This window comes from Aulonocara stuartgranti (genome assembly GCF_965226115.1).
Source record: "Aulonocara stuartgranti genome assembly, chromosome: 3".
Lineage (NCBI taxonomy): Eukaryota > Metazoa > Chordata > Actinopteri > Cichliformes > Cichlidae > Aulonocara > Aulonocara stuartgranti.
Window position 1 is genome coordinate 61,151,199 of NC_138941.1, and position 72,089 is coordinate 61,223,287.

Genomic DNA, 72,089 nt, shown 5'->3' on the forward strand with positions numbered 1-72,089 from the left:
GTGAGACTGTGATGAAGATGATGTACATATGACAAAAATTAAATTTTTGCAAGAAATGCATTTTGAAAGTACACATAGTGTACTTTCTGTGGTGCAGTTTGTTAGCCCGAGTACATAAGCATACGCCGACAGATGTTCACCATCAGAGAAGCATGTACAAACTTAACGGTTCTTGATTCAGAGCCCAAATGTCAGAGTAAAGGAAGGCTTTCAGAATGTAAAGTGCGTATTGTTGTTAGCTGTAATAAAATCCCAGTGGGAACAAAATGTACACTAAAGTCCTTATTATCCAAACTGTTCCACATCCTGTATCTGTGTCTACACCGAGTCAAAGCAACATGACGTATAATGGGGTTTTTCAGATGAGTGTGTTAAGGACTGATAACAACTACGTAACACTGACACGATTACCTGTAAACATGCTGTGTACTCAAATGCATCTTTTGATATTTCAGAGGGCTGATAAAGGGACTGTGGGAGCTTTTCTATCTGTTACACCCAATAATTCTGACATGAAGCTGATGCTAATGACACTTACTAGAGATTTTTGTCAAACATCAGAAAACCTGCTCACAAAGGATTGGATCAATGGGTCAGTGAGTCCAAAGACTAAGCACAACGATCCTTCTAACATCTTTAAATGTAATGACCAATATTTTACATCCTGTTATGTTCCCTCCATTCATCCGCTAAAATTTAAAATTTGGGTTAAAACTTTTCAAACTTCAACATGGCATGTGTAAACATACTAGTTTTCTTAAGTAAGCCTAAATTATTTCTGTTTCAGAATCTTATTGTCAAGAACAACAAAATTGTAATCAAACCCGTCCTGAAAAAAATACTTTTTTATTAAGCCACAGCTGTGCAAATGATCTAGTTTAACTTTAAATCCACAAAACTTGTGAAATAAGTTAAAACTGAGGATTATCTTTCAACTTACACAGATAAATTATGTCAAAACCAAAAGAAATCAGTTTAGACTTGAGAAAAAGACTTGCTGAGGCTCAGAAAGCTGGAGCTAAAAATACAACATTAACAAAAATTTTCCAGGTGTCAAGAAGTGGAGTGAGAAGGATCATCGATACATTCAAAGACAGCCAGACAGTACAGAACAAGCCTGGCAGAGACTGGAAGGAATAGATCTCAAAGACTGGACAGAAAACTAGTGAGAGACGTGTCTAAAGACCCCAGAACAACCAACTCCTAGCGAACCTCGTCCCCACAGTGAAACACGGTGAGGATGCTTCATAGTGGAAGGAAACATGAAGAAAGAAAATGTGACAACCCTGAAGGAAAACATCAAGCAGTCAGCAGCAAAACTGTGCTTGGGTCTTCACTTTGTCTTCCAACATAACCGCAAAACAAAACAGACGTGGCTCCTTCAGGAGGCGATGAAAAACCAGCTCACAATGAGCATTACTGACTGGCCTGCACAAAGTCCTGACCTGAAGCCTGCTGAACATCTGTGGAGGGAACTGAAGACCGAGCTCCATAAAAGATGATCGTCAAATCTGGAGGTGCTTGAGAATTTTGCAAAAGAAGAATAGGCTGGGGTTACTCGGTTCAGGCTGTTATCCAACAGAGACCACACACAGCTGACTGTTAGCATCAGTGATGCTAATAATTCTGACCCTGCTAGTTTTGTGTTTTTGCAAAGTAAGAAGTAATGTGAGCATTCAAAATAAAACTAGGATGTTTGAACACGCTGTTTTAAACATTCCTGCTCTGTTTAATGAAATGTTCATTGAGCGACTAATGACCTACAGTGAAGTGATCATATTAGCCAGTGAAAGAGTGACATTATTCCATTTTTACCTATAACAGTTGTGGCCGATCTGTGTTTAATTCTGGGTAACTCACTCTTACTGCTTAATCAGTCTCTCTGTAGCTATTTAGAGTTGTGTTGCTGGCATATGCGACGTGCTTCTGACAAAAATTGATTAGTGTATTAATCTTTTGTTTATCTGTCAGCACAAGGAGTGAACTAAAGGAATTTTTGTTTGATACGATATCTCTGGCCTCAAACGTTCCAGCCTTGGGACTCTCCTCCATCTCTGCCGTCTCTGTATCTTGGTGGCCTTGACGACTTTCTTGCCCGTGTGCACTTGTGTTTGCAGCCACGTGGTGATTAGAAAGCTGAGATTACGAACGGGACCGGGACAAGATGTTGGTCACTAGAAAAATCTCAGCAATCAAAATTCATAAGGAATTATTTCTAATTTTATTCCATTTAAGAAGACATAAATGTTATATGCTGAAAGGTTTCAAAAAACACCTGAAGCTCTCGGGGGCTTATTTCAGGTGTCTCTCTGTAAGAGGCTGATTCATCAGTGGGAGGTTCCCATCAGGTAGCTCCTCCAGCCCTCCTCTCTACCCCACTGGTTCCTGGTCCCTAAAAAGGTACCGTCTGAGCAGAAGCAGATGTAGATTAAAGTTGTTGTAATATGATGGCATTAACTGGACTCTAACAGTGTGAATACACAGTCATCCCAAAGATGAGGTGCAGTGAGGGTGACACGAAAACTTTCAGTGCATGCAAAATGACATCATTGCACTGAAAGATCCTCATTTTACACTCGGCTCCACTAAAATCCCATCTTGATGCAGTCTGGCCAGTTTAAAATACGTGTTCTTGCACAAAAGCACAACCAGAATACCATAGTAAAATGTCATGTGATTGAAAAAGTGAGACTGTGATGAAGATGATGTACATATGACAAAAATTAAATTTTTGCAAGAAATGCATTTTGAAAGTACACATAGTGTACTTTCTGTGGTGCAGTTTGTTAGCCCGAGTACATAAGCATACGCCGACAGATGTTCACCATCAGAGAAGCATGTACAAACTTAACGGTTCTTGATTCAGAGCCCAAATGTCAGAGTAAAGGAAGGCTTTCAGAATGTAAAGTGCGTATTGTTGTTAGCTGTAATAAAATCCCAGTGGGAACAAAATGTACACTAAAGTCCTTATTATCCAAACTGTTCCACATCCTGTATCTGTGTCTACACCGAGTCAAAGCAACATGACGTATAATGGGGTTTTTCAGATGAGTGTGTTAAGGACTGATAACAACTACGTAACACTGACACGATTACCTGTAAACATGCTGTGTACTCAAATGCATCTTTTGATATTTCAGAGGGCTGATAAAGGGACTGTGGGAGCTTTTCTATCTGTTACACCCAATAATTCTGACATGAAGCTGATGCTAATGACACTTACTAGAGATTTTTGTCAAACATCAGAAAACCTGCTCACAAAGGATTGGATCAATGGGTCAGTGAGTCCAAAGACTAAGCACAACGATCCTTCTAACATCTTTAAATGTAATGACCAATATTTTACATCCTGTTATGTTCCCTCCATTCATCCGCTAAAATTTAAAATTTGGGTTAAAACTTTTCAAACTTCAACATGGCATGTGTAAACATACTAGTTTTCTTAAGTAAGCCTAAATTATTTCTGTTTCAGAATCTTATTGTCAAGAACAACAAAATTGTAATCAAACCCGTCCTGAAAAAAATACTTTTTTATTAAGCCACAGCTGTGCAAATGATCTAGTTTAACTTGAAATCCACAAAACTTGTGAAATAAGTTAAAACTGAGGATTATCTTTCAACTTACACAGATAAATTATGTCAAAACCAAAAGAAATCAGTTTAGACTTGAGAAAAAGACTTGCTGAGGCTCAGAAAGCTGGAGCTAAAAATACAACATTAACAAAAATTTTCCAGGTGTCAAGAAGTGGAGTGAGAAGGATCATCGATACATTCAAAGACAGCCAGACAGTACAGAACAAGCCTGGCAGAGACTGGAAGGAATAGATCTCAAAGACTGGACAGAAAACTAGTGAGAGACGTGTCTAAAGACCCCAGAAAAACCAACTCCTAGCGAACCTCGTCCCCACAGTGAAACACGGTGAGGATGCTTCATAGTGGAAGGAAACATGAAGAAAGAAAATGTGACAACCCTGAAGGAAAACATCAAGCAGTCAGCAGCAAAACTGTGCTTGGGTCTTCACTTTGTCTTCCAACATAACCGCAAAACAAAACAGACGTGGCTCCTTCAGGAGGCGATGAAAAACCAGCTCACAATGAGCATTACTGACTGGCCTGCACAAAGTCCTGACCTGAAGCCTGCTGAACATCTGTGGAGGGAACTGAAGACCGAGCTCCATAAAAGATGATCGTCAAATCTGGAGGTGCTTGAGAATTTTGCAAAAGAAGAATAGGCTGGGGTTACTCGGTTCAGGCTGTTATCCAACAGAGACCACACACAGCTGACTGTTAGCATCAGTGATGCTAATAATTCTGACCCTGCTAGTTTTGTGTTTTTGCAAAGTAAGAAGTAATGTGAGCATTCAAAATAAAACTAGGATGTTTGAACACGCTGTTTTAAACATTCCTGCTCTGTTTAATGAAATGTTCATTGAGCGACTAATGACCTACAGTGAAGTGATCATATTAGCCAGTGAAAGAGTGACATTATTCCATTTTTACCTATAACAGTTGTGGCCGATCTGTGTTTAATTCTGGGTAACTCACTCTTACTGCTTAATCAGTCTCTCTGTAGCTATTTAGAGTTGTGTTGCTGGCATATGCGACGTGCTTCTGACAAAAATTGATTAGTGTATTAATCTTTTGTTAATCTGTCAGCACAAGGAGTGAACTAAAGGAATTTTTGTTTGATACGATATCTCTGGCCTCAAACGTTCCAGCCTTGGGACTCTCCTCCATCTCTGCCGTCTCTGTATCTTGGTGGCCTTGACGACTTTCTTGCCCGTGTGCACTTGTGTTTGCAGCCACGTGGTGATTAGAAAGCTGAGATTACGAACGGGACCGGGACAAGATGTTGGTCACTAGAAAAATCTCAGCAATCAAAATTCATAAGGAATTATTTCTAATTTTATTCCATTTAAGAAGACATAAATGTTATATGCTGAAAGGTTTCAAAAAACACCTGAAGCTCTCGGGGGCTTATTTCAGGTGTCTCTCTGTAAGAGGCTGATTCATCAGTGGGAGGTTCCCATCAGGTAGCTCCTCCAGCCCTCCTCTCTACCTGGGTGTGGACAGCAGGAAGGATCCAAATAAAGAGAGACGGACGGCTCACAGAGACACCATCACCAGACAGCCTCCTTAGCAGCAGCCTCCACCCTCCTCATCCTCCAACAGAGCTCCAGAAGGTAAGACGAGCTGCACGAGTAGAACAATAAAGAGTCACTGACGGGCATCTCTGTGGCTTTAACAGGATAAATAACAGACAGACGAAGGAGTGGGCAAAACTCGCACACTGACTTTTAGAACTTTTAAATGCTGAGTCCTCCTTTTAAAGGATAAATTCAGGGTTTTCTTTGTTTTTTTTGCTCATGATACGCATTCCTCCAGTCTTTTATTCATATTGTTATGTTTCTCTTCTTTGAAGTTTGGTGTTTAATGAGAAAATAAACTTAGATTCAGAGAGGAAATGTGCCAAGTGTTGATGCAAGGAGACAAATTTCACTGACAGCTGAAGGAGCATGGAGATGTTTAACTCGCACAGTGATGATTGTTCAGTTAGTCTGTTTCTGTGACATCATCAGAGTCATAATTTCAAACATTCTGCATGCTGGGATTTTCCTAACCTTACAGATGATGTACAGTAATAACTCCAAGTGTTACCATTTGATGTTTGTGCTACTTTCTGTCCAATCACAGACGTCCAACTGTGTTTTTTTTTCTTTCAGGTCTTTGTCAGGCGATTGGTTCCCTCCAACATGCTGTGCCCACTGCTCTTCCTGTCTGCATTCATTGTACTGGCAGGTAAGCATGCACCGCAGCTACTTTAAAAGTATCCTTACTAGACTTGAGTATTTGGTGATTAGTATTCAGGAACTGATAATCAGAGACTGAGGAACAAAGACCAAATGACCTGAAGTGAGGAGGGACAGTGAAGGCCATTTGAAGTGCTGATAATCTGACAAACATGGACAGATTTTCCTGGGATCCTTGCTTTCATATCTTTATTTTAGAATAAACAATCATACAAACAAACAAGCATTTTTAAAGAGTTCAAGGGATGTAGATCTCTGTCATCCGCCCATCCATCAATCTGATGGTTCATTAATTACATTCAACACGACTCCCTGAACTCTTTCAAACCCCCTGTCTTGTCTTTTAGTTTCTATGTTTTTCTCGTGGAAGGTTTGGCGCGTTTGACAATGCTATGGTCTTTTTTGCATTGAAAACACTGAGCTTTACTAACATTTTGCTCACATTTAACATGTTTGTGTCCTTAAAGGTCCAAACACAGTAAATATAGTTTTGGGTCTATGTGGAAGAAATTATTTCCTGTTTTCTGTTCACATTCAATTTAACTCACTCATCTTAAACTTTTCACGTAATAACTGAACATTTCAAGTCCTGTTTTTTGTTAATATTGAGTTATTTTCGTGGCATTTTGAACTAATAAGACTCAGACAAATTATAACCCCTAGTCCTGATCCTAAACTTGAGTTACTAAATTGAAATTTAAAGACAATAAACCAAAAGTGTAACTTGCAGATAACTGACAGCATTTTTTTCAGTGGCAGAAACAAGCTTCCATATTTACTGGATGCAGGAAGATAAAACTGTACCATGGGGAAAATATGGATCGCTACACACAAAAATAGCAGTGTGTGTGTGAAGAGAAAGGCACTGTAGAGAAATATATAGTACTAAAAGTTTATACTTCAAGCACTTCAGTTAGTAAAACTGAAAAATGTTTAACAAGGTCACCAATACAAATATCTGCTCTCTTTTAGAATAATATATTAATGCTTATAAAACAGAAAAGATGTGTTAAGATATCTGCAGCCAGCCAGGAGAAAATCAGCAAATAAAGTTGAGAATCTTTTTTTTTTTCTTAACTGATACTCAGAGAAATACAAAAACATTAGATGTCATTGAAAAAGTTTAGACCCTCCTTACCCGCCATCAGACGCGTTACTGTAATCTGATTACTTTTTTCAAGTAACGAGTAAAGTAAGGGATTACTATTGCAAAAACGGTAATTAGATTACCGTTACTTTCCCGTATAGGAACGCTGCGTTACTGCCTTACTAAAACCGTGATTTTTTTGCGAGAATGTGTCATGACAGTGACGTAAGCGAGCGCGACGTTGGTGACAACAGCTGTGTGCAGATCAACAATGGATCATATATCGATTGTGGGAGAGAGTATGAGCGTGCAGCGTTTAAAGCGTGGAAGTACTGACCTTACTTTGAGTTTGATTCCATAAAAAGTGACAAAAACATTAGCGTCCGTTGTGCGTGGGAAGAAAACTTCTTTTTACAGCAAAAAAACCCCCCTAAACTTCCAAGCAAGCACCGAGTGCGCTACCACGTAATGGGAAACTCACAGAGAAACTCGCAGATTCTTCAACTGACCGCTGCGGCTCACCTGCACCAGGGTAAACCTCCGCCTACCCTCAGTCCTGCTTCACAGGTGAAAATAGAGCAACAGGACCGCTAGTCTTTGACTTTATTTATTTTCTGCTGTGTTTTACTTGCATCTATTTGAAAGACTGAGTGTAAACACAAAAAAATATTTTATTTTATGTGCTGGAATGTGCAGAAAATAGGTTTAAATGTTAAACTAATTTCTTCAAGTCAGAGAATGGTGCATATAATTTAAGTTTTGCTTGATGCATAAAGTTAAAAGATTAAAACTGATAAAACAAGTTTAAAAAAAGAGACTTTTCCATTTGATTACATTTTGTATGATGGATTATGTAGAAACAGTAGAATTGGGCTGAAAGATCTATCGCTTTATCACCAATTCAGGTTGTAAATCGTGTTTTAAAAAGTAACTAAGTAACTAAGTAATTAATTACTTTTGAAAATAAGTAATCAGTAAAGTAACGGCATTATTTTTTGGGGAGGTAATCAGTAATTAGTTACTGATTACTTTTTTCAAGTAACTTGACCAACACTGCTCGCCATACAGAGGTCCGAGGGATCTCCCAGAAATGGCCAAGCTCATTTCTGGAGAATAGGTGACTGATTTCATACCTGCTGATCTCTTACCCAGTGCAGGTTAGGTTTGCAGTATTAGTTACCATCATGATATGCCCCAGTCACACTTTCACAGGACAGGAAACCCAGCGTAAATAAGATTGAATCCACACTTTTAAGCTTAAATTTCAAAACTTACATTTAACTACTGATTTTATCTACTGTTCTGTTTTTATCTGTTTTGATTTTATATACTGTTTTGTTTGTTTGTTTGTTTGTTTGTTTGTTTGTTTGTTTGTTTGTTTTATTAGTTTCAGGTTGGCCATTCTTGTATTTTGCTCGTTTGTGTTGTTGTGTTTGCACATCTCTGTTGCTTGTGGGGCTCGCACACAAGAATTTCACTCGCATGTGCTGTGCCAGTGTGCCTGCACATGTGATGTGACAATAAAAAGTGATTTGATTTGATTTGATTTGTTAATTAGTTAGTTAGTTTATTTGCTTGTTTTAATCAATTTTAAATCATGCTTTTTATTTTTTTTTTGTTTCTAATGTCTCTGTAAAGCACTTTGAATCACCTTGTTGTTGAATTGTGCTATACAAATAAACTTGCCTTGCCTTGCCTTGCCTTGAATCCTGCTTCGTAGTGGACCTCCAGTCTTTGCATTTGGAGTTTTTTCCCTGTCCATATCTGTCTGTTACTGGTTTTTCAGCTTCACCCTGATTATCTGTGAGTCCCTGTCATGTATTTCATACATTTTGTTTTACTTTGTTTTAGCCTCACTGGCACTCTGAATGTTATCAACTCATCATATTCAGATCAAAACAGCTCTCATTCTCTTTTCCAAACACTGCATAGCTGATCTATACAATGCAATATCTGAAGTTACAACATAGTAACATTTCTGTACTTTAGTGTTTAGGCCTGTCGTGAGAGTACATGTTAATGTACTACCGTAACATAGATAAGACTTCATAAGTCCCCATATATCCATCAACCCTATTTCTTTAGCAAAATAATTTGAATAGTTGTTTTACACCAGCTATGAGACTGATCATGACCTATCCGGCTGTCCATCGCTGCATCGAGTATGCTCTGCTATTACAAATGAGAGTGTAAAGTGAGTAAGTAATAAAAACGTTAAGTCTACTATACCCATCCATATAAGTTCCCCAAGTTTAACTTGTAATCTACCCTCCTTTTCCAAGATTTTGGCAACTTGTACGAATACTTTGTTTCTACAAACGCGTGAATGTGAACCTTTGTTTGTCCTAACAGCTAACAGGCTGCAGCTCACACCTCTCACGTGTGTCTGTGTCTTCAGGTGCTCAGCAACAGTCAGTCAGTGAGTCTTCAGTGTTGGACATCAGCTCATGTCCCATCACATATTATGGACAGAAGTACGGGAAGCTCTATGTGAGTAGGATGAAGCCTGATGTTTTAGCAGAGCTTTATGTGTTGTTGCTGTTTAATCTCCACCTGTAGCAGAGATGATGTTTGCAGACTGAGTGAAGAGTTCAGAGATCAGCGTCTTATTAATGTCCTCTGCAGTGATGCTGAGTATGTAACCATCACCTGATGCAGCTTCCTGAAGAAGAGCGAGAGCTCTGACTGAAACCTGAGCACCAACAGTTCAGCTGTACATGACAGAAAAACCCACAAAATATTTTGCTATTTGATTTGTTGTGTCTCTGATTTTTACAGGCGAACTTCACAAGAGAAGAGATTGCGTTCTGTTTTGACAAGTTTTACAACCCTGGGAATAAAGGCGACTGCATCATAGGGAGCTCACCTGACAAAAGGAGAGCAGTTCTTTCTATAGTTCAAGCAGATTCTTTTCTTGAACGTTGGATTAGAAATAAAACACAAACAATTCAGAACAGTTTGAGATGCAGTGTGCAAATAATCATGCCGATCCGCAGTTTAACGGTGAGTCCTGCTCTGTATCACAAAGCCTGAAGGGTGTGCCTAAAATTAATAGTTTCAATCAACACTGAAAACAAACATAAAATGAAAAATGTTTCTTTTTATTTTTTATTTTTTAAAGGGACATTGTAGACTAATTAACATGAGTATGTAAGATGCAGCCGTACAGGCTAGTTTTCACCTGAAGGGTGAAGGAAAACCAAAGATGCAAAGGCATCTAAGCGTAGACAGGAGACAGGACCAACGCATGTGAATGGTAAAAGTAATGCATAATCATAACCAAACAAACTAAACATCAAAAGCAACTATTAAAGATTGAAAACAGAGGCACTTTAAGACAATACAGACCATGAAAACAGAGACTTGCATGGATATCACTTCAGTATATGACAACATGTTGGATTATGATCGTGTTTGTTTAAAAATCACTTTTTCTGCTATTTTTGTTGCTAGCAGAAGGATTGGTCTGATGATTGGTTATATAATCACCTGATTTAAAAACATGTGTGATGACTGTAGTTTTTATAGCATATGGAAACACTCCATTATGAAATTCAAAATGTTTTAGCAATGCAGCTCAACAGGCCCAATGTTAATGTTGTGAACCTGAGCTTTTCTAAACACTTTCAGATGAAACTTCTTCACAGTGACTGAATCTTTCCTGTTAACCTGTTTACAGATGATCTTAAACCTATTCAACTTTGGGACAGAAGCAGCTCTGAGTTTGGAAGCACATGGCACTGGTTTAGTGGCGGTGAGTCTGTGTGTATATGAACAATAACACTTTGACGTAATATGTTAAATACTTTATATTTAATGCCAACATTTGTGTCTGTTTTCAGCTTGATGTCAGTTCTTTCTGCTCTGTGATTATAACATTAGCTGTGTTTGTTTCTGTTTAGCTCCAAACTCGGGTCAGTGATGTCGTAATCGACACATTAGCGGTTAATAACGTTCTTAACAAGTATCATAATTATACCATAGATATCAGTGGATGCAGACACTCAGGTTAGTGAATCTTAAACTCCTACCGTGACTTTGGGATTATGTAATTCTGAAAGATTTGATTGTTACTGTTTTATTTGCACTTACAGTTGGAAAACTGTTGAACTAAAGTGAAGCCTCTATCTCTTCCCAGGTACTGTGTATAAACCTGGTACTGTGGTCAACTCTGACCCACAAATCTGCTCCAATGTCACCTGTTCTGAGACTGCAACCCTCCAGACCTCTGGTTGTGGTCCATTGGAGTATTGTCAAGGCAACGGCATGTAAATATTTTCTCTTCATATTTTGTTACTAAAAGGTTCTACAGTGAAATAACTTAAGAAATAGAGGGTCCCCTGCGGTAACCTTCTTTGGCAGCAACTCATGGTGATGTTTGTGGTTGGTTGCCTTTGTTAGCTGCAGGTTGGCCTCCACCTGCACTGTGACCGGCCCCACTGTCATCGACGTCCACGGCCATATGAACTCCATCCAGGATCGCTGTGCATACTCTCTGTTCTCGACTCCGTTACTCCCAGATTTCCTTGTTCTGGGGAACTTCAGGGACAGACGTCGTAAAGATGTGAGCTTTTTGGACAGTGTGACGCTGCGTGTGGACGGGCATGACATTCACCTGGAACAAGGTGGGAGAGTTCAGGTAAGCGACCTACAGCCACAGTTCATGTGTCAGAGTGGAGTCTGATCCAAAGTCCTCCCTCATCCTCTGCTGAACTCAGTGGTTGTTGCTGTGAAATCAGCCTGTTTGTGTGTTTGACATGTTTCACTCAGTGTTTCCACCACTTTGTCTCTGCTGTGATGCAGCTGGACGACTCCACACTGACCCTCAGCAGCTCATCTCAGCTGGTTCACGGTGTGCAGCTCTCTAAGGACCAAACTGGAGTCACTGCCGAACTCACCAAACTCAGCATCTCTGTCTTCTTTGATGGCGACACCGCACAGATCGTCTTAAAAGGTACAGAAAATAAAGTTTAACTCATGTAATGTAAACTGTAAACTGTGCTGTTATTTATTCTTCTGTGTTTGTCCAGTTTGAATATTGATGCTGATCTGACTCATTCTGTCCTGATCCTGTGCAGGACCTGCTGGTTCATCTGTGGAGGGTCTGTGTGGAAACTCCAGCAGGTCTCTGAGTGACCTGAGGCTCTCTGAGTACAGCTCCACCAGGTAAGACCGCATCACAAGCTCAGAGTCCCTCTGACTGCTGCTGCTGATGTTGCAGATATTCTGTTTTTATAAAGGAGCCTGAACTTTGTTGTTTGTCGCCCCCTAGCTGTGAGATGCAGTACAGTGAGCCTGCTGACAGCACGATCAACTGCACCAGTGTGACTGAACGGTGAGCAGACTGATCCACAAGGCAGGATCTGTTTACCCTTTGACGTAATAAAAAACATGTGTGTTGATCTGTCTTGTAAATTACATGGTACATCACATGTGACTGTAGCATAGATGGAAGATAAACACAACTGATTACAGATTATTATTTTATTGTCTTCAATTTTGTTTCTCTATCTGTGGTACAGCTGTAATCTCCTGAAGGAGGCGCCCTTCTCCTCCTGTAACACTGACATCGACCCAGAGCCCTACATAACCGCCTGCACCGACACTTTGTGTAAATATCCTGCGGTGAGCGGACTCAACTGTCAGTTCCTGAAGGCCTACGCCAGAGCCTGCAGTCAACACAACCACGCTCTGGATGGCTGGACATCAAAGACCGGCTGCTGTAAGATGTTAATAAGACCTTAATAAGACGTCAGATTGTCACTGATTTCTAGAATCGATTCAATTCTGATTCGATTTGATTTGAATCGGGGAAATTTGGCCTCAGACAGTCAGAAATATTATAATTCAGATCATGCATCGGTACATTTCTATATTTTTATATCTATAAAAAGAAAGCTGACACTTGCGAGACTTTATCAAATATTGAAGATACTTATTATCTAGACGGAGGAATAATCACACGTGGGGCATCGGCTTTCATGGGAACATTCACACCAAAAGGTGACTTTGTTTATTGAACTCTCGCGTATACTCCGCAGCATAACAGGAAGCATCCTTTCAAAATAAAATCACAACAGATGACAATGAGGGCATACCTATTAACTAGCTCAACAAAACTGTTCTTGAAGTAGACTGAGAGAGAGAGAGAGAGAGAGAGAGCTGTGCATGAAGTGTGATTGTATCGTGGTGGAAGCAAAACAGCAAAAGTCAGAGGAAATTCACGTCGATGTTTATCAAATGTGAAGCGTAGTTTGCTGCTTCTTTTGCTGCTGGTTCAGTGAATTTTGGTTGGAGAGAGAAACCTGCAGCTTCGGAATCTAGCGCAAAAAAGCGTGGACCCGCTGAAACATCAGAATCAGCGAGCTGTCGGCTTTCAGCCCCAGTCCGTGCCGTCGGGTGAGAAAGGCAACATCTCACTGATTCTGATCCTGATCCGCGGGTCCGCGCTTTGTGTTTACGTCTTTGTGCAGAATCCGTGTACCTGCTCTCATTTACTGTTTTAGCTGTTTGGTGGTTGTTGAAATTTTGTGAGGTTTAACCTGAGATTCTGGCTTTTTGGGCAAAATAAATTTAGATTAAAAAATCGATTCAGGATTTTAATGAATCGATATCACGTTATCCAAGCTAGAATCGATTTTAATCGATAAATCACTAATCAAAACCCACCCCTATTAATAAGCTCTCCTTTGTTAAAGAACTGAACTGTGGATTTTTAGAGCTCCCATGTTTTCAGGATAATAGATGAGTGTGTTCCTCTGTAGCCTCTGAGGCCTTCTGTCAGGACAGGACCTGCAGCGATCACGAGTTCTGTGGTGAGAAGACGGTCAGTGGTGACACTCGCTGCTTTTGTCGGGCCATTTTTGCCTCCAAGTACCAAGAAAACAACTCTTTGGGTACGACAGCTGTGACATCACCATGACAACAGGGCTGAATAATGTAGGAAAGCTTCTAACTGTGATTTTTCTGACTGATATTGTGACGTTCAGGTGATGCAACGGTCTGCAAGGAGAACTCTGCTTCACTAACTCTGGTCGGTTGTCTCCTGGAGGACAAAGACATCAATTACTCTGCTTTACAGCTCAACGACCCGACCTGCAGGGGTCGGGTGGACAAGCTCACCCACATGGTGACCTTCAGCTTCAACAGCAGCAAGAGATGTGGGACGGTGGTCACGGTGGGTTTCATCTCCTGCTGTTTAAGCTTTGATCTCTGTGAATTCTAAAATTTTTGGTCATCTGAAGTTTATACCAGTCAGTCAACATCTTAAACAGTATCAGATGTTAAAGATGAAACAATGAAGAACTTGCTTAGTATCTGATTATGTGACCCTGCAGACCAACAACAGCTACATCATCTATAAGAACACCATCAGGAGCCAGAATTACTCTGACGTCATCACTCGCAAAGACCAAGTCCAGATCGACTTCTCCTGTGTTTACAGTCAGCCAAGCATCCACACTGCAACCTTCAGAATCAGAGACTGGTTTGTAGTGGCTGCTAGGTATTGTTTGAATATTTGTTAAAATGTGGGCATTGCTAACAGTGCAAGTATTTTAAGATGTTGGGATTAGGGCTGCTCGATTATGGCAAAAATGATAATCACGATTATTTTCACTGAAATTGAGATCTCGATTATTTGACGATATTTATTTAACCCTTACGACCTACTATAGAACCAAGTCCGCCAGAGCTTATATTATTTTTTTACATGTTGTAGTGCCATTTGTGGGAGCATTTCAAGTTGCTATACAACTATTATAGCCCATATTTTAATAATATGTATGCATTAAGTCCATAGTAACTACATTAATTGCAAAAAAGTGCAATAAACTACAAAAAAATTGAAAATCATTTTTGTTTTTTTTACATATATTTCTACTTGGAGAAATTTAAGAGGTTTATCCCTCAAAACTTTAAATACAAAAAGTTGCAAAAAATAGTTTACAACAACAGGAAATTTATTTTGAGTGTCTTCATAGTTTTATTTTGGAGATACACCAATTTTTATATACTGCAGGAAAAATGAAAAAACAATCCTATGATGCAAATTTGCAAAGAAAACAGCATGTGCATGAAAATAAACTATTTCCAGCAGTGCAATTCGAGTTCTAAGCATCCCAGAAACTATTCAGAAAAGTCAAACATGACTTATAAAAACACCAGTGTAGGCTTTTAAGGCCTACAAGTAAAAAAAACTACATTTCCGCGAAAATGACGTCATTTCCGGTTTCGGGCAGGAAATGGCGGACATGCGATAGTTCACGCTGACGTCTGTTTCACTGTGGGAAGTGTTACGAACAGCTGATCGGATCGGCAAAGCGTGTTTCTGGAATATTATGTTTTTGTTCCTGCAAGAGCTTTTTATGCAATTTTTGCAAAGCTTTATGTGGAAGGAAACCGTGACCGATGACAAGCTGATGGCATAAGATGTAAGTACAACTCCTCTGGTTTCATATGCAAAAAAAACTTATTGCGCTAGCTTACACGGCTCAGGGTTCTTCAGGGATTTAAAAATAGTTACACAAAACGGAGCGTGCTGCTCTGACCGGATTTAAAGGGTTAACAATGACTTTAAAAAATAATATAAAATAGTGTGCAACACCACTGAAGTTTGTTCTTCTTTTTTTTTTTTACCTCTCTTTTCAACCAACGGCAGTCACTCTCCTCTCCAAATAACTTCTGCTTAGCTTTCCGAGCTTCCCTCGTGTCCTCTTAATCAGCGGTCTCCACCCTTTTTTGCGCCACGGACCGGTTTATGCCCGACAATATTTTCACGGACCAGCCTTTAAGGGTAAATGAGGGAGGGGCTAATAATCGGCTCAGTCATTTTTAATGATCGTTGAAAGCCCAGATCGTAATTGTGATTAAAATTCGATTAATTGAGCAGCCCTAGTTGGGATTGTTGTTAACAACAGTGTAAATGTGTGCATTCTGCAGGTCCGTTGCACAGCGCATCACATCTGGAGCTTGGAATTACACTCTGACTATCAAGGCCTACACTGATGCCGGCCGCACACAACTTGTGGAGTGGAACAGTGAATTGCAGTTGAACGAGAAAATCTGGATGGTGTTGAAGACCGATGGCTTGGATGGAAGCATGGTCAGTGTGGTGACCGACTCCTGCTGGGCAACTGACAAGGCATCACCCACCAGCAGTCCAAGACATGATCTGATCATTAACGGGTGAGAGAAACTCAGAGGTGGTGGTTGCTCGCTGCTGCTCAGAGATTAATTCAACTCCTTTTGATCACTATTATGGACTCCTGAACAAAGTTTATTTTCCTGCTTATGATCAGCTGTGCAAACCCTGCTGACCCGACGGTGCAGGTGGAGGAAAACGGACTGGCAACCTCCACTTACTTCTCCTTCAACATGTTCCGGTTCACTGGGGGCTCTAGTGACATCTTCCTTCACTGCCAACTCCACCTGTGTCCCAAACAGGGGAACAACTGCATCCCGGTACGCAAATGTTCATAGAAAGATATACCAAATCTGGCCATCTTTTCTGATTTCATGAGACATTGCTCTGCACATAGACATTTCTCTTCAGTGTGCAAATGTTCAAGCACTGAAGCGCATTATTTACTGTTCCTTATCCATAGTGTCTTTTGCTATTGATGTCCAAATAGCTTCTAGATGTCCACAGAGAATTGGTTTGCATAAAACGAGCTGTCTTTGAATACATTAAATCTCAAATCTGCTCAACAGAACTGAAGTCTGACCTTTCGCTTCGCCATTTCATCAGGTCCAGAACGTCACATTCTTTTTTCTTGGTCAAATAGTGTCTGCACAGCTTTGACTTATGATTGGGGTCAATGTCTTGTTGGTATATGAACCCACGACTAATCAGCTCCGGTCCAGAAGAGACTCCATAATGCACTAAAATGTTGTGGTAGACTTTCTTGTCCATGACACCATAGATTTTTTTTTCCTAATTTGCCCGAGCTGTTAGATATGGGTGCAGTGCATCAAGCATTAACCCTTTAAAGGCGGTCGGAGCAGCAACGCTCCGTTTTGCGTAACTATTTTTAAATCCCTGTAGAACCGGAACCATGTAAGCTAGCACAATAATTTTGTTTTGCATATGAAACCGGAGGGGTTGTACTTACATCTTATGCCATCAGCTTGTGCTAGGTCACGGTTTCCTTCCACATATAGCTTTGCAAAAATTGCATAAAAAGTGCTTGCAGGAACAAAAATGTAATACACTTTGCCAATCCGATCAGCTTTTCGTAACACTTCCTACACTGAAATAGACGTCAGCGCGAACGATCGCATGTCCGCCATTACCTGCCCGAAACCGGAAGTGACGTCATTTTCGCGGAAAATGTAGTTTTTTACTTGTAGGCCTTAAAAGCCTATACTGGTGTTTTTAAAAGTCATGTTTGACTTTATGCTTTTCTGAATAGTTTCTGTGATGCTTAGAACTCAAATTGCGCTGCTTTAAATAGTTTATTTTGATGCACATGCTGTTTTCTTTGCAAATTTGCATTATAGGATTGTTTTTCAATTTTTCTGCAGTATATAAAAATTGGTGTATCTCAAAAATAAAACTATGAAGACACTCAAATTAAATTTCCTGTGGTTGTAAACTATTTTTGCAACTTTTTTGTATTTAAAGTTTTGAGGGATAAACCTCTTAAATTTCTCCAAGTAGAAATATATGTAAAAAAACAAAACAAAAACGATGTTCAATTTTTCTGTAGTTTATTGCACTTTTTTGCAATTTATGTGGTTAATATGGATTTAATGCATAAATATTATTAAAATTTGGGCTATAACAGTTGTATTGATGTATAGCAACTTGAAATGCTCCCAAAAATGGCACTACAGCATGTAAAAATATAAAGTAAGCTTTGGCGGCCTTGGTTCTATGGTAGGTCTTAAAGGGTTAAAAGGTTCTTCAGCTTTTGAAAATGCTGTTTCTGATGCTGTTCATTGTTATCACCGGAATTCATCATTTTTAAAAGATGAATCGACCCATATATAATAGATGCTGATCGACTTTCAGAGACTACTATCATCAGATTCAATAAAAATGTTATAATTGGAGGGTTTTGACACAAAAGATGAAATGTTTGCTGTCAGTGGCTTCAGTCCTAAATGAATGGATCACTCTTGGTTTTGTAAAGCCTGGACTTTGTCTTTAACTTCCAGACGTGTAACACACCTGCTCGGGTACGCAGATCTGCCAGTTTGACATATGAACCTGAAGCTCCAGCCTTCATCAGCGTGTCCTGGACTTATTAGGTAAGGTACAATCGGCTTTTGTGATTTACCATCATATATGTTATGTGGTGATTGCTGAAGAGAACAGTGAAGTTTAAGTAAGAAATTCAGAAAGAGGAAAAATGCCTGAGGAAACCTCACTGGTGGAGGTGGAAAGAGACATTACAGATATGTTAGCAATTTTTACTGGAGTTAAGTTTTCTGCCCACCTAAACTGATGGGTTTGTATTTCCAACTTTGCCTGATAAGCTGTTGAGTGAATAAAATGTCCTAGTTTATACAGTGGTTCAAAAAGGTGTTTCCCCCCTTCCTGATTTGCTATTTCCTTTGTAGATTTGTCACACTTAAATGTTTCAGATCATCAAAAGAATTTAAATTTAAAATTTTAAGAGGAAAAAACCTACATGGCCCTGTGTGAAAAAGTGATCGCTCCCTTAAACCTTATAACTGGTCGGGCCAAACTTAGCAACAACAGCTGAAACGAAGCGTTTACCATAAATGGCAGTCTGTCTTGTACAGTGCTGTGAATGAATTTCGGCCCGCTCATTTTTGCAGAATTGTTGTAATTTAGCCACATTGGAGGATTTTCAAGCCTAAACCACCTTTTTGAGGTCATGCTACAGCATCTCAATCAGATTCAGGTCAGGAATTTGACTTTGGCCACTCCAAAGTTTTCATTTTGTTTTTCTTAAGCCATTGAGGTGGACTTGCTGTTGTGCTTTGGATGATTGTCCTCCTGCAGAACCCAAGTGAGAATATACGGCCATCTGTTCGTGATCTCAGCTTGAGGTCAAGAATCGTTCTTTTGTGACCTCCTGGATGAGTTGCTGATGCACTCTTGCAGTAATTTTGGTAGGCTGGCCTGTGAAAGTTCATCACTGTTCGAGGTTTTGTCCATATGTGGATAATGGCTCTCACCGTGGTTCACTGAAGTCCCAAAACCTTACAAATGGCCTTCTAACCCTTTCCAGACTGAGAGATGTCACCTACTTTGTTTATCAGCCGTTTCTTTGGATCGTGGTATGTTGTTTTGCTTTTTGAGATCTCTTAGCTTGCTTCAGTTTGTTAGAAAATTTCTATTTAATTACAAATACTTTTTCATACAGGGCCATGTTATCTTTGTCTAATATTTAAATTTGTTTGATGATCTGAAACACTTAAGAGTGACAAATACACAAAAAATAGGAAATTAGGAAGGGGGCAAACACTTTTTCACACCACTGTACGTCACCTGACAGTCCAGCATCAGGGCAGAGGTCATCCTCAAACACAGATGATTCCAACAGAAGAACTGGGATATGATTTGTGAAAAGGAGCCAAGGTCTGTGACAGAAAGAACAGCAGTCACAGTTTACTCTGGTTGTCTTCTCAGGTGGTTTCCACGGTGACTTTGATGGACTGACTGACCAACCGAGTGCTGACCTAATGTGACAGTGTTCGCAGAGACAAGAGACATGCTGCTTTTATCCATCTCCTTTATACTTGTACTATTTCTGCTAAAGGATGGAAAAATAAAGCGTGTGGTAACCAGTCTGTGTTTTTCCAGAATTTCATTACTTCTACTTTTTGGCTCTGAAACTGTTCAGCTTGAACTCCAGTCTTTTCAGCTTTAATGAATATTTCCTGCAATACATTCAGAGGCTTTGAAAAGCTGACGGGCTTAGAAAAATGAAAAGATGTGCACTAATATTAGTGTTACAGACACCACCCATTCATTCCACATTTAAACATACAGTTGTGGTCAGATGTTTATACACACTCATCATGAATGTCATGGTAATTTGTTTTTTTTAAATAATTTATTGGAACTGACCTTTTTCGATGGTGGAATGATGGTATAGCATACATCTTTAATTACTTTAAAAAATAAGAGCTGGGTGCTCAAGTTTGAATTTATTTGGAATTTTCTCTAATTCACACAGGGTCGAAAACTATGCATAAAGACTTAAATATATACTTACATCCTCACTAGTATTTGGTTAAATGTCTCAGAAGGTTTGACCTCAACCAAACACTTTTGGTATCCATCAACAAGCTTCTGGCATAATTCAGGCTGGATAATTGACCATTCATCATGGCAGAATTGGTAGAGTTTATTTCAATTGGTTAGTTTCCTCGCAAAGACCTGGCTTAGCTAATGTGAGCTAATGTGCTTTATCCATTTGAATCGAGTTTTCGTTCGTGTTTGGGATCGTTGTCAAGTAAAAAAAAAAGGAGAGTCCTGTATTATTGCATCCACATTGTGTAATGTACCAGTAGCAATAGTGTAAAAGCAGCCCCAGAGCATGACGCTACCACCATGCTTGACGGCCGCTGCAGTGCTACTCCTCCAAACACACCACCTGTCATTTTGGCCAAATAGTTCAACCTTTGTCTAATAATAATAATAATGGATTGTATTTATATAGCGCTTTTCGACACCCTCATAGCGCTTTACAATTCCACTATTCATTCACTCACACACTGGTGGAGGCAAGCTACAGTTGTAGCCACAGCTGCCCTGGGGCAGACTGACAGAAGTGAGACTGCCATATCACGCCATCAGCCCCTCTGGCCAACACCAGTAGGCAGTAGGTAAAGTGTCTTGTCCATCGAACCGGCAACCTTCCGGTTACATAGATGAGCTTCCCAACCCGCCGCCCCGGTCGTCTAGTCTCATCATAAAGATGTTCTGCAGAATGCATTTGGCTTGTCCATATGAGCAGCTACAAATTTCAGTGGAGTTTGAAGGTGTTATTTTTGGAGTAGGAGTTTGTTTCTTGGTCAGCACCCTCTCATTCCGTGGCAATTTAAAACTGACTTTGCTATCGACGTTGATGCTGGTGTTCCAGAAGTTTCCTGTTCATGGCAGGCTTGAGCCTGGGGGATCCCTGAACATCCTGACCAATTTCCTCTCATCTGATAGTGACAGTTTGGCTCTTCTTTCAGTCCTTAGCAATGAGACATCCAAATAACTTGTACTTAGATGAAACTGCTTGAACTGATGATCTTGGAATCTGCAGTTGCTTAGAAATGGCTCCAACAGACCTTCCCAACTCATGTTAATCTACAGTTCTCCTTCTTATATCTTCACTTAGGCTTTCCCATTACAAGCATTGGTCAATCCAGTGAGGGTTGTTTAACAAATTCTTTTTATCCGGGCAATGAGAAACTACCATTTGCAGCCCACATTTTTTTCTCTTTTATTTTCAGGTGCTTACTGTAAGAACCATGTAGAACCTTCAGCGTCAAGATGTGTGAATAGATATTATATAGAACACACAGGGAGTGGGCAGAAGTTTTAACACTGATGTCCCTCTTCTAGCCAACATGCAGGACAGTTTATATGGCTAAAATATATTTTTGTAGCAGGCTGTAAATATCTTTATTTCTGTTGTAAAGTTTGACATTTTGCGTCTGTGGGAACTGACTCACTTTTGGTCACTTTTAGAACCAGTCTGAAGTGGATATTAGAGAAACTGCAGTGTTCAGTGCTTTAACATTAGCTTTATTTGTTAGCCCCAGAGGTTGATTTTCCATAATGCAGCTTGGCATGCTGCAATATTAACATACACCAGGTTACTGACAACCCTTTTTCGAGCTACCAAATGGAAAAATGGGAAAGCCAAAACGGATAAGACTACATCTAAAACACAATATCCTCTTTAGCATGAGACAAAACAAAACTCAACTCTGACCTTCCCCTTGGTCTCAATGCGTTGGCCAATTATCCAGAACATAAATCTATTGGAATTTTAAGATCAGAGCCATACCACCAGAAAACAAACATCTACTCAAACTGGCATATGGATACTATGAAACATGCATTTCTACAACAGTCTGATTCTAAACTACCTGAATCTGATGTAAACCCGTTCCTATTGATAGAAAATCTCTTAAGACATTTACTGTGGGAGGTCCCAAAGAAATCCAAGATGACAATAATCATTCAGAGAATTCTACAAAATAAGACAAAAAACTATTTCCATATAAAAATATAAAAACAAAGATAAGAAAAGTCAACATAAACTTAAATTATTAACTTAATATCATGTTTAAATTACATAACTGACAAATTACAAACTGCAAACTTCAAAAAAAATTACTAAAACTTTAATAAGATGATTAAATCAGTCCCAAGGAATCCTGGGAATTATTGTAGTTCATTGCTCTGGTGACTTTGAAAAGTAATCAGTATCAGCTAATGTGTCACCAATCAGAACTGAGGATGAGTGGATGCCCCACCGTTTTAGTGCTGCTCTTCAAACGAGCCATAGAGATTGAAAATGTGACGTCATTCAAGGGTAAAACCGCAAAGGATTCTGGGAATTCGTGGCAAGAGGTACTAGCGCATACAGGCTTTCAATTGAAATCAGTTACACAGCGATAAAAAGAAACACAAAAAATGGAAAGAAGCTGTTGTATTATTAACTGTAATAGCCGGTCACATGACAGCCACGGGAAGCCGACGGGTAAAGCAGATAAAACAGGTTTTTTGTTTTTTTGTATCACTAATTGCCCAGTATGATTACAGCATACAATATTATTGTCACTGCTACATTTCTGTAATCCGTACCAGAAATTATTTCCACTACTAATTAATTACCATTGAGCTTAAAGGTCCTATTAATAAACGGTTAACGAATGTGTATTTATGAAGACAATTTGTGAGACTGGTAAACTTACCTTTGTTTGTACGATGGTCTTTCGTTCTACACGGTGCATTTCAAGGTCCTGCACCCATCTGTCAGTAAACTGTACCTGGGCTTGTTGCAGTGACCTGAAGTTACTAAACTTCATGAATGTATGCACTGGTGGTTTTCTTTGCCTTTTCGTCGAGTCTGTCTTTGTACAGACCGGCATTGTTATCCTTCGTTTTGTACATACCTTTTTTGGGGGGCAAAGAAAAAGCAAGAAGGTATTGGAATCGGAGAATGAACGTTTTGCAGTGCTGCAAATACTTGCATTTGATGCGGTACTTGGATTGTTTTGCCACGAGTTCCCGGCATGCAATGTGCGAAAGTCACGTGGTCTGTCAATCTGTATTGTGGGCTTGTTGTTCCTACTGAGGTTCAGACAAACTGTTTGGGTTTCTGGTTGGGGGTCGGCGTGGCTTGTGGTGGGAGGGGCTTTTGCTTCTCTGATGACTCTCCCTGGTCACTAGCTGTGGATAAATAAAAGTAGAAAATGAGGAACTGTCACACTGATCTGAGCCCTGAAGTGAAAAATAAACTGAATATGAGCATAATGGAGCTGAAAATAGGTTTAAGGTTTAAAACAAGAAAAGAAAATGCACAGTTCTCACACCCGGAGTGTACCGTCGTCTTTTATATGCAATCTAAGGTTTAAGTTCTAATGACCGAAAATCAGGCTGATCTAAACTACATCTACATAAAAAAGTCAAAAGAGAAGACTCATATGACATTTGTTATTCATATTTTAATAAATAAAAAAAAATGTGAATCCTGTGACCAAATCTAAAAATCAATGAAAAATTTGACATCACTCTAAGCCACCACCAAAGGTGTGCAATACAGTAAATGTTGGTCTCAATCTGATACTAGATTGAGACCAACGTTTAATGAAATGCTCTAAAAGTTAAATTAGACAAAGATGATCAGAGAAAATAAAAACCATAGTTTTTAAATGATGATTTCCCTTTTTAAGAAAGAAAAAAACAGCGGTTTTGTGATAGGCTGACGTTTGTTTTCTTGGTTTTAACTGGATTTCTTTTTACAGTTTCAGGACTTTTGTACAAAAACACATAGCTTGTGGTAATTAAGCTTCAGGTTTTGGTGAAGCCCTCAGAGGTGAAATACAAATGTGTGTGTGCATGTATTTGTGACTTACTCTGTAGCTTGGAGAGAGAGTACTCCAGCCCTCTCATGGCTTTAGCTTGGTTACTTTTAAACCTGGCGAGACCGAATTCCTGGCGGAGAAAGACAAAGAATTAGTCAAAGATAAATACCCGCACCATACGCAGTGTTGGGAAGGTTACTTTTAAAATGTATTCCGTTACAGAATACAGAATACATGCCCCAAAATGTATTCTGTAACGTATTCCGTTACGTTACTCAATGACAGTAACGTATTCTGAATACTTTGGATTACTTAATATATTATCGTGCTTTTTACAACAACGTGAATGTACTATTGCTGTGTGATTTATTACTATTACTGAAGGTCCGCGACTCCGAACTGTAGTAAAGGGACCTCTGACTAATACGGCGGGGTCCCTGTCGGCTCGTAGCCGAACAATAGCTTTACTTTGTTGTGTGGGTCAACTTTTCTTGCGAGAGACAGAGAGAGGCGTTGAAAGACTGCTCCAACGGAACTTATTGTTTTCGGAGGAAAACACGAACACGGTGTACAGTCGAGTCTTAATAGCTTACTTACAACTGGGCTCGTCAGGCACTCTTCTTGGCTGCAGTGGTTATTATTATATTTACATGCTTCCAGCTCCCGTTTTTGCTCGATGACAACTCGTACCTTTCCACTCGCCTTTTTCTCCCTCCTCGCGCTCACAGACACATAACGTGTATGGCAGTCCATTCTCCCTGCAACACGGACTACACTGCCCATGATGCTACATTCTTTAGAGCTATGCTTGTAGCATTCTGCCTGTTAGCTTAGCACAACAACAACAACAACAACGAAAAGGCGCTCTCTCACCCAGGAAACACACAGTCGCAGAAAGAGAGAGAGAGCGTCGCCCTGTAACCATGGCAACCGTAACGCTGCCGCCTGGAACGAAAGAACGTAGCTGTCAAACAAAACCCAAACAGTCCTGACCCGCGACAAAATGAAACAGGAAAGTACCGCAGTGTAATCCATTTATTTCAACAAAGTAACTGTATTCTGAATACCACCTTTTTAAACGGTAACTGTAACGGAATACAGTTACTCATATTTTGTATTCTAAATACGTAACGGCGGTACATGTATTCCGTTACTCCCAAACACTGACCATACGTTAGCTGTATATAGATACTGACGAAGTGTCACATAGTTGGTTTTGGTATCTTGGCTTGGCTTGAGAGCCAGGAGGTATTACTTCACAATTTTCTGAGTGTTTGCAGACAAGTCAGCATCTTCCATGCAAACTATGGGCGACAATGGACAATCTGATAAGAGACCAAACCAATCGCAGACAGAATTTTGGTGCAGCACCCTCTTTGCAACGAATTTCCCCAGCAACAACTCGCTAACTAGTCATGACAGTTATAAAGAAAGACAATAAATTGAATGAATTATGAAACGCTTATTTTTTTCTATTAGATCTGAAAATGTTGTGTAATACTACAACCTGAAACTACAAACAGATTTCGTTGGCCTGTACAGAAGAAAAAGGGAAAAAAATGTAACAACAGCTGTGAAATGGAATAGTCCAAATCACCAAAAGTAAACTGGACCTGGGCTTGTTGCAGGGATCTGAAGTTAATAAACATGAAGTGCATACACTCACACTTAGGATCATACAATAATAAATATGTCCGTGATGAAAGTTGGGCAGCACGCTAATGTCCTTACTCCACTCTGTATGCTCGTATGGGTCTGACCCTTTCAATCCTTTGATTTTTTCCTTGTCCTTTTTTTTTGCCTTTTCGTCAAGTCTGTCTTTGTACGGACCTGCCGTGTTGTCCGTCGTTTTGTACATAACTGTTTTTGGGGTAAATAAAATGCAAGTAGGGATTAAAACCACAGAATTAATGATTACCGGTGCTGGAAATACTAGCGCTTGATGCAGTGTTTTGATTTTGTTGCCACGGGTACCCACAAAGCAATGCACGAAGGTCACGTGGTCTGTCAATCTCTATCAGAAATACACTAAGAGAAGCTGGTGTGTTCTTTATACTTTAAGTGATAGTAGGTTGAGTTTGGGTTTTGGTGGCCAATTTTCCTTAGGACTGAAACATTTGTATGTTTGTGTATACCTGTATGGGTCGACCCAGTCCATATACAGCTGTGGAGATCCAGGCCTCCCTCCTCAATTTGGTCCAAGATGGCCGACCATGGTTCTCTTCAAACAGACACCGCTCCACAACAGTCTTAGAGGCAGAGACGGTAGAAAATGTACAAAAAAGCCCGTTTTTACTCCAAACACAAACTATGTTCAAGCACAGGAAAAAGTATTATATTCAACTTAGTTAAATACTGAAAATGTTAAAACCAACCAGACTGTAAGAGGCCTTGTAGTTTTCCAGTCAAAAAGCATTTATACCTGTGTCCAGTGCAGTTCTTTAAATCTGCAAATTCATCCATTTTCTTGTCCTTTCTGAGATGAGCAAAAGTGGAGAGAATGGCCTCATTTAGGAAACTATCTCCAGCCTTTCCAGCAAGGCATTCCCAGTCCAGTCCTGTTTCTGTCCCAGGTCTCCTCACAGCTGGACATGCCCAAAACCCCTGACCTAGTCCATCAAAGTCTAGATGTGCAGGAGATCTCCTATTCAGGTGCTCAAACCATGTCAGCTGGTTCCTCTATTACAGTGGTTCCCAAACTTTTTTTTGCTGCCTTTGTTTTACAACACGCACGCACACGCACAAACACATCCTCCAACCACACACGCCCATATTTTGCTCCATTGCGGTTTCTTTCACACCTCAAACATTTAGTAAACAACTAAGCAAATACAAGTAACTTGCAATAAATTACAGGCAGTAAGAAAGTAAACTATTACGCTACGTCCACAACTACATGGGTATTTTTGAAAACGCAGCTGTTTCGTTCACACATAAACAGCATTTCGAATCACCGAAAACTGAGATTTTTTTAAAACTCCTTTTTTTCCGTTTACGTGTGGATGAGTGTCAGAGATTTACAGTTAACAAACAGTCAGGTGAATAAACAACAATGAGACACTTGTGTAGGTTAACGTGCTGCACGGGTGAAAAACTCAGAGCAAATCACACCGAACTGAAGTATTTGTTTATTTTTATAGGTTACATCGTCAATATGCAAATATAATCACATTTCCTGTTACGCAGGTCCTGATGTCTGTCTGCATGCAAGCTGTGTGTGTGTGTGTCACAGAGTATGTGTGTTGCAGGTCAATTTCTAAGAATAATATAATGCAAGTCAACTTCTGCGGATATGTATTTCTGTACTGATCTCTTGTCAGCGTCACAGGGTCAGCTTCCTGTTTCAACAGAAAGCTGTGTCTGGTGAAATATGTATAACATAACATTTGAAGCATAATCAAATAAAACAATAAAAATTCCTTAACATTCCCTCCTGTTGTTAAAATATTTCACCACTTAATCATACTTTATTATCAGCCAACAATCACTTGCTTTCAACACTTTCAATTGTAGCATCATTCAGTATGTGTGAGTGTGTGTATTCCTATACTAAATCTTCTTCGTCCGGTTCATCTTCTTGTGGCAGTCCAACATAGGTGATTACTGTGGCCTGTACCATTTTGTCAATCATCGATCTGATACAGGGTAGAATGCATGTAGAGAACATGCAAAGCAATAAAAGAAGAACTCCTATCAAGACAAGTCCTTTGATCATGAGGGTCCTCCAGCTGCCGCTCAGCAGCCAGGTCAGCCAGTTCTCTGTGTTCATGACATAGTCTTGTTGCTGTGCATTACTAAGTTGTCGTAACTTCTCCAGGGCGGTGGTCATGGTCAAAGAATGCACGTTATCTGGAATATAGGTGCAGCAAGTGGTGTTGAATAAGCAACCCGTTCTCACTCCCAAAGCGTAACATTTTACGCTAGGTGACAAATCGTCACCATATTACGTTTTCGGCTACCCACCACGTTCCTAAATGACGACCTCGGAAAAAGAGGAAATATGAGAACCGTCTGGACTGAACCTACACATGTTCGCTCTTATTCTTCAAATCGCTTAGAAACACGCTATTTAACATCATTAAAGTCCTGGTTAAGGTCAGGAATAAGGTTATGGTCAGGGCTAGGGATAAGGTTAGGTTTAGGGCTGGAATACAGGGCTGGAACGTCTACTCCCGCGGGAGCGTCATTGCACTGGATTCCAGCCATAACCCGCCGCGTACCATAAGAACGCCGAAGGTCTCCTTTCGCGTTCCTCAGGAACGCCGCGGGACGTGACAAAACGTCGACATGTTACGCCTCGGGAGTGAGAACGCTCTGGAATAAGACACAGAGGCCCCCTCTCTCAGCGAGAATCATGTCCAGGGCGACTCTGTGTTGCATGACCACTATTCTGATCGCGTCGATTTCCTCATTCTGAGCCTTGTTTATCCATATTGAGCTGTTCAGGAAAAGTCCAAATCGGTAGTCAAGAGTCTCGATTCTTAGCATGGTTTTTCCATTCCCGATCCATGGGAAAAGTGAGTGCAGGACTTTCTGTCCGGTGGTCCACAACTTGAACTCCGCTGGCACATCACTGCCCCAGATTGGATCATGAGGTTGCACATCATCAGTGCTCCTCTTGCGTCTTGGTTGGTCCTTGTCTTTCCTGCGGCATCCGGAAAGTCTGGGAGCAGTTTTGGTTCATCCCCAGCTTTCTGTTTCCGTATGCGAAGGTGAAACACATTGGATGTTGTATTCCTGGTTCCCTCCTGACGTTGAAAGATTTTCCCTTGTCATTGGTCGCATTCAGGTTTACCCAGTATCGGTCATCACAGCTGTAGTTCCAGTCTGAGACCTCTGGTGCACAAAATACTACCTCATTAGGTTTATAGTTGATCAGTGTTCCATTACACCGTCGCAGGTCAGTTTTTGTGACTTGTCTTTTTAACTCCAACTTGAAGGCGAAGATGTCTTCGGGGGAACATGTTCCGCTGTTGGCTTTGTAGAATATACATAGGGCTTCGGAAAGGCTGGGTGATTTTCCATACAGGGTGGCTTGCATTGCTGTTGTTGGGAGGTGTGAACAGACGTAGCAGCCAGTGTGGTTGTCTTCTGTATGTACTCGGTTGTAGACGTACCGGTACCAGGCATTGTTCAGTCAGGGGTGGTTGTGGTCTTTATCCATATCCTTCAGGTGTAAGTTGTCATATGACCATTTCTTCTGCAGGTGGTGCTGTGGGTCCTTGTCTCTCCAGGTGAGTATCAGTAGGCTCACTAGGAGCGCAATGCCAGCCACTATGAGGACAAGGTTCTTCATGATGACCAGGCACACCCGGGCTCCAATTGAGTAGACCACTGGCGAGAAGAGAAAAGGGCGGGATATACCCAAACAGCCCTTTCCTCCACCAGGAGAACACCTAGGAGTCGGGGGAACCGGCGTCTATGCTTGTGTTGTCACTCACTTTTTTGCAGTGGCTTTGGTGGATCCAATCAACTGGTTGCAACCTGCAAGAAACTGGAGAGATATCGCTCGGCAGTTTATTGTTAGCACAATCTCTTTATTCTCAAATAACTTAGTCATCCACTCTGCTAGGGTGGTTTCTCTTATAGACTTATTAATAGGCTCACTAGTGAGAGGCAGCGGAAATAGCCTCCCGTGAACGATTTCAAAGGGTGTGAGCTTTTTGCGAACCCTGGGTTAGTTGCATCCACATCTTCACCAGGCCCAAACACTCAGGCCATTGTCTTCCTGTTTCCTCCATACATTTTCTCAATCTCTGTTTTATTGTGCCGTTAGTTCTTTCCACTAATCCTGCGCTTTGTGGATGATATGCGCAGTGATGTTTGATGCTGAAACCCAGAGCTTCAGAGACTTTACTAATTACATCATTAACAAAATGTGTTCCATTGTCTGATCTTATCAGAGAAGGAATGCCGTATGTAGGAATGAAATGGTTGCATAAACATTTTGCTACTGAGATTGCATCTGCTCTTTTCACTGGATAAATTTCTGGCCATTTGGAGAACACATCCACAATTACTAGAGCGTATTTTGATGCTTGACATTCGTTCAGTTCAATAAAATCCATGTGGATTGTGTGAAATGGGTGCGGTGGTGTTGGGGAAAAGCCTCTTTTAGGCTTGAGGTTTCCCTGTGCATTATGTTTCTGGCAAATCATGCATGTTCTGATAAACTCTTGTGCTGAAGCTTCAAAATTTTGAGTATAGAAGTGTTTGGGGAGGATACTCATCATTCCACCCCTTGACAAATGCTTTAAGCTATTTGTCACTAATGCTGCTGTCTTGTGTAGCAATTTTGTAGCCGTGCTCCACACTTTAACCATTTCTTTTGCTCCGCTATAGGAGCGGCTTCCTATTCATCTCTAAGTACATCAAGTGGTATTAGCTGTGAAGTTTCAGACATTAAAGTTCATATTGGTTGCTGTGCGGCCTTCTTTGCGGCTTGGTCTGCGAAGTTATTGCCTTTAGTAATTTCTGAATTATCTTTTTTGGTGTGCAACGCATATTGACTGTCAGTGTGAATATTTATATCTTGACCTTTGCGCAGCATGCACGTATGATAGCCGCTAGTTCTGCACTCTGTGCTGAAAAAGAGGAAGCTAAAGGTTTCGCTTCTAAAACAGTAGGCTGCAGTGTACTAAAAATGTCTGGTCGGGGTTTCATTTTTTCAGTTAGCTTCAGCATACAGCTGTGTTCGGCACCATCTACTTCCACAGGAAGGAGAGTGCTTGTCACAGTCAGGCAAAGCTAAAACTGCTTGTTTGCAGGGCAAGTTTTAAGTCAATAAATGCTTTGTCTGCCTCTGGTGTCCATTCTATTTCATCTTTCAGAGCTAAGTGTTTGCCATAGATCAAGTTTTGCAAAGGTTGGGCAGTGCATATTCAGGTATCCAACATCTGCAAAAGTTGCAGAGACCTAAATAACTCATCATTTGTTGTTTGGTGACAGGCTTAGGGGGGGTTTTGTACAGCTACTTTTCTGCTGTCTAACAGCTGTCTGCCTTGTCCTGTCAGTCTGTGGCCAAGGTACGTTACTTCTTGGCTCCACAAGTGCAATTTATGCTGTGAGACTTTATGGCCTTGCTCCGCTAGATGTTGCAAAACTGTCAGTGTGTTTGCTACGCAATTAGTCTGTGTGTAGCCTGTAATCAAAATATCATCAACGTATAGCAGGAATTTACCTGGGGCAGGAAGCGTGCAAAATGACATGGGTTTTCTTAGAGCTTCTGCATAAAGAGTGGGGCTATTCTGGAATCCCTGAGGCAACCTTGTATAGGTATACTTCTGGTTGGCAACAGCGAATCCAAATAGCTTTTGTGAGTCAAAGTGTAGGGGTATGGAAAAGAAAGCATCGGATAGGTCTATTACAGAAAACCACTGTTCCTTTGGTGTTACTTGATTTAAAATTGTGTGTGGATTTGCCACCACAGGTGGGGTTTGTTCTGTTATGTCATTTATCGCTCTAAAGTCATGTACTAGTCGATATTTCCCCGTGTCTACTTTTTTCACTGGGAAAATTGGAGTGTTACAGGTTGTTTCAGTTGTTTTTACTAAAATGCCTGCTTTTTCCATATCTGCAATTACTGGTCTGATCCCTTTTTCTGCTTTTGTGCTTAAGGGATATTGTGGATTAACTGGCCTGTAAGTTGTGGTAGTTTTTACTACAACTGGATCTGCTAGATCTGACAACAGAGGGTTTGTGTTCAGAGCCCAGAAGTAATTGTTCTATGTTATACACGTCCGTGTTTCCATTGCTCTTTGCCTCTTCGTCTTTTTTTTTTTTTGTTCATTACGTTTTCACTTGAGGCATTCCTAGATACCGTCTAGTTTTTCAAAGAATTCACACATTTCACACATCTTACATATTCCAACTTTGAAGTTAAAGTTTTCTTATTTTTATCTCTCTATATATATATTTAAACTTTGAATTGCTCACAGTTTACAGCTCTAAAACTGGGCATTTGTAAATCATGTACGTGAATTCGCATATGTTGCTTTTGCAGTGTTTCAGACCCCTTAAGCAGTCAGTTTTCTTTCCCAAATTTGCTAACCTATGGGTTTCTTCCGACCGCTGCACCTGGAGAATTGGTCCAGGTCTGTTTTGCTCCTGAAGAAACACAACTAAGACATTTTCATTATTATCCTGAGTACTTAAACTACCCGTTTCCCTCTCTCTGGTCAGAAATACCAACTCATGTTATGTGTATAAGTGTAAGCAGGTCTTCATTACTTGTCGTATGCATGTTAATGTTCAGTGAGTGTAAGCTGCTTCCTTCATTGCCTCTGTATGTTATTATCAGGTTTAATTCATGCATCTTTACACTGATGTCTTAATTCAAAATCATCTCACTTCTGATTCTTTCCAAAAATAATTTCACATGTAACAATTTGTGTATGTGTGTTTTCTATTCATTGATAGACAGCTCCCTGTGCTGTCCTCTATGCAACTTCTGCTTTAAAACAAATAAATAAAAATGTTTAACTTGCTCATTAGCTTAGTAGTGTCCACATATTTAAATCAGCTTTTCAATCTTGTAGCTTTAGCTATTATCTACAGGGTTGGGCTTATTAGTTGTCATTATAAATGTGCTCTACATCTCAGTAATATTTATCTAGGATAAATGACAGATTTTCAAGCAGGTTAAGTGCCTCTATGCACCTAATTGGTTTAGATATTGCCTTTATTTTCTTCATCTCATATGTCATTATACTGAGTTTGAGCAATCCTTAAGCTTGATGCAGACTACTTCATAACAATTATCCATCTCACATCATACTGACTAGGATACTTCTTGTCATTAATATTATATTTTTATTAATATTATCATCTTTTTCTTTCTATATAATGACAACAGTATATTACAACATTTTATCAGTGTAAATCACTATACTACTACTGAGCCAATTTAATAGTTTAGGATCATCTTACTCAGCAAACAGATAATTTAGAATTCATCCAATCCGTACAAATTTGCTTTTTCTCCGCCTACTTTTTAGACTGGTCTTCTGTTTGCCTCATCTCAGATCCAACCTTCAGTCACATTCATTCTCTCTGTTGCATGTTGAACCAAGTAATTTATTATTATTATTATTTTTATATTTTATTTTGTATCCATCAAGGGCTCTGGGTGGGCTGCAGTCCCACCCGTCATCCAGGCTGGAGACATTTACCTTTACACACACTTTCCTTGGCTGAACAATGAGACAGCCTTAATCTACCTTATGCATCTCTCTTTTTATAGAAAAGGTTTTCATGTGAATGATTTCCTTTTATTTATTTTATACAATCTGGGAATGATCGTCATGCCAACTATATTTCATTATTTAGTTCTGTTTGTAAGGTTCCTCTTAAAATAGTTACTGCAGAGGGACTGCAAACCATTTGGTTTCGTTTTGTAGAAGATTTGTTTACAAGGTATTTTATTGAGTTAAATATACAGACAGACCCGTGAAGCTGTCACTGGCACGAAGAATGAGATAAGTTATCAACAACAGGCTTCTACTTTCAGCTATTCTTGAAAGCGGTTGTCGATTTTACGTGATGACGCACAACTTTAATTTCCCATTCAGCCAGTACGTGAGCTATCAACGGTAAACAATTCAGTGGAGTAGTTCAGCCACCTTAATGTGCTGTTAAATCAACTTACTCCACCAACAAAACAGTAAAAACAGTTTATGCGCGCAATTTCTATCCTATGTTAGTTGACACTTTCCGTACACTTATTTACTTTCCAGTAAATTTAGACTTCCAGCCTTTTTTTAACTGCGAAACGAGTGTCTATTACACTGCCAGTTTCGACTTACAAGCGAGTCTTAAAACTGCCAGTCCCCGTAGGACGAGTTTTCTTGGAACAGTGTCACCCTAAACACCGATAATTTTACGCAAGGTGTGTCAAATGTGGAATAATCACCTGGCTTCGCTGTTGCCGGTCTGTCGGGCGTCCCCCTTCAAGTCCCACAGCCGTGGGCCTGTATAACGTCGGCCAGGACCCGAATTTTAGCGTCCCTGGACTTTCAACCCTACCTGGAGGGCGCTCTGCAGAGACTTCGACGCAGGTTTGTCACGGCGTCGGGACTTGAGGAAGGATACCACTGTGAAATGGAGCATAATATTATTATTAATACCAGTCCATTAACGACTTCGAAGGACCAATTAAATGTCAGAGATTTACAGTTAACAAACAGTCAGGTGAATAAACAACAATGAGACACTTGTGTAGGTTAACGTGCTGCACGGGTGAAAAGCTCAGAGCAAATCACACCGAACTGAAGTATTCATTTATTTTTATAGGTTACATCGTCAATATGCAAATATAATCACATTTCCTGTTACGCAGGTCCTGATGTCTGTCTGCATGCAAGCTGTGTGTGTGTGTGTCACAGAGTATGTGTGTTGCAGGTCAATTTCTAAGAATAATATAATGCAAGTCAACTTCTGCGGATATGTATTTCTGTACTGATCTCTTGTCAGCGTCACAGGGTCAGCTTCCTGTTTCAACAGAAAGCTGTGTCTGGTGAAATATGTATAACATAACATTTGAAGCATAATCAAATAAAACAATAAAAATTCCTTAACAATGAGGAATACAGAGTTCGTCACGCAACGTCAAAGGTATGTGCCTTTTTTCACGTCACGCTGTGCGCACGTTATTGTTTACATGAGATGAATTGCAGAATGGCAGATAGAGACAAAATACTGTTAATCTTACTGTCTACAGGTTTTACACACTAACATATACAAACGCAGTTACTGTCCCTCCATTTAGAAAGGCAGAGGCGTCACGGTGTGATTATTTTACTGTATGTGTAATAATATTCAACATTGCTATCAATGCATTTTTCAAAAAATGCCTCTCTGTGCAAAATGGGTTTAAAAACATAAACAACTGTGGGATACTGTTTGTCCGTGATTGGGAGAGCACAGTGCTGCTCCCGTCCTTAATTGGAAAACCAATCCTGCACGGGAGACCTACCTTGGCACTTGTGCAGGTGAAACCAAAGGGCAAATATGCTTCACCAGATTTTCTAGTCTTTGGCTTAGAATGAAGTTGGTTTGGAAACATATTCAGCGATGCTTCATCTCCTGCTTTGCATTTCTGTGGGCGCCCTGTGCTAGCAGTGTCCAAGAGTTTTGTTTTTTCTCTCCCCCCCCCCCCCCTTTTCATACCGCGCCCCCCCCCCCCCCCCCCCTCTGCATTGGCTCTGTCTTGGTGATGAGCGTGTGGGCCTGAGGGTCCACGATAGAATCTTCCAGGACGTAGACCCAATGGCGTGTCCAGCGGGGTGGCCTGGGGGGGCACAGGCCACCCCCCAAACCAGACTGGCCACCCCTGGTGCCACCCCAAAGGCAAAACAATAAAATTCAATCAAATATCAAATGTCCGATTATGTTTTCACGGTGACGCTCAGATATCCGAGTGTAAGTGAATGCAGCATCGCTTCTGCGCTATGCGCATCACGTTAGCAAAGGTAGGAGAGCCAAGCACGAAAGACGGCACTGCAGGAAACAATTTTTCGGTGAAAGAAAATGAGGACAGAATAAATGTCCCGGTAAGTAATATCAAGTTTGTTGAGTTTAGTAAACTTCGGTGAAATTAGAATACCAAGGAAAAAAATAACACTTAAAGAATTATTGCAGCTGTGGAATATTTCAGACAGTATGCTACTGAGGGCAGCTAACATAAGAGTTATGAGTTATAAGATAATCTAAGTCGTAACATTGCTGTATGGAGCTGCAGATTTGGTTGCAGGTTAACATAGCTGGACTGGCCATCGGGCATACCGGGCATATCCCCAGTGACTTATTTTTTATTTTTTTTTGTAATGGCATGAACAATGAGGGGTGGTGGATTGGCCAGATGCAGGTCGATGTGTAGAAATAACTCCGTTGTTTGGTGGTGGCTATGACGGGGCTTCCACAGAGGCAGCAGGTGGATGAGGGAAGGGGAGGCAGGAGGAGAGACCCGAAGCAGCCGCCAGTCCGAGTGTCAGGTGAACTGAACTTCAGGTAAGAAGTTATGACCTGCAGTCTATCTGGGTCAGATATAAACCAAGTTTAGGTGGAGTTTATTTTCATGTTGCTGACTTTTTACTGTCAGTTGCAATAACTCATACTGCGTTCTAGCCAGTTTGACGGAGTTTTTATACAGCTGGGTGGGTGCTATGATGTTACTGATAGTGAACTTTATTTTATTCATAAGGTTAGTAGAGTTGCCAAGGGCTCCTTAAAAAAATGGGATGGTCCCTCATTCAGAGAAAATATTACGCGTTTCGTATTGAGCTGAGAAGAGACGCAGTTTGTCCCGGACTTTAGCTAGAATGGAAAAAAGACACAAAGCTGGATTTATTCTGTCTTTATGCTGCACAGCTGCCTCTTCTCTCATTCTCTCCCCCTCCCTCTCCTGTTGCTACTTCAATCATGAAACTGATCAATGATCAGCTGATCGTCTCTCTTGTTTGTTTATCGCCCACTTTGCGCCAGAAAGAGGAAACCAGCAGATATTGCGCTAAACAACAGCAGCACGTTTAAGCTTGATCAGCTGTTGTTAGAATGTATTTAATATTAATTTCTAGTATCAGCTGATGTTTGCTGGAGCCACAGCTGTAAAGCTGCTGGTCATGATGTCTGTTTAGATATGTGGTGAGAGGGAAACATGAAGATGAAACCAGGAGATGTCCTTACTGAATCATCAGAGCTGAACAGGTGATGGAGAAACAGGTTTACCTTTTAGGTGACATGAATGAGTTGAAGTTATGAACTGTTTCTGAGAGACAAATAACACCAGGATCCTTTTTTATGTAGCTGACAGCTGGTAACTGTGCAGGGGCGGGTCTAGCAAAGTTTTGCCAGGGGGCCAGGTAGGGCATTAACAGGGAAAGGTGGGCACAAAGAAATACTTTTCTTTCTTATTCTCATTTAAAATACCTAGTTTTTATTAAATAATTATCTAAATCTTACAACAAAAGTTTTTATCTGACGTAAAATGTATAGAAATCATACATATACCAACAAGACTGTACATCACTGTCACAACAGCATTTGTTTTCATTCAAAGTCTTTATGGCTTTACTACCTGGTGGGTCGGTCTGTAGTAAAAATGCCCAATTTTTTTGTCCCAGTCCAGCCCTGCAGGTTAATACTGGCAGTGTCACCATGCCAGCTGACTGTATTTTATCATCAGCCAGTGTTGTTCTTTATCAATATTACCAAAGTTTACCATAAGGCAGCATAGAAAGTATTTACTTGCTTTCAGGTTTTATTCAAATGTTAGTCTTTTCATTTGTTTCCCCACTTTTTTCCTGTTTCAAAATCAAACACCAGTTTGTGAGAAGATTATCTTCTTTTTTTAACAGGCAGATAAAGTTTTGCATTGGCATTGGCTAATTTGTCAATTGTTTGTTACAAATGTTCGTATTTTAATTTTCAAAAATGTTTTTGCCCAAAACATATGTGCACTATATGTCAGTAAAAATACTATGCAAATATTGATGTCCTTGAATGCTGAGTAAACACTGACAAAGCACTGATTGTATCTCTTGTACTTTATCAACACAGTATCTAAAAACTTTGCACCGTAGTGGTTAAAATCTCATTCTAATAAGAGTTAAAAGTGCATTTGGTTATTAGGTTTATAGGATTATTGAATTATGGTTAAGGGTTGGTAGAATTTTTTTTTTAAACATTATCTGCCAATTAAATCTGCCACCCTTCTCCAAATCTGTGCCCCTACCTGGCCCCCCCAACAAAAATTTTCTAGACACGCCACTGCGTAGACCGCCCGAGCCATGTGCATGGGGAAGACCCGCTCCGCCCAGCCCGGCAGGCGGTTGGTCTTCGTCAGCAGTCGCCTGGACAGCAGGTGGTTGGGTTGGGTTGAGTTCCTCTTCATGTTTAAGTTTGTAGAATAAAATTTATGTTCCCGTTGCTATGAACACTCACTGACTTTGATCACGGCAAGCAAGAGAGGATAGGACAGTCGTGCCAAAGTCCCCATTAACAGGACATAGACAGCTGATTGTGCCTGCATTAGTGCCTGAAAATCCGGGTAGCTTTAAATTCTAACAGTGTGTTTAAATGACTTTAGTTTTCATACCACAAAAAGTTTTCAGACGCTAGTTTTCAGACACCAAATGAAAACCGTTGGGGTGAGCACGTTTTTAAATATGCAATTGTTAACAGTAGAATCTAAAGTTGCCACTTTAGTGAAAAAATGACTTTGCGTTGGCTGGGAATTGAACCCGGCTCAATTGCTTGGAAGGCAGCTATGCTAACCTCTATACCACCAATGCTCACATTAGGAGAGTGGAAAGTAGAGCGACTTATCCTGTGATTAACACAATACTAGTACTTCTATGCAATGCTTTTCATCATAGCATTTGTTTACTGTAAAAACTGTTAGCTGCGACCGTTATTAGGTGTTGCTACAGCTCCGAGGCCAGCATTGCTAATCCCTTTGTTTTATAACCGCACTTCACCAGCGGGCTCAAGCTAGTTAGCTGTTTAACGCGGTCGCCGGTCGCCGCTTCGTCATAGTCTTCTTTTTTTTTAATCTAAATGCTGAAGTCAGCGTCCGAGGCTCTAAACACCCTCTACCGTAAACGTCGCAGTCTGTTGTAGCTGCTGAGGAAGCTAACAGCTTCGGCTAGCCAAGTAACGGACGTACCTAAAGCGCGTGTTTCTCAAAGCCCGGCGGACTGTAAGGGAGCCGGCATGGATAAAACACAGCAGCGGGGCAGTTTGGGGGTTTCTTTGTAGCAGCTGCTTATTTGAGACAGAAACAAAGAAGAAAAAAAGTGGACCCAGGCGGTCATACGTGCACTTACCGCCTTTTTCCACCAGATGGCAGACTAGACAAGCAGAAATCAGGTCGCGCTGCTTGGTAAACGGTTCACGACTAAATCCACATGATCTGCAGACCGCATGAAGTTTGGAGGTCTGTGGCAACTCTGCAAAAATTTGGTGCCCTTTGTGCACTCACTCTATCAATTTACATGATTTACATATTTTAGTCTAGGCAACCCAAAATGTGACGTTCACATATGTGGACGCCAGGTTCTAGGAGGTTAAAGAAGTCCAGACGCTTTTCCTTCCAAGCTCCTTAGATCACAATACAGTTTCTCTCAATCTTTTAAAGTGTAAATCTGTCTGTACTTGCTGGTACCACTTCTGTCTGTTGCACTTATTTACTCTAGGATGGGTGTCAGCTAACAGAAAAGGAGTAAATACTTTTTTCCATTGTTACAAAATAAAATAATAAATAAATAACTATACTGTACAGGCAAAAATATACTACAGACACTTTTCAGTTGTGAATTGAAGCAGGCCTGGTCAGATTTAGAGCAAATCTAAGTTTCAGGTGATATATCCACTTAGACTATGGTTTAAAGATCTAATGTTTAAGAGAATAAAGTTGTTATGATGAGATTGAGCAGTGATTGATCACCTGGACTTGCTTGATACCCTGCACTTGCCACAGAATTCCTATCACATAAGCTGGCCCTGAAGACCTGCACTTCATGTTGTTGATGAAAAAAAGACAGTTGAAAAATGCAAGAAATGTTTAAGAAATTCTAAGATTTTTTTTTTCTTGGGCAGCACGGTGGCATGGTGGTTAACACCTTTGCCGCACAGCAAGAAGGTCCTGAGTTCAATTCCAACATCAGGCCGGGGTCTTTCTGTGTGGAGTTTGCATGTTCTCCCCGTGTTTGCGTGGGTTCTTTCTGGGTTCCGGCTTCCTCCCACCGTCCAAAGACATGCAGCTTGTGGGGATAGGGTAATTGGATAATCCAAATTCAGAGTATGTGGCAGGGACTAAACACGATAACAGACTTTAGAGGGAAAACCAGCACACCGCAGACCACGGCCTCTCTGTGTGAGGATCTAAACGTATTCTACGCTAGATTCGACACAGCGAACACCATGAGACCGGACAGTGTGCGCACTGCGGATGACGTCAGTGCGCACACTGTGTCTGAGGAGGATGTGCGGAAGTGCTTCAGGAAGGTGAACGCACGCAAAGCTACTGGTCCGGACGGGATTCCCGGCCGCGTCCTCAGGTCATGCGCGGCTCAGCTGGCTGGAGTGTTCACGCACATCTTCAACCTTTCCCTCTCTCTGTCTGTAGTCCCAGCCTGCTTCAAAATGGCCACCATCGTCCCTGTACCCAAATCCTCCACCATCTCCTCATTGAACGACTGGCGACCTGTAGCCCTGACCCCCATCGTAAGCAAATGCTTCGAGAAGCTGGTCAGGGACTTCATCTGCTCTGCACTACCCGACTCACTGGACCCTCTACAGTTTGCATACCACCACAACAGGTCCACTGATGATGCCATAGCCCTGACACTACACACTGCCCTGTCACACCTGGAGAAGAGAGACACGTATGTGAGGATGCTGTTTGTAGATTACAGCTCAGCATTCAATACCATCGTTCCCTCGAAGCTGGACAGGAAACTGCAGGATCTAGGACTGAGCAGCTCCCTCTGCAGCTGGATCCTTAGCTTCCTGTCTGACAGACGCCAGGTGGTCAGACTGGGCAGCATCACCTCATCCCCCATCACACTGAACACTGGTGCTCCACAGGGGTGTGTACTGAGCCCTCTCCTGTACTCACTCTACACCTACGACTGCACAGCCACTAACAGCTCCAACATCATTGTGAAGTTTGCGGACGACACTACAGTGGTGGGTCTTATCACCAACGGTGATGAGACGGCTTACAGGGAGGAGGTCAGCGCCCTGACCCACTGGTGTCAAGACAACCATCTCACCCTCAACGTCGCAAAGACAAAGGAGTTGATAGTGGACTTCCGGAGGTGCAGAGAAGTACACACCCCCATCACCATCAACGGCGCTGCTGTGGAGAGAGTGAGCAGCTTCCGGTTCCTTGGAGTACATCTGGCTGAGGATCTTACGTGGTCAGTACACACAAACAAAACAGTGAAGAAGGCGCAGCAGCGCCTCTTCTTTCTCAGGAGACTGAAAAGATTCGGCATGAGCCCCCGCATCCTCAGGACCTTCTATCGCTGTGCCATTGAGAGCATCCTCACTGGATGCATCACCACCTGGTATGGCAACAGCACCGCCTACAACTGCAAAGCTCTCCAGCGAGTAGTGCGGTGCTCTGAACGGATAATTGGAGGTGAGCTTCCCTCCCTCCAAGACATCTACAGGAAGCGCTGCCTGAGGAAAGCGGGGAGGATCATCAAGGACTCCAGTCACCCCAGCCATAAACTGTTCAGACTGCTTCCATCAGGAAGGAGGTTCTGCAGCATCCGGTCCCGTACCAGCAGACTGAGAGACAGCTTCTTCCATCAGGCCATCAGACTGCTGAACACGTCATAGACACCTCAGCTTCACTACTGGAACTTCAACATTATGCACTCCACACTGTATATAAATGCCACTTGTTCTGCACATATTCAACTCTGTATATTTTATATATTTTATTATTATTATTATTATTATTATTATTTTTTTTTTTTTTTTTTTTTTTTTACTATTTAATTTGTAAAAATGTGTATACACACACACACACACACACACACACACACACGTAGGAAAATATTTAGTATACACATCCAGAAATGCATACACTATTATATATTGTACATATATTTATTAGTTTCAGGTTGGCCATTCTTGTATTTTGCTCGTTTGTGTTGTTGTGTTTGCACATCTCCGTTGCTTGTGGGGCTCGCACACAAGAATTTCACTCGCATGTGCTGTGCCAGTGTGCCTGCACATGTGATGTGACAATAAAAGTGATTTGATTTGATTTGATTTGATTTGAAATTACCACTAGGTGTGAATGTGCGAGTGAATGTGAGTGTGAATGGTTGTCTGTCCCTGTGTGTTGGCCCTGCGACAGACTGGCAACCTGTCCAGGGTGTACCCCGCCTTGCGCCCTATGACAGCTGGGATAGGCTCCAGCGCCCCCCACGACCCTGAAAAGGATAAGCGGAAGCGAATTGATGGATGGATTTTGTTTTTTCTTTCGCAATCACTGTTTAAACAGAACTACCAAAAGAGCTGTACAGGAAAGGAGTGTCTCCTGTCTGGTAAAATACCATGAATTCAGTCCAGGTTAAATGACTCAATAATATGGGCTGCACCCCATAAAGTAAAGCAAACTTATCTTGTAGTTATGTTCTAAAATTAACCCGCAATAGGTGAAATCTGTGAAGTAGCCAACTTTATTTTTATACAATTATTATAGATGTTTTAAGGCTGTAAAAACCCGTCACTACACACTTTATACACTTTTCTCAGACAGGCATGAACATTTACACACTTTTCTCTCTTGTTTAAACACTCTCAAAGTTCAAACCTTTGTAGAAAAATAAGTCCAGTATTATAGAATGAAACCAAAGACACCCGCAGGTAACTTTGACGGTGCAAAATGTTTCATCGCCATTGTTGTGTTTGTTGGCGAGAAAACTTACAAACACACAGTACAGCACTTCAAAGCCACACTGGTAGCGATCAAAGATTTATTTAAACTTGACAAGCTGGACACATTCTGTAATGTACAGGAGACACGGCACGAGATTGATTGACAATGGTCACCCTGTACACCTCTGACTTCTGCTACAACTCTGAATTATGCCACATTCAGAAGTTTGCAGATGACACAGCCATCATGGGGCGTATCTGGGATGATCAGGAAGAGGAGTACAGAAGTCTTTGTCGCATGGAGTCACACAAACCACCTGCAACTCAACACCTCAAAGACTAAGGAACTGGTTGTGGACTTCGGGAGGTCCAGAGAAGGTTCCCTGCCGGTTCAGATAGAGGGGGAGGAGGTGGAGGTGGTCAACAAGTACAAGTACCTCGGGCTGTGGGTGGACAACAAACTGGACTGGTCATGCAACACAGAGCACCTGTATAAAAAAGCCCAAAGCCGACTGTACTTCCTCAGGAGGCTGAGGTCTTTTAACATCTGCAGGAAGCTCCTGAGGATGTTTTACCAGTCGGTGGTTGCTGGAGTACTTTTCTATGCTGTGGTGTGCTGGGGGAGCAGCACAGCAAAGAAGGACTCATCAAGGCTGGAGAAACTGATCAGGAAGGCTAGCTCTGTGGTCGGCATGAAGCTGGACACTCTGGTGACAGTGGCAGAGAAAAGGACACTAAAAAAACTGCTGGACATTATGGACAATGCTGGGCATCCTCTGCACACGGCCATAAACAACCAGAGGAGTCTGTTCAGTGACAGGTTGCTTCTCCCAAAGACAAGAACTAACAGACTTAAAAACTCCTTTGTCCCACACGCCATCAGACTGTTTAACTCCTCTCTGGAGGGGAGAGGGAGGGGAAACAGGAGGACAAAGGAGGGGGGAAGAACTAAGCTGTAGTGCCTCTTCACTTCACTGTGCAATACTTTTAGTGCAATACTCTTGTTAATAGTCAACGGTGCAATAGACTCCATACTTTAAATGTGCAATTCACTTGTATTTTTATTTGTATTCCTATTTATTCTATTTATCCCCTTCATATATTTTATTTATATATGTCTCTGTATTTATATATGTGTGTGTGTGTATGTGTATATATAATATTCTGCTCACGCTCTGTAACTTCTGTCGGTTCTGTGCTTTTGGAAACCGAATTTCCCAGAGGAACCCACCCGAGTGATTAATAAAGTCTTATCTTATCTTATCTCTCTCTTATCTGGTCTACAGCCAATCAGGATGCAGAACACAATGTGCTGAAAAAAAAAAGAAGAAGAAAAAGAAAAAACTACGGAGCCCTGCAAGGGACATGGGAGAACAAAAATGAAGATGAACTTTTGCGAGATTTCGCAAAAGTAACTCGGGATCTCGCAAACGTTTTGCGAGATCTCGCAAAATAGGCTGCATCCTTCAGAGGCTGCCAGCTTGAAGCTGACGACCCAGGTGACGAAGGCTGGCCCAATTCAAAGGCTGCTCCAAATGTGTCCTTTGTGGGCCAGCCTTTTCAGGCGAGAATGTAGCTGTGTACACTTCAAATATCTGCTTGTTTTATTAAGACATCACATATTTGCAAAGGTGCTCCAACGTTTTTGGAGATGTCTGTTACCCACCAGTTTGAAGTTTTGCGAGATCTCGCAAAAGTTCATCTTCATTTCTTTTCTCCCATGTCCCCTGCGGGGCTCAGTAAAAAAACAAAGCATGCAAAATTTCATGCGAAACAGCAAGGCAGCGAAAGGTGAAACGTGTTATAGTGAGGGACCACTGTATTGAAAAATTAATTACAGGCAAGGCAAGGCAAATTTATTTGTATAGCACAATTCAACAACAAGGTGATTCAAAGTGCTTTACAGAGACATTAGAAACAAAAACAGATAAAAGGCATGATTTAAAATTGATTAAAACAAGCAAGCAAACAAACTAACTAATTAACAAACAAACTGCCACCAGAAGTTCTTAGGTGGCTGCCTCAAAACTGTTTTGCATGCTCCTGTGTCGCATACTGTTGTTGGAGCGACAGTTGAGGCTCATCAGCGTCGTGTTTCTGGCACAGGTTGTGTTGTTCACACCTGTTCGCGCGATCCGAACCCTTATCGTAAGGGGAGCTACCAGTCCCTCTGCGGACGAGCTACTTTCTATTTTAAATTCCCTGGATTTAAAATACTCTCTAGACCCAGTCTAGACCCAGCTGGGGAGCTACCCAGAGCTCTAAACCCACAAAAGGGGAGCTACCAGTCCTTCTGCGGACGAGCTACTTTCTATTTTAAATTCCCTGAATTTAAAATACTCACTAGACCCGGGGCCCGTTCTTCGTACGTCGCTCACTACATCCAAGATCAAATGACACATCCAAGACCAAACCATCGCGCTAACCGTGAGCTCGCTAATCCGGTTCCCCGAACACACCTGCTGTTGACGATTAGTACAGCTGGCTGAAGTAATGTGCGATCACTGGGTGTCATAAAAGGGGATACGTATCGATAGCAGAAACAGTGATCGGCAACCCTCTGATTGGTCGGCGAAAATGTCGAAGGAGCGCGCTCGGTATTTTTCGGCAGCAGAGCAAGAACTCTTGAGTGAGGGATTTCAGGAGTTTCAGAGTTTAATCAGAACGCAAGGGAACACTGCAAAGGCTGCAAAAGCAAGGAGAGAGGGCTGGCAGAAAGTTGCTGACAAATTAAACTCGTAAGTAATCTAATAATAACAATAATAATGGAGTGGATTGATATAGCGCTTTTCAAGTCACCCAAAGCGCTTTACAATGCCACTATTCAGTCACTCTCACATTCACACACTGGTGGAGGCAGCTACGGTTGTAGCCACAGCTGCCCTGGGGCAGACTGACAGAAGCCAGGCTGCCATATTGTGCCATCGGCCCCTCTGGCCAACACCAGTAGGCGGTAGGGTAGATGTATTATATTACACTATATTATCCAATATTATATTACATTATATTATATTATGTTACATTATATCCTCTTTCACATTAGAGCCACAACAGGACCCACTAGAACATGGGAACAAGTAAAAGTGAAGTATGAGAATATTCTACAGAATGGTAATATTTATCACTTATATTGCTTTTAGTCTCTTGGAAAGAGACCCTGAAATAATCTGTTTGTTTGTTCATAACAGCAACCAAGAAAAGGGCAGAGCAAAAAAAAGACAGGTGGTGGTCCTGCACCCCCTCGTCAACAAGTTGGTTAAGTAAATAATACCCTCACGGGAATATCGATATCTCTCAATGACCACACTGTCGCGCTGAGCTAAAGGATCCTGTCTATCCCGCAATATACGCTGGATTCTGAAGACTCTCCTTATCAATCTTGCACCTTCCGCAATGGGTTGGTCGCGTATACGGACAGGACATGGCTGCGACAGACTTCCCAAATCCACCTTCGCTTTTATAGCCGTGGTCTCTCATCTTGATTACACGAAGTAATTTACAATTACTACTCTGAAATATGGATAACATCTGTAATAATCACATACATGTAATAGAATGTTAATAGTACATTTCCCTTTTTTGGGGAATGACCTGTATGTATCTGTGTGACATCAATACAAGGATCAAGTGCTGCATTATCTTTAGTTACATTGATGTTATTTATTTATGGTGAAACAGTGGTGGAATATCGCTGTTGCTTTCGTATAAATGAAGCGGACATACCTGCGTGGCCGCGATCTAATCCTGTTTACATAAAGTAAACCTGCTCCCGAGCAGGTTTACGCTTACGGCTCTGTTGCTATGACAGCAAGTCCCGGATGAGCTTCGGGGAACCGAACGATCCAAGATCACGCGAAATCGTCAACAATCTAATCCAGCTAACCTACTTAGCGAGGTACGAAGAACGGGCCCCCAGTCTAGACCCAGCTGGGGAGCTACCCAGAGCTCTACAAACAAACAAACAAAACAGTATATAAAATCTAAACAGATAAAATCAGAACAGTCAAAGTGCTTTACAGAGACAGAAACAAAAACAAATAAAAAGCATGATTTAAAATTGATTAAAACAAGCAAACAAACAAACTAACTAATTAACAAACAAACAAACAAACAAACAAACAAAACAGTATATAAAATCAAAACAGATAAAATCAGAACAGTAGATAAAATCAGTAGTTAACGTAAGTTTTGAAATTTAAGCTTAAAAGTGTGGATTTGGTGCTTTATTCAAATGCAGCTGAGAATAGGTGAGTCTTCAACCTGGATTTAAATAAACTGAGTGTTTCAGCTGATCTGAGGCTTTCTGGGAGTTTGTTCCAGATATAAGGAGCACAAAAGCTGAATGTAGCTTCTCCGTGTCTGGTTCTGACTCTGGGAACTGATAAAAGACCTGATCCAGATGACCTGAGGGATCTGGAAGGTTCATACTGGGTCAGGAGGTCACTGATGTATTTTGGTCCTAAACCATTCAGAGCTTTATAGGCCAGCATCAGAACTTTAAAGTCTATCCTCTGACGGACAGGCAGCCAGTGTAAAGACCTCAGAGCTGGACTGATGTGGTCCACTTTTTTGGTCTTAGTGAGGACTCGAGCAGCAGAGTTCTGAATGAGCTGTAGTTGTCTGACTGATTTTTTAGGTAGACCTGTAAAGATGCTGTTACAGTAATCAAGCCTACTAAAGATGAATGCATGGACTAGTTTTTCCAGGTCCTGTTGAGACATCAGATCTTTTATCCTTGAAATATTCTTGAGGTGATAGTAAGCTGACTTGGTTATTGTCTTAATGTGTTTTTCTAAGTTTAGGTCTGCATCCATCACTACACCCAAATTTCTCGCCTGGTTTGTGGTTTTTAGATGTATAGATTGAAGTTCTCTGGTGACCTGTAATCGTTTTTCTTTAGCGCCAAAGACTATTACCTCAGTTTTGTTTTTGTTTAGCTGGAGAAAATTGTGGCATAACCAGTCATTAATTTCCTCAATGCATTTACCAAGAGCCTGTACAGGACCTTGGTCTCCTGGTGACATTGTGATATATATTTGTGTGTCATCTGCATAGCTATGATAGTTTATTTTGTTGTTCTTTATAACCTGTGCCAGTGGGAGCATGTAAATGTTAAACAGAAGGGGTCCCAAGATGGAACCTTGGGGAACTCCACATGTGATACTTGTCTGCTCAGATGTGAAGTTACCTATTGATACAAAGTATTTCCTGTTTTCTAAGTATGTCTTGAACCAGTTTAGTGCATTTCCTGAAAGACCTGTCCAGTTCTCCAGTCGTTTGAGTAATATGTTGTGGTCAACTGTATCAAATGCTGCACTGAGATCCAGTAAAACTAAGACTGACATTTTTCCACTGTCTGTATTCAGACATATGTCATTAAACACTTTGGTCAGAGCGGTTTCAGTTCTGTGGTTCTGTCTAAAACCTGACTGGAAGGCATCATAGCAGTTATTCTGTTTTAAGAAGTAATTGAGCTGTTGAGAAACTGCTTTTTCAATGATCTTACTTAAAAATGGGAGATTTGAGATCGGCCTGTAGTTGTTCATTTGTGTCTTGTCAAGATTGTCCTTTTTTAGTATAGGTTTTATTACAGCAGTTTTTAGTGATTCTGGAAACACACCTGATAATAAAGAAAAGTTGACGATCTGTAACAGGTCTGACTCTAAAGTCTTTGAGACCTTTTTGAAAAAACTTGTTGGCAGGACATCTAAACAGCAGGAGGAGGAGTTCAGTTTACCTAAGATGTCCTCCAGGTCTTTGCTGTTAATCGGGTGAAACTGTTTCATGGTGTTTAAACAGTTTTTTGGTGGACACAGTACATATCCTGGATCTGCTGTTGATGTACCAATTGTTTGTCTGATTTTTTGGATTTTTTCAGTGAAGAATTTGGCAAAGTCATTGCAGGCCATGGTCGAATGAAGTTCGGCTGCCACTGACACAGGAGGGTTTGTTAGCCTGTCAACTGTAGAAAATAAGACCCGAGCATTATGGCTGTTTTTAGTGATGATGTCAGAGAAGTAGGACCTCCTTGCGCTCCTCAGTTGTAAATTATAATTGTGAAGTTTCTCTTTATAGATGTCATAGTGAACCTGGAGGTTTGTTATTCTCCATCTGCGCTCAGCTTTCCTACACTCTCTTTTTTCATTTTTCACCAGTGTGGAGTTTCTCCATGGAGACTTTTTCCTTCCAGAGATAACCTTCACCTTAATGGGAGCAATAGTGTCCATTACATTTAACATGTTAGCATTGAAGCTATTGACGAGCTCATTGACTGACCCTCTGGACAGGTCAGGTGTTAATGGGAAGACCTGGTTAAAAATTGCACTACTGTGTTCAGTTATACACCGTTTTGTGATCACTGTTGTTGATATATTTATGTGGGCTGAGATTTTACTTTCAAAGAAAACGCAGTAATGATCAGACACGCCCACATCAGACACAGTAACCTACAGTATAATTTGTTTCTCCTTTCCTGTAAAATACCTACAATTTAGGCCCTATTTAAAATTATTTATGCAGTACTTGAATGTAGTTAAATAAGAGTTATCCTCTTATTCGAGTGTACCTATTTTGCCTGGTGATTTTGTGTCATTATACACATTAGACAAAGAAATTTAGAACCAAATTTTACATTTCATACTGGTGTTTACTATATTATACTATGTGTCTGTATCAATTATCAGTGTCTCCTTTGTCTCCTTCTTCTTGGCTTGGTAACATGTAACAACTGAACATGTTGGCATTTTACAATTATCCCCTCTTTCTGTCAGCATTATAGATTCAGCTGTGTTGTAAAGTTAATAGGCTAAATAGGATAAGTGATGTGTCCTAAAGTATCCTTTAGATCAATGACTAGATGCTGAAAAAAAAAAAGAGCTCACCTCTTGGGTCGCAGTTGCCTTTGTCTTCATCCACACGTACACGGTTAATTTTTAAAACAGCTCCCCCAAGTTTCTTTAAATAAAATACCCCCATCCACATAAAACTAAAAAGAAAAACCCATCTCAAGCGTTGTCAAGACCCAAACAAACATATAACCCTAATCTGACTGAAAATCAGAATCAGAATCAGAATACTTTATTGATCCCTAGGGGAAATTATTTTTTGTTACAGTGCTCCATTATAAACTAACATTAACAAGACATACACTACACTAACTAAGAATAACACAATATATACACACAAACACACCTATATATACAGTGGGGCAAAAAAGGAATTTAGTCAGCCACCGATTGTGCAAGTTCCCCCACCTAAAATGATGACAGAGGTCAGTAATTTGCACCAGAGGTACACTTCAACTGTGAGAGACAGAATGTGAAAAAAAATCCATGAATTCACATTGTAGGATTTGTAAAGAATTTATTCGTAAATCAGGGTGGCAAATAAGTATTTGGTCAATAACAAAAATACAACTCAATACTTTGTAACATAACCTTTGTTGGCAATAACAGAGGTCAAACGTTTACTATAGGTCTTTACCAGGTTTGCACACACAGTAGCTGGTATTTTGGCCCATTCCTCCATGCAGATCTTCTCGAGAGCAGTGATGTTTTGGGGCTGTCGCCGAGCAACACGGACTTTCAACTCCCGCCACAGACTTTCTATGGGGTTGAGGTCTGGAGACTGGCTAGGCCACTCCAGGACTTTCAAATGCTTCTTACGGAGCCACTCCTTTGTTGCCCGGGCGGTGTGTTTTGGATCATTGTCATGTTGGAAGACCCAGCCTCGTTTCATCTTCAAAGTTCTCACTGATGGAAGGAGGTTTTGGCTCAAAATCTCACGATACATGGCCCCATTCATTCTGTCCTTAACACGGATCAGTCGTCCTGTCCCCTTGGCAGAAAAACAGCCCCATAGCATGATGTTTCCACCCCCATGCTTCACAGTAGGTATGGTGTTCTTGGGATGCAACTCAGTATTCTTCTTCCTCCAAACACGACGAGTTGAGTTTATACCAAAAAGTTCTACTTTGGTTTCATCTGACCACATGACATTCTCCCAATCCTCTGCTGTATCATCCATGTGCTCTCTGGCAAACTTCAGACGGGCCTGGACATGCACTGGCTTCAGCAGCGGAACACGTCTGGCACTGCGGGATTTGATTCCCTGCCGTTGTAGTGTGTTACTGATGGTGACCTTTGTTACTTTGGTCCCAGCTCTCTGCAGGTCATTCACCAGGTCCCCCCGTGTGGTTCTGGGATCTTTGCTCACCGTTCTCATGATCATTTTGACCCCACGGGATGAGATCTTGCGTGGAGCCCCAGATCGAGGGAGATTATCAGTGGTCTTGTATGTCTTCCATTTTCTGATGATTGCTCCCACAGTTGATTTTTTCACACCAAGCTGCTTGCCTATTGTAGATTCACTCTTCCCAGTCTGGTGCAGGTCTACAATACATTTCCTGGTGTCCTTCGAGAGCTCTTTGGTCTTGGCCATGGCGGAGTTTGGAGTCTGACTGTTTGAGGCTGTGGACAGGTGTCTTTTATACAGATGATGAGTTCAAACAGGTGCCATTCAAACAGGTAACGAGTGGGGGACAGAAAAGCGTCTTACAGAAGACGTTACAGGTCTGTGAGAGCCAGAGATTTTCCATGTTTGAGGTGGCCAAATACTTATTTGCCAACCTGATTTACGAATAAATTCTTTACAAATCCTACCATGTGAATTCATGGATTTTTTTTTTTCACATTCTGTCTCTCACAGTTGAAGTGTACCTCTGGTGCAAATTACTGACCTCTCTCATCATTTTAAGTGGGGGAACTTGCACAATCGGTAGCTGACTAAATACTTTTTTGCCCCACTATATATATATATATATATATACACACACACACACACACACACACACACACACATATATGTATATGTATATAGATAAAGTAAGTATGAACAAATGACTTATGAACAAATGACTTAATCTGTAACATAATAAAGTATAAAGAAACATAACCAGTGTTGGGAAGGTTACTTTTAAAATGTATTCCATTACAGATTACAGAATACATGCCCCAAAATGTATTCTGTAACGTATTCCGTTACGTTACTCAATGACAGTAACGTATTCTGAATACTTTGGATTACTTAATATATTATCATGCTTTTTACAACAACGTGAATGTACTATTGCTGTGTGATTTATTACTGTTACTGAAGGTTCGCGACTCCGAACTGTAGTAAAGGGACCTCTGACTAATACGGCGGGGTCCCTGTCGGCTCGTAGCCGAAAACTAGCTTTACTTTGTTGTCTGGGTCAACTTTTCTTGCGAGAGACCGAGAGAGGCGCTGAAAGGCTGCTCCAACGGAACTTATTGTTTTCGGAGGAAAACACGAACACGGTGTACAGTCGAGTCTTAACAGCTTACTTACAGCTGGGCTCGTCAGGCTCTCTTCTTGGCTGAAGTGGTTATTATTATATTTACATGCTTCCAGCTCCCGTTTTTGCTCGATGACAACTCGTACCTTTCCACTCCCCTTTTTCTCCCTCCTTGCGCTCACAGACACATAACGTGTATGGCGGTCCATTCTCCCTGCAACACGGACTACACTGCCCATGAAGCTACATTCTTTAGAGCTATGCTTGTAGCATTCTGCTTGTTAGCTTAGCACAACAACAACGAAAAGGCGCTCTCTCACCCAGGAAACACACAGTCGCAGAGAGAGAGAGCGTCGCCCTGTAACCATGACAACCATAACGCTGCCGCCTGGAACAATAGAACGTAGCTGTCAAACAAAACCCAAACAGTCCTGACCCGCGACAAAATGAAACAGGAAAGTACCGCCGTGTAATCCATTTATTCTGAATACCACCTTTTTAAATGGTAACTGTAACGGAATACAGTTACTCATATTTTGTATTTTAAATACGTAATGGCGGTACATGTATTCCGTTACTCCCCAACACTGAACATAACTTAGTATTGGTCTTAATTTGCAGAATGTTTGATTTGCCGGCAACAAAACGCTTACACAAACAAACCCGGGATAGTGAGTGAAGCAATGTTACTTGACAAATAGCAAATCATAGCAAATACATAGAAATAGAATAATGTGTACAATGTGCAAAAAAAAGGTAAACACATATGGGACAAATGGAGAGCATTACAACTGCTTCTCCACTTTGTCACACAGCACAAATGAACCAGCTGCTAGTTAACGAGAGACACCCGGAATGGCTAACCGAAGGTCGGACGGTCCTGATCCCCAAGGACCCCAAGAAGGGACTGGTCCCCTCCAACTACCGACCAATAACCTGCCTTAGTACCACATGGTAGCTCCTGTCAGGCATTATATCGGCTAAGATGAACAGGTACATGGGTCAATACATGAGCAGGACACAGAAAGGAATTGGCAAGAATACCAGAGGCGCAAAACACCAGCTACTGGTAGACAGAACAGTCAGCCGAGACTGCAAGACCAGACTGACCAACCTGTGCACTGCCTGGATTGATTACAAGAAGGCCTATGACTCAATGCTCCACAGCTGGATACTGGAATGCCTAGAATTGTACAAGATCAATGGGACCCTAAGAGCTTTCATCAGGAACTCAATGGGGATGTGGCACACAACACTAGAGGCCAACTCCAAGCCCATAGCACAAGTCACCATCAAGTGCGGGATCTACCAAGGAGATGCTCTGTCCCCACTGCTGTTCTGCATAGGCCTGAACCCCCTCAGTGAGATCATTAACAAGACTGGCTACGGATACCGACTACGGAACGGAGCAGTTGTCAGCCACCTCCTGTACATGGATGACATCAAGCTGTATGCCAAGAGTGAACGAGACATCGATTCACTGATCCACACTACCAGGCTATACAGCAATGACATTGGAATGTCGTTCGGACTGGAGAAGTGCAGTCGGATGGTAACAAAGAGAGGGAAGGTAGTCAGAACTGAGGGGATTGAACTACCAGAAGGCAACATTGCAGACATAGAGGACAGTTACAAGTACCTGGGGATCCCGCAGGCGAATGGGAACCATGAAGAGGCCGCTAGAAAAGCTGCAACCACCAAGTACCTGCAGAGGGTCAGGCAAGTCCTGAGGAGTCAGCTGAACGGTAAGAACAAGATCCGGGCCATCAACATGTACGCCCTGCCCGTGATCAGGTACCCTGCTGGGGTAATAGGCTGGCCAAAGGAGGAGATAGAAGCCACTGACATAAAGACAAGAAAGCTCCTTACCATGCATGGAGGGTTTCACCCCAAGTCCAGCACCCTGAGGCTGTACGCTAAGCGGAAGGAAGGGGGCCGGGGACTGGTGAGTGTCAGCACCATAGTCCAGGATGAGACAACGAACATCCAAGAATACATTGGGAAGATGGCCCCAACTGACCGAGTGCTCAGTAAATACCTCAGGCAGCAGAAACCCAAGAAAGAGGAGGGAGACGAGGAACCATCATGGAAGGACAGGCCCGCAGGGGCGTGCTGGGTGTTTTTATATAACACCCAGCACGCCCCTGCGGGCGGTTTTATCCTTCAAGCTCGGGTCCTCTACCAGAGGCCTGGGAGCTTGAGGGTCCTGCGCAGTATCTTAGCTGTTCCCAGGACTGCGCTCTTCTGGACAGAGATCTCCGATGTTGTTCCCGGGATCTGCTGGAGCCACTCGCCTAGCTTGGGAGTCACCGCACCTAGTGCTCCGATTACCACGGGGACCACCGTTACCTTCACCCTCCACATCCTCTCGAGCTCTTCTCTGAGCCCTTGGTATTTCTCCAGCTTCTCGTGTTCCTTCTTCCTGATATTGCTGTCATTCGGAACCGCTACATCGATCACTACGGCCGTCTTCTTCTGTTTGTCTACCACCACTATGTCCGGTTGGTTAGCCACCACCATTTTGTCCGTCTGTATCTGGAAGTCCCACAGGATCTTAGCTCGGTCATTCTCCACCACCCTTGGGGGCATCTCCCATTTTGACCTCGGGACTTCCAGGTTATACTCGGCACAGATGTTCCTGTACACTATGCCGGCCACTTGGTTATGGCGTTCCATGTATGCCTTGCCTGCTAGCATCTTGCACCCTGCTGTTATGTGCTGGATTGTCTCTGGGGCATCTTTACACAGCCTGCACCTGGGGTCTTGCCTGGTGTGATAGACCCCAGCCTCTATGGATCTTGTGCTCAGAGCTTGTTCTTGTGCTGCCATGATTAGTGCCTCTGTGCTGTCTTTCAGTCCAGCTTTGTCCAGCCACTGGTAGGATTTCTGGATATCAGCCACCTCCTCTATCTGCCGGTGGTACATACCGTGCAGGGGCCTGTCCTTCCATGGTGGTTCCTCGTCTCCCTCCTCTTTCTTGGGTTTCTGCTGCCTGAGGTATTCACTGAGCACTCGGTCAGTTGGGGCCATCTTCCCAATGTATTCTTGGATGTTCGTTGTCTCATCCTGGACTGTGGTGCTGACACTCACCAGTCCCCGGCCCCCTTCCTTCCGCTTAGCGTACAGCCTCAGGGTGCTGGACTTGGGGTGAAACCCTCCATCCATGGTAAGGAGCTTTCTTGTCTTTATGTCAGTGGCTTCTATCTCCTCCTTTGGCCAGCCTATTACCCCAGCAGGGTACCTGATCACGGGCAGGGCGTACGTGTTGATGGCCCGGATCTTGTTCTTACCATTCAGCTGACTCCTCAGGACTTGCCTGACCCTCTGCAGGTACTTGGTGGTTGCAGCTTTTCTAGCGGCCTCTTCATGGTTCCCATTCGCCTGCGGGATCCCCAAGTACTTGTAACTGTCCTCTATGTCTGCAATGTTGCCTTCTGGTAGTTCAATCCCCTCAGTTCTGACTACCTTCCCTCTCTTTGTTACCATCCGACTACACTTCTCCAGTCCGAACGACATTCCAATGTCATTGCTGTATAGCCTGGTAGTGTGGATCAGTGAATCGATGTCTCGTTCACTCTTGGCATACAGCTTGATGTCATCCATGTACAGGAGGTGGCTGACAACTGCTCCGTTCCGTAGTCGGTATCCGTAGCCAGTCTTGTTAATGATCTCACTGAGGGGGTTCAGGCCTATGCAGAACAGCAGTGGGGACAGAGCATCTCCTTGGTAGATCCCGCACTTGATGGTGACTTGTGCTATGGGCTTGGAGTTGGCCTCTAGTGTTGTACGCCACATCCCCATTGAGTTCCTGATGAAGGCTCTTAGGGTCCCATTGATCTTGTACAATTCTAGGCATTAGGGCTGGGCCATATTATACCGTTCACGGTAATACCGGTATAATGTTAGGCAACGATAGGAAAATGAAATATCGCGATAGAATATGAGTAAAACGCGCATGCGCAGTGCCTTTGTTTTCATACGCACATGGCCGATTGTTGAGTGAAACAGATGAACCAGAATTGGTTTGTAAAAATGGTGCAACTTCAGTGATGTGGAACTATTTTGGTGTTTGTCCGTCAGATACACGACAAAGCACATTTTTTTGCAGAACATGCAAGCGGCCGTCGTTATTGTCGTATTTGTCGGACTAAGATGCTCTTAAATCTGGGAGTAATCTGGGTCCTAAACTCCGTATACTTCAGGTCAAACGAACACTGCAGCATCACTGAGCGTTAAAAACTGTCTAAATTCTTTCATCTTTAATAAAACGATCAGCATTGCTGCTTTACCAGGGGTAACTATGAAGTTTAACTTCCAGGCATCCATTAAAACAAAATTTATTACATTTAACGGAGTTAGAAGTTAGCAGGAAGCTAGCGGAAGTTAGCTCGCTAGTTTCGCTAGTTACCTAAGCATGATATAGCATGTTCTGACTGAGAGATTTCTGAAAAAATTCAAACGTACAGCTCTGCTATCACTTCCAACATAAATGAAGACAGGAAACTAAACAGCAGTGATGTTTGTAGGGTTACTGAAGTTGGGCTAGCTGGTATATAATGATGTGCTACGTAATCGCTAGCGACACAGCTATGTTAGCATAACATAAACAGTGAAGCTGGAGGACGAACACTAACACTTTTCCACTTATAAAAGTTAACGTGAAGGTTCCTCATGGTTAGAGACAAATGCAATTGCATGGCAGGATGCTGTAAACGGACCAAACTTCGGTCCGGAGAACAACTGAGATAATCCATCCACAATACGAGGTTAGTCATTAATATACTGCAACAACATGGGAATAGAGCAGCTGCTAGAGAATTCAACATTAATGAACCAATGGTACAGAAGTGGAGGAAGCAAGAAGAAGGAGTTTAATAAAGTTTGATTTATCTGACTGCTTTGTTTCGCTTAATGTGCCTTATAATCCCGTGCACCTTATGGTCCAAAAAATACGTACTGCACACTGCAGTTTAATGTTGCAAAGCACCTCTTTTTAACTTCAGTGGATATTATATATGGTTATGCTCAGGATATGTCAGCCCATTTCTACTGGAAATGCCTTTTGGTTAAACTTTCAGCAAGGAATTAGCATTTGCACTGTTACATTTTTATAAAGCTTTAATGTACATAAAAACCAGCTTCTTATTTAAGTGAAAATAAATGGAAGGTTGTCTTTTTGCGCTAGTAATGTTGTGGAGTTGTATTTTGTCTCGCATCAATTATATCGTCAGTTATATCGTTATCGCAAATTTTCAAATATATATCGTGATAAATGTTTTTGGCCATATCGCCCTGCTCTACTAGGCATTCCAGTATCCAGCTGTGGGGCATTGAGTCATAGGCCTTCTTGTAATCAATCCAGGCAGTGCACAGGTTGGTCAGTCTGGTCTTGCAGTCTCGGCTGATTGTTCTGTCTACCAGTAGCTGGTGTTTTGCGCCTCTGGTATTCTTGCCAATTCCTTTCTGTGTCCCGCTCATGTATTGACCCATGTGCCTGTTCATCTTAGCCGATATGATGCCTGACAGGAGCTTCCATGTAGTACTGAGGCAGGTTATTGGTCGGTAGTTGGAGGGGACCGGTCCCTTCTTGGGGTCCTTGGGGATCAGGACCGTCCGGCCTTCAGTTAGCCATTCCGGGTGTCTCTCGTTAACTAGCAGCTGGTTCATTTGTGCTGCCAGACGCTCGTGGAGTGCAGTCAGCTTCTTCAGCCAGTAGGCGTGAACCATGTCGGGCCCTGGTGCTGTCCAACTCTTCATACTGGAGACCCTTTCTTGGATATCTGCCACTGTGATGGTTACTGGACCCTGTTCAGGGAGGTCGCTGTGGTCTGCCCTCAGATCCTCTAGCCACTGAGCATTGCCGTTATGGGTTGCATCCTTCTCCCATATGCTCTTCCAGTATTGTTCCGTCTCCAGCCTTGGTGGTGCTGTTCTCTTATTGTTCCCTTGCCACTGAGAGTACACCTTTGCTGGTTCTGTGGAGAACAGCTGGTTTATTCTCCTGCCTTATATCTCTCTGGTGTACCTCCTCAAGCGGCTGGCCAAGGCTGTCAGTCTTTGCTTGGCAGTTTCCAAGGCCTCAGGTATGGACAGCTTGCTGTATTTCTTAGGCACCTTATTTGTTGCACCTTTCTGCAACTCCGTTAGTTGGCTAACCTCCCTCCGTGCTACTTTGATCTTGCCCTCTAGCCTCCTTCTCCATGGAGGGTACTGCCCCTTGTGGCTGTTCAACTTGTAGCCAAGCATCTCACTGATCACTGCTGCCGTATTGTAAATCAGCTTGTTAGTGTCGGTAATCGTGGTTGTACAGTGGGGCAAAAAAGTATTTGGTCAGCCACCGATTGTGCAAGTTCCCCCACCTAAAATGATGACAGAGGTCAGTAACTTGCACCAGAGGTACACTTCAACTGTGAGAGACAGAATGTGAAAAAAAAATCCATGAACCCACATGGTAGGATTTGTAAAGAATTTATTCGTAAATCAGGGTGGAAAATAAGTATTTGGTCAATAACAAAAATACAACTCAATACTTTGTAACATAACCTTTGTTGGCAATAACAGAGGTCAAGCGTTTACTATAGGTCTTTACCAGGTTTGCACACACAGTAGCTGGTATTTTGGCCCATTCCTCCATGCAGATCTTCTCGAGAGCAGTGATGTTTTGGGGCTGTCGCCGAGCAACACGGACTTTCAACTCCCGCCACAGATTTTCTATGGGGTTGAGGTCTGGAGACTGGCTAGGCCACTCCAGGACTTTCAAATGCTTCTTACGGAGCCACTCCTTTGTTGCCCGGGCGGTGTGTTTTGGATCATTGTCATGTTGGAAGACCCAGCCTCGTTTCATCTTCAAAGTTCTCACTGATGGAAGGAGGTTTTGGCTCAAAATCTCACGATACATGGCCCCATTCATTCTGTCCTTAACACGGATCAGTCGACCTGTCCCCTTGGCAGAAAAACAGCCCCATAGCATGATGTTTCCACCCCCATGCTTCACAGTAGGTATGGTGTTCTTGGGATGCAACTCAGTATTCTTCTTCCTCCAAACACGACGAGTTGAGTTTATACCAAAAAGTTCTACTTTGGTTTCATCTGACCACATGACATTCTCCCAATCCTCTGCTGTATCATCCATGTGCTCTCTGGCAAACTTCAGACGGGCCTGGACATGCACTGGCTTCAGCAGCGGAACACGTCTGGCACTGCGGGATTTGATTCCCTGCCGTTGTAGTGTGTTACTGATGGTGACCTTTGTTACTTTGGTCCCAGCTCTCTGCAGGTCATTCACCAGGTCCCCCCGTGTGGTTCTGGGATCTTTGCTCACCGTTCTCATGATCATTTTGACCCCACGGGATGAGATCTTGCGTGGAGCCCCAGATCGAGGGAGATTATCAGTGGTCTTGTATGTCTTCCATTTTCTGATGATTGCTCCCACAGTTGATTTTTTCACACCAAGCTGCTTGCCTATTGTAGATTCACTCTTCCCAGTCTGGTGCAGGTCTACAATACTTTTCCTGGTGTCCTTCGAAAGCTCTTTGGTCTTGGCCATGGCGGAGTTTGGAGTCTGACTGTTTGAGGCTGTGGACAGGTGTCTTTTATACAGATGATGAGTTCAAACAGGTGCCATTCATACAGGTAACGAGTGGGGGACAGAAAAGCTTCTTACAGAAGACGTTACAGGTCTGTGAGAGCCAGAGATTTTCCTTGTTTGAGGTGACCAAATACTTATTTTCCACCCTAATTTACGAATAAATTCTTTACAAATCCTACTATGTGAATTCATGGATTTTTTTTCACATTCTGTCTCTCACAGTTGAAGTGTACCTCTGGTGCAAATTACTGACCTCTGTCATCATTTTAAGTGGGGGAACTTGCACAATCGGTGGCTGACTAAATACTTTTTTGCCCCACTGTAGGTATTGCCCGTAGTGCTGCATTAACATCATCTAGCAGACCTTCTGAGGGTACTTCACGTAATCTTGGTAACCGGCTACGGGGGATCCAGGTTTCAAGCTTGGCCATAGCTTGGCCAAGCTTGGCCATATATTATATTATATTATATATATATATATATATATATATATATATATATACATATATACATAAAAGGGGCGTTGTCCGTGGCCGCTTAGTGGGGATAAATTCGCCGTCTTAGTGGGGCGATGTACAAAGCCGCTCAGTGGGGTTTTTTTGTACAGAAGCATTAAGTCGCAGAGTTGCGCAGTTCGAACTTTTTTGGTTCGCCGTCTTAGTGGGGAGAAATGTAGACCGCTTTGTGGGGTCCGCCGCTTTGTGGGGTATTGAGAAGTTCCGCGGGGTCCAGATTGTGCTGGACAATAGCCCTTTTTTGTGTTGTTGTTGTGTGAGTGTGTGCGGAGCAGAACACGTGGTCTGTGACGTCAGCAGCTGTTGTTGTTATCATGAATTCCTAAGCAACCAAGAGTGTGTCGGAGGGTGACAGACGTTTATGCTGGACTTTGCTCCTGGCAGCACAAAGTATTTAAATAAAAATAAAAGAGAGCAACGGCTCCATGGCTGTGCGGGTTTCACGCGGACCTGAGCCGTGCGGTTAATCGCAGGCTTATAAATGGAAGAGATTCAAATGTTAGAAGTTTTCAGAAAACACATCAGCCTTGAAGAGCGTGTGGAGAAGGCCAGCCCACATCAGCAGCACTTAAGATATGCTCTGGTGAATGGCTTTCCCCCACCCCTTGCTGACACAAAATGTTTATTCTTTAGCTTGTTCGACAACAGCCTGTGCTCCAGACCATAGATTTAATTGAGGTGGATAGTTGTTAAAAGTAATCTGCATTAAGCTTAGGGTTGCTCAAATTCAGTACAATGACATATGAGATGAAGTAAAATAGGCAAATATTTAAACTAATGAAGTGCATAGAGGCACTTGACCTGTGTGAAAGACTGTCGTCTTAATATGAGCCATTGTTGAGATATAGAGCACACCTGTGAAAACAACTGTTACGGATTCAAATATTGGGGATGGATACAAGAGGAAAAGCCAAAAGAACAACACTGGTCCGGCCGGGTTAAGTCAAACAATGATTTTAATGGTCACACGCGTGGGAGATGGACACTGTACGCAGACAGCATCAGATCTCAAAATGGTGGAGCATTGATCAAACTCTTATGGCCCCCACCTAATTATAAAAGCCTAAACATTCACATTCTTTCTCTCACACAGCGCCTAAGCTACGGCCTTGGCTCCCTGTTTATCTGCTCCTGCTGAGATGGGGCAGAAAACTGCAGTATGTTCTGTTCTCTTCTAATCAGACAAATAAGGCGATGACTTTCTGCGAACAGTATTTCTTATAACTCAGCAGTATAATGCATCATAAAACAATATCATTCATTCACAATAAATCAGCAGTCTAATGCAATGCAAATCAGTTTAACAAATGCAATAGTTATCACCTTCTTCTAATTCAGGAGAATAATGCAAACCAAAACTACATAATAATTCACAATCTTTAATTAGGGGTCTAACATGGCATACAATAATATTATAATCCCACACTCCCCCTGTTGAGCTCTTTAGAATAAAGAGCTCACCTACACCCTGCATTCCAGTGTGGCCGGGTTCATTTCTTCTTACCGCTCAGGTCCTTTGTCCCCCTGTTGGGTGAACCATATGTGAGATGGCCTCTGTGTTTGCGCAGTTCAGATGCAAGAAAAACTATTATTACAACAGTAGCAGGTACAGATGACACTCCCCAGTTCTGCCACAGCTTTATTTTGGTGCTACCTATACCCTCCAGACGTATTCAGACTAGAACCCCTGTCCGAGGAGCTTTTAGCCTCTATTTTATTGCTGCAGCTACCAGTGTCGTCCAGTTGGGTGATCATCTGCTCGTCTTTCTTCAACCTCAGGGGTTAGACAACCCTTCAGTCGTTGCACAGATCAGGGGATTATTCTGCCCCGATTTCAAACAACAATCTGTGTATCCTCCGGTCCTGTGTATCCTCCAGAAAAAGGAACAGGAACGTGTCCCCCTTTTGACCAAGAGCCTCTCGAACCTCGCTGGTCTGGTGTTCCTGGATTTCCGCCAACCCCTTCATGGTTATTGCTGTGTTTATGGGATCCATCTTTTTGAGGTGACTAATCGGAGCCCAAGCGCCATGACACTTGAACCCAGTTGGTGTCTCGGCAGTCACTGTGTCTGTCTCTGCTGCGAAGGATCCTCGTATATCTGTGACCTCGTCTGGTGTCTGTTCCTTTCTCTGTAAGAGACAGAAAACCAAAACACCTCTCTGCCTAGCCCTAATAATCTAATGTTGTTATCTACTGATCTTCTGGCGATTCAGAATTGGTTTAGAATATTCAGAATGTCCCAGGGACTTATTCTAATCATATCCTATGTGTGTGTAAGCGTGTTTGCATTTAGCCCTCTGCACTCAAAGTCAATACCTGCAATATATCAGTCCGGACCATCACGCCGAACGAAGCTTATGACCTTCAAAAGACCAAGTGCCAACTCATTATAAGCACATTTGCAAGGCGTGTCTGAAAATTATTAAAACCACTCATTTTAACAAAAGACATCAAAAACAAATTAGCCATTTTTATTTCTAACATTTGCCCCCCGTTTTCATGTGTTTGCTTCCGCCTACTGTCCCACGGTTTCCTCTCCAGTGTGGTACTCAGCTTCTCATGAACACAGGCATTTTATCATCTAAACGCTATTCAGTTCATTTCAATGATTAACGCTTAAACATGGAAATAATGATTTATGCTTCTCACTGATTCTATAAAAAAGTCCGGAAACCTCTATTAGCTTAAGCTTTACCATACCTACGTCATTAAAACACAAATGAAGTCATAAAAATGTTCATATAATCCTTGTTTGATGTTAAAACTCAACTTCCCCCCCTTTTTTGACACATTCCCATGTGTCAAATCAACAGAGCTAGAAAATTAAAAGAAAAGGTTAGTGACCTCGTATCTTAGAAAGTATGAGACTTTCTCCTATCCAGTGTCGTTGCTCCAGTCCTGTCATCCTGTGTTAGAGAATGAAATCATTTTAATTGTCATGTTAGATCTGTTCAACTCCTGGCTCTGCCCAGAGCCTGCGTCCGCAGAATTGCCAAGAAACAAAACCTGTAATAATATGAACTTCACTTCAATATGAACCTGTTGACTATTTCTGAGACAGCAAAGGAAGATTCTCTCCTCCTCGAGGACAGGCACTGACTCCCACCTATCTCCTGGAGCCAACTGTCCCTTATGGAGACACAACAATGCAGCCACAAGGTTTTGCAGATTGTTAAGTTGATCTGTGTGTAATGCTCGGAATCAGGTATGTAATATTAAATGAATGTTGTTTAATCAACTGCCACTACTTAAAACTTAGCAAAAGATATAACTGAATAAAAGAGCACAAAGAAAAGCATGATATCAGTGTTATGTAAGCGCGTGCGGCCTTCTATGCTCGAAGTCACTCCAGTCCATAGATCAGCCAAACATCGCGTTGACTGTAGCTTTTAACCCTTATTAACTTGAGCACAACTCTATAATGAGCAACAAACTGCAATATGTATAAAAATGATCATGGTTACACCTGCAATGAAAGATTATATGATTATTCTAACACCTGTAAATAGAAGATTAACCTGAGGTTATAACAATCACTGTAAAACAAATGTTAATGTAATGTCAATAGCTTCAATAAATGTTTAATGCAATGCTTGTTATATGATTCTTATGTAATAATAATGCTGATGCTAAAATAACAGTAAAACACCCCCTTTTATCCTGTTTATAACCTTCACACATAAACGTTTATCCATGCCTCTTTTAATTTCACTTCCCCCTGTTTTCCCCTCACTGACCACAGCAGGGGAATCTATGTTTTGATTCAGCCATGAATGGAGCTCACCTGATTAATCACTGAGCCCCACCGTCACTGGCGTCTGACAGGGTGGCGCTGCATACTCTTCCTTTAATGTCACTATTTTCAATCTGTTAATTAGAGTGCTTAAACATGACTGGTTCATCCAGAGCTGTATCATCTTGAAACATATATGCAACAAGCCAAACCACACCTTGGTCACACCAACACTTTTCCGCCCTGAAGATGTCCAAGGCCATCTTAGTCTGGACCAGGGTTTTAATAGTTTTGCAATTTTCATTAGTTTTATTTTTATTTAGTTTCGACTTCAGATTTTCAATTTCCTGTCAGTTGTAATTAGTTTTTACCAATTGTTTGCTAGTTTAGTTTAGTTTCTATTTTTTCTCTGAAAATCCTTAGTTTCAGTTTAGTTTTGATTAGTTTCAGTTATAGCTTTAGTTGTGTTTGCAAAAACTAAGTGAAATGAAATCCCCATTCCATCATATCAGTCATGCTCTTCTGCTTATCCTTGGGTATTGAGACTATTAACTCTTGCAGCACCGGTGTTCGTAATTTTGGTTCAAGTGAATTGATAAACTTTTTGAAGGCAATTGACTCACACAGTTATGTAGATGTCCCCGTCCTGTTGTCTCGGGATGCATCACGCTGCCTTGCCTGGGGTTAGCTTCTGTTTTCTGGGGAAGAGGGTTGAGTGTGCTCCCTTACCTTCTCAAGGTAAGCTAGGTTAGCCTTCTGGTGTGAGCTTTTCAAGTGCACTTTAAGATTTGTGGGAGTTTTTTCCCTTTAGAAATGTCCCTTTATCCAAAACACAGTCATATTCAAAGTAATCCCAAATTGGACTCTGGCGCTTTCTCCCGACTTTTCCTGACCTGAGTCTGCGCATGGACGGAGCAGCAACCAGTGTCGCCAACTCCTCAGTAAGGAAAATCGCTATTGGTTGTCCTAAAAGTCGCTAGAAGTCGCTAAATGACGTCATCGCCTAATTTGCATAATTGGTCATGCTAATCTCATTGTAACCTAAGTTGTTGGAGAGAGAAATAACATCGCTAGGTGTGCGTTACAGCACCCGCTGCTTGTTGAGAGTAAAAGTGATATGCGCTTTCACGTCTTTTTTTTTAGCTAAGGGGTCTGAAAGGGGTCGCAGATGCCAACAGACTTAATAAACTGATCCGTAAGGCCAGCAATGTTGTGGGGATGGAGCTGGACTCCCTCAAGGTGGTGTCGGAGAGGCGGATGCTGTCCAAGATAAAGACAATGTTGGATAACACCTCCCACCCACTCCATGACATGTTGGTCAGTCACAGGAGCTCGTTCAGTGAGAGACTGAGATTACCGAAAAGCACCACTGAACGACACAGGAAATCATTCCTGCCTGTGGCCATCTCCCTGTACAACGCATCCACTTAACACACTGTTTACTGCTACAGCTACACATGTTTCTTTTCCAACTATTTATTTATAAGTGACTTATGTATGTATGTATGTATATATATGTATATATTGTACTATTCTTAGTTAGCGTATTGTCTGTCTTGTCTTAATGTTGGTTTAAAATGGAGCACTGTAACAAAAAATAATTTCCCCCAGGGATCAATAAAGTATTCTGATTCTGATTCTGATTCTGTGTCACGAGCTGAAAGCAGGGACTCAAGCGCAGAGCAGGTTGATGTCTCAGAACACGATTTATTTACACACCCGTGCAATAATATATACAGTGACGGGAAATTCAGGGTTCCAGGGGATTAGGGGAAGGCTCTCTCTCTCTCACGCTCGCTCACGTCCTCACACACGTTCGTACCGCGGGGAGGTCACAGGTCCGGGAAGATAAGCTGGAACAGGGAAAGGGAGACATCACTCACAAATCACGAAGGCATAAAGGTGTAAGACCACGGGAGCTGGAAAGGTAGACTAACGTCAGTAGCGCAATCATCCCGCGATGAGAGGATCTGTGACCCAGCCTCAAATAGAAGACGGATAATCAGCTGATCGCCAACAGCTGTGAGAGCCAAGGGCGGGAGCCAGCTGTGAGCTCCGCCCAGGCAGAGAGATAGGGGGAGAAAGAGAAAAAAAACACAAGTGTAGCCTTGTGAGGCCGGCTGGGCAGGCACGGGGACCATGACAGTACCCCCCCCTCAACGGGAGCCTCCCGGCGACCCACCAGGCTTACCTGGATGCCTGCGATGGAAGTCCCGAAGCATATTCCTGTCCAGAATAGCCGCCCGAGGCACCCAGGAACGTTCCTATAGCCCGTAGCCCTCCCAATCCACCAGGTACTGAAAACCCCTGCCGCGGTGCCGGGAGTCCATGATGCGGGAGATGTCATAGACCAGCTGACCACCCACAAGCCGGGGGGGGCGGCGGGGGCCTGGCAGGAGGACACAGCGGGCTGGAGAGCACCGGCTTGACCTGGGACACATGGAAAACATTGTGAATCCGCATGGTACGAGGCAGCTTGAGGCGAACGGACACAGGGTTGACAATGGAGTCTATGGGAAAGGGGCCAATGAACTGAGGTGACAGCTTCTTAGACTCCGTCCGCAACGGCACAAAACGGGTAGACAGCCATACCTGTTGACCGATGGAGTATTCAGGGGCCGGTGTCCGGTGACGGTCAGCGAGGGCTTTGTTGCGCTCCTTAGTGCGGAGTAGAGCGGCCAGAGTAGCACGCCAGGCCCGGCGGCACCTGCGGAGGTGAGCCTGAACAGAGGGGACAGAGTGCGCACCTTCGACAGCTGGGAGCAGGGGTGGTTGGTAGCCCAGGGATGCCTCAAAGGGTGACCTGCCCGTGGCGGCGGAGGCGTGGCTGTTGTGGGCGTACTCGATCCATGGCAGCTGTTCACTCCAGGTCGATTGATTGTGGGAGGCAACACACCGGAGGGCAGCTTCCAACTCCTGGTTAGCCCGTTCGGACTGTCCGTTGCTCTGTGGGTGGAAACCGGAAGAGAGGCTGACCTTGGCCCCCAATGCGGTGCAAAACTCCTTCCATACTCGGGAAGTGAACTGTGGTCCCCTGTCCGAGACGATGTCCTCGGGGATCCCGTGGAGCCTGAACACATGTGAGGCGAGGAGCCGAGCCGTCTCCAGAGCCGTAGGGAGTTTAGGAAGGGCGACAAAGTGTGCGGCCTTAGAGAAACGGTCGATGATAGTTAGTATGGCGGTGTAACCTGCAGAAGGAGGCAGTCCAGTGATGAAGTCCAGCGCGATGTGTGACCATGGTCGAGCCGGCGTAGGGAGAGGTAGAAGATGGCCCGACGGAGGTTGGTTTGACCGCTTGTTCTGGGCGCAGGCGGGGCAGGCGGTCACAAACTCCCTGGCGTCCCTCGCCATGGTGGGCCACCAGAAGTAGCGTCGAAGGAAGGACAGGGTACGGAAGACCCCGGGGTGGCATGAGAAACGGGCAGTGTGAGCCCACTGGAGTACCTGGGAGCGGACCGCCGAGGGGACGAAGAGGCGGCCCGTTGGGCCGGTCCCAGGATCCGGTTCAGTCTCTTGTGCCTCCTGAATGAGGGATTCAATCTCCCAGGAAACGGCTCCAACCACCCAGGCCGCCGGCAGAACTGGTTCGGGTACCGACTCCTCCTCCGTGGTGGAAAACTGCCGGGACAGGGCATCCGGTTTCACGTTGCGAGATCCGGGCCTGTAGGTGATGGTGAAATCAAAGCGAGCGAAGAACAATGCCCACCTGGCTTGCCGAGAACTGAGGCGTCTGGCCGAACGGATGTACTCCAGGTTCTTGTGATCCGTCCAAACAATGAATGGGTGAGCAGCCCCCTCCAGCCAATGTCTCCATTCCTCCAAGGCGAGTTTTATGGCCAAGAGTTCCCGATCCCCGACGTTGTAATTGCTTTCTGCAGGTGAGAGACGGCGAGAGAAGAAAGCACATGGGTGAAGCTTACCGTCCTCCTGTTGTGAGAGAACCGCCCCCACCCCGGAGTCAGAAGCGTCGACCTCCACCACGAACTGCCTTGTGAGGTCCGGCTGCCGGAGGATGGGCGCTGAGGAAAACCTCTCCTTGAGCTGGACGAAGGCTCGCTGAGCGGCAGGGTCCCACAGAAAAGGAACCTTCGGAGAGGTGAGTCTAGTGAGAGGGAGAGAGATCTTACTGAAATCGCGAATGAATCTCCTGTAGAAATTAGCGAATCCCAGAAAACGTTGCAGTTGGCGGCGATTAGGAGGGACTGGCCATTCAACCACCGCACGCACCTTCCCAGGGTCGGTACGTAGATTTCCGTTCTCAACTATATAGCCCAGGAAAGCCACCGCAGGCGCGTGGAACACACACTTCTCCCCCTTCACAAACAGCCGGTTCTCCAAGAGGCGTTGCAGGACCTGTCTCACATGCACCTGATGCTCCGCGAGTGACTTAGAAAAAATGAGAATATCATCCAAGTACACAAAGACACAGCGATTAACAAAGTCACGAAGCACCTCGTTCACCATGGTCTGAAAAACAGCGGGAGCGTTGGTGAGGCCGAAGGGCATAACAAGGTACTCAAAGTGCCCCTGGTGAGTATTGAAGGCCGTCTTCCACTCATCCCCCTCCCGGATGCGAACCAGGTGGTAGGCGTTGCGCAGGTCCAGCTTAGTAAAAACAGTCATGCCCTGGAGCAGCTCAAAAGCAGAGGAAAGCAGCGGCAAAGGATACTTGTTCTTGACAGTGATCAGGTTAAGGCCACGAAAGTCGATACACGGGCGCAACGAACCGTCCTTCTTGTCCACGAAGAAGAACCCAGCCGCAACCGGGGAGGAGGAGGGACGGATCAAGCCCGTAGCGAGCGACTCAGAGATGTAACGCTCCATAGCGACCCGCTCCGGCTGGGAGAGGCTGTACAGGCGGCTAGATGGCAACGGAGCCCCCGGAAGGAGATCGATAGCGCAGTCATACGGGCGGTGGGGGGGAAGGGACCGTGCCCGATCCTTGCAGAACACGCCACGCAAGTCATGATAGACCCGCGGAACCGCCGAAAGATCTGGGGGGTCGGACGGCGAACCAGAGGGCAGAAGCGGAATGGGCGCCGTGGCCGCCCGAAGGCAGGACATGTGACAATTAACACTCCAACCCAGGACGTCACCCTTCTCCCAGTCAATGTGCGGGTTATGGAGCACAAGCCAGGGGTGACCGAGAACCAGCGGAGTGAGTGGAGCCGTGAATGCAAAAAAACAAATCCTCTCCGTGTGATTGCCCGAGAGAGACAACGAAAGGAATTCCGAGACATGAGTGATATCGGGCAGGCGGTGACCAGAGAGCGCGTGCACGCGGAGAGGGCGTGACAAGGGCTCCAAAGCGATGTTCAGCTTGGCGGCGAGCGAGGTGTCAATAAAGTTCTGCTCAGCCCCAGAGTCAATGAGTACTGAAAGCGAGTGAAAAACAGATTGTACTTGAAGTTTGGCCGGTAAGAGAAGTCTGGGGAGAGGGTTTTTACTAGACAGATCGCCCACCAGCACCCTCTCAATCACTGGCGAGCGCGCCCTTTTGCCAGCGTCGGGCACGAGGAGACAGAGTGACCCTTACGGCCACAATAGACGCACTCACCGGCGGCCAGACGGCGCTGGCGCTCTGCAGGCATTAGCCGCGAGTGTCCAAGCTGCATGGGCTCCTCCTCATCACCGGCGTCAGAGTCGCGCGGCCCGCGGCCGGCTGGAGAGGCCCCGTGATAATCCAGTGATTCCTGTCCCGTCCGTGTGTGCGCGCTCCGGTGTGCACGTACTCTGTCATCCAGCCGAACGCACAGGGTCATAAGCGCGTCTAGGGAAGAAGGCAGTTCACGAAGCATCAGTTCTTTCTTTATGTCTTCGTTAACATTAGAAAGCAAAGTACTCTTTAAAGCCTCCTCCCCCCACTCTGTCTGTTCAGCTAAGGTGAAGAAGTCAATAGAGAAATCAGCCAAACTCCGCTTGCCTTGTTTGAGCGCGAGCAGGCGCTGGCCGGCTGTGAGCGTGGTGGATTTTCTATCGAAGACGCCTTTGAACTTATCCAAAAAGTCAGAATACGTTATGTCAGGGTTGGCGTGAAGCACAGCTTGAGCCCAAATCAGAGCCCGATCCTGGAGTAGTTGAACTATATATGCAATCTTAGCACCATCGTTAGCAAAAGCTTGCGGTTGCTGACGAAACTGAAGGGCACATTGAGTGAGGAAGCCAGCACATTTATCAATTTCTCCGGAGAAAGCTTTCGGTGTGGGTAGAAATCTGTTAGCTTGGGAAAGTGAAGAAGCAGGAGGTGTGGCACTTACTGCTGAGGCCGAGGCTTCCTGGAGAGGAGCGGCGGCAGGTGGAATTGCCGGCAGGGGTGTTCGTTGGGCCACAGCCTGCGTGAGAGCAGCGAGCTCGCCACGGAGATGAACAAACATCTGTTCGTGTCGCTCCAGCATTGCGGCCAGGGTGGCGAGAGTGGGAGTGGAGGCCGCCGAGTCTGCTGAGTCCATTTCCTGGCGGGATGATTCTGTCACGAGCTGAAAGCAGGGACTCAAGCGCAGAGCAGGTTGATGTCTCAGAACACGATTTATTTACACACCCGTGCAATAATATATACAGTGACGGGAAATTCAGGGTTCCAGGGGATTAGGGGAAGGCTCTCTCTCTCTCACGCTCGCTCACGTCCTCACACACGTTCGTACCGCGGGGAGGTCACAGGTCCGGGAAGATAAGCTGGAACAGGGAAAGGGAGACATCACTCACAAATCACGAAGGCATAAAGGTGTAAGACCACGGGAGCTGGAAAGGTAGACTAACGTCAGTAGCGCAATCATCCCGCGATGAGAGGATCTGTGACCCAGCCTCAAATAGAAGACGGATAATCAGCTGATCGCCAACAGCTGTGAGAGCCAAGGGCGGGAGCCAGCTGTGAGCTCCGCCCAGGCAGAGAGATAGGGGGAGAAAGAGAAAAAAAACACAAGTGTAGCCTTGTGAGGCCGGCTGGGCAGGCACGGGGACCATGACATTCTGATTCTGAAACTCGCTAAATATAGCGACAAAGTTGCTAAGTTGGCAACACTGGCAGCAACACAGATGACACGACTAACGTACTGCCACCTTCTGGCATAATGAGACAGCAAGAAAAAATCTGGAAACTAAACTTCATCTTCACCCTTGACTATTGTATGTCACACACACATCAATGAAAACAAAACACATTTTGCTATAAATTCAGTTAATTTTAGTTAGTTTTGTGAACACTCATTACAGTTTTAGTTAGTTTTCCTTTTTTGTTTTTATTTTTATTTCCGTTAACGAAAATGTTTTTTCACTTCTAGTTTTCGTTATTTCGTTAGTTTTTGTTAACGATAATAACCTTGGTCTGGACTGTCAATGGTGACTTTAATGCTGACTGTTCCGACAATCCATTTTATAACATTTCCTGGTCAGATTAGCCAATCTCTGTACACTGGAATAAACATAATCAACATGGTCAATATTTTTCCTGCGTGTTATTTCACCATCTTATCAATTCCAATGCTCCATCCTTATGTGGTTTGCGACATTATGTTTATCCACTCTGTCTCTAAATGTTTGAAGAATTTTTCAAGTTTGGGGTCAAATTTTGAGAATTTGACCATAAGTGAAAGTTATGGTGTTATCACCCCCTTCGGGGCTTACCTTTCCCAGTTTTGATGATATTCCTCCCTATTCTTTGCAAGTACCCCCTGTTGGTGACGAGAAACTGTTGGTGTGGTCAAGTGGGTGCTGTAAAAACAAAAGCTCAGGACAGATCAGTCACCAGTCATGTACTCACACACAAAATTAGCATATATCGAATTTCATATTGATCCTCTGAGTGTAACGGTACATTTTAATTTTAATTTCTCAAAGCTAAACACAATATTTTTCTTTATTTTGCTCTTGTTCTTGTGCAGCACCACCCCTCAGCACATGCCCCTGTCGGTTATATCTGTACTTTTCTGAATTATTGACTATTTCAATGAAAGGACCTAAAAGACGGGGACCAGTGTTTATTATTACATATCTCCATTTTGAGTGTGACAAGTCTATCATTCCCCTGTTATTCACAGACCTCAATAGAGGGTTTTTTGGCTTTTTTTTTTTCCTCTATAAAAGTTAATTGACTCTTTACAGTGGCCTGCTATGGTTAATAATAACACGTTCAGTCATGAGTGAAATCAAACCTTTTCTTCACTTTAGCATTTAACATTCCCAACAATATAATGTGATACATTAATCGAAACACAGCTACAAAAACACAATTTTCTTAATGCAAACATCAGTAACTCAAAATTAGCAACCAAAGGGTTAAGTCTGCATTTCACACTCATGTGAAGCTACAGCCTCCCCCTTTAGTCTCTGTCATCCTTCTGTTCCTGCAAAAACAAAACGAAGCAAGACAAAACATCCACCCTTCTTTTACAGGCTGGGTGAATTGTTTGTGGACATTTACTAATCCTAAAGTCAGTACCGTTTTTGTCTCAGTATCAAGTCAGTTAAAACTTTTAGTCGTCAGTCCATCACAGTCCAGTCACATGCATACATCCACACACATTCATACCAGATATTGTTGATAATCGAGTCATTGTTAATCTTCAAAACTGACTAGGTTACTTTTAAACATATAACACTGTCAAAGTGTTAATTTAACACTCAACAGTGTTGTATTT

The 72,089-nt window shown here is 42.8% G+C and overlaps 3 protein-coding genes and 1 long non-coding RNA gene across 4 annotated transcripts in view; 3 read left to right on the forward strand and 1 right to left on the reverse strand.

Annotated features, from left to right (window-relative positions):
- The first annotated feature begins 4,793 nt into the window (after positions 1-4,793).
- LOC309703426 lies at positions 4,794-9,690 on the forward strand. The gene is made up of 4 exons (XR_014275896.1): positions 4,794-5,183; positions 5,724-5,799; positions 9,296-9,387; positions 9,676-9,690. It is a non-coding gene; the product is annotated as an uncharacterized lncRNA (long non-coding RNA).
- A 941-nt stretch (positions 9,691-10,631) lies between these two features.
- Positions 10,632-19,659, forward strand: LOC309703164 (alpha-tectorin-like; the record flags this gene model as incomplete). The annotated part of the gene is made up of 15 exons (XM_082527873.1): positions 10,632-10,640; positions 10,800-10,905; positions 11,036-11,165; positions 11,299-11,536; positions 11,701-11,851; positions 11,976-12,063; positions 12,170-12,232; positions 12,420-12,619; positions 13,662-13,793; positions 13,887-14,074; positions 14,235-14,383; positions 15,838-16,083; positions 16,197-16,359; positions 18,058-18,150; positions 19,502-19,659. 14 exons carry the CDS (start codon positions 10,632-10,634, stop codon positions 18,148-18,150), a joined length of 1,956 nt encoding a protein of 651 aa, XP_082383999.1. The 3' UTR covers positions 19,502-19,659.
- A 2,972-nt stretch (positions 19,660-22,631) lies between these two features.
- LOC309703165 (PRELI domain-containing protein 1, mitochondrial-like) lies at positions 22,632-39,105 on the reverse strand. The gene is made up of 4 exons (XM_082527874.1): positions 37,666-39,105; positions 26,043-26,215; positions 23,959-24,037; positions 22,632-23,272 (listed from the first exon to the last, which is right to left on the reverse strand). Exons 1-4 carry the CDS (start codon positions 37,793-37,795, stop codon positions 23,181-23,183), a joined length of 474 nt encoding a protein of 157 aa, XP_082384000.1. The 5' UTR covers positions 37,796-39,105; the 3' UTR covers positions 22,632-23,180.
- A 31,942-nt stretch (positions 39,106-71,047) lies between these two features.
- Positions 71,048-72,089, forward strand: part of LOC309703166 (alpha-tectorin-like) — a gene marked incomplete at its 5' end in the record, with an annotated part of 4,484 nt that continues 3,442 nt past the window's right edge. The window contains one exon of the mRNA XM_082527875.1: positions 71,048-71,156. Coding sequence (XP_082384001.1) covers positions 71,048-71,156 — 109 coding nt within the window. The remainder of the gene's footprint in view (positions 71,157-72,089) is intronic.

What these genes read in the sequence shown, in the direction of transcription:
- LOC309703165 (XM_082527874.1), bottom strand. Translation starts at nt 37,795, where the DNA reads ATGAAGAGGAACTCAACCCAACCCAACCACCTGCTGTCCAGGCGACTG. An exon ending in GGCGGTCTACGCAGTGGCGT is followed by an intron (nt 26,216 to 37,665) that starts GTCTAGAAAATT and finishes GCTTGAACATAG; the next exon opens with TTTGTGTTTGGAGTAAAAAC. An exon ending in CTCTCTCTCCAAGCTACAGA is followed by an intron (nt 23,273 to 23,958) that starts GTAAGTCACAAA and finishes ATTTATCCACAG; the next exon opens with CTAGTGACCAGGGAGAGTCA.